This window comes from Phymastichus coffea, unplaced genomic scaffold, assembly GCF_024137745.1.
Source record: "Phymastichus coffea isolate CEN01 unplaced genomic scaffold, Cenicafe_Pcof_1.1 PCOF00006, whole genome shotgun sequence".
NCBI lineage: Eukaryota > Metazoa > Arthropoda > Insecta > Hymenoptera > Eulophidae > Phymastichus > Phymastichus coffea.
In genome coordinates this window covers 10,373,519-10,445,607 of record NW_026706817.1, presented here as the reverse complement: position 1 = coordinate 10,445,607, position 72,089 = coordinate 10,373,519, and positions in this window count along the sequence as shown.

Here is a 72,089-nt window from a genome sequence, read left to right as displayed (position 1 = left end):
TCACCGGCAGCCAGCCAGGGTGACCTCGGTTTCTGGATATTGCTGGCTGTATTGTTTTTCCGGGGTCGGTCAGTGGTCGGGCATTGATGGTGGTTGTAGTGGTTAGAGCGGTGGTGGTCAGTGTGGTCGGTGAGGTGGTGGTCGGAATTGGTCTGGTGGTCAGAGTGGTCGGTGAGGTGGTGGTCGTGGTCAGTGTGGTGGTCATCCAGGCGGTGGCTGAGGTGGTGGTGTTCCGGGCGCTGGTGGTCATGGTCAGGGTGGTCGGTGTCCAGGCGGCGGCTGAGGTGGTGGTGTTCCGGGCGGAGGTTGAGGTGATGGTGGTTCCGGCGGTGGCTGAGGTGGTGGTGTTCTCAGCGATGGTGGTCCAGGCGGTGGCGGTGGAGAGTGGTGATGGTACCACTCTTGGGCGACGGAGTGTTGGGGGCGGAGTCGATGGTCCAGTAGGTTGGGGGTTGGTGACTTCCCCCTTCCCATCTGGTACCGACTCCGCGTCGCCGCCCAGGTAGTCCGCCAGTTCTTTTTCCGCCTGTCCATCCAATGACAGCCGGGAACCCTTAGAGGTATCTGAGCAATGGGACTTGGAGGTCCCATGCTCAGATAGGGTCTCGACTGCTCCGCCGTCCTCCTCCTCAACCGCCGCACCGGCCTCTTCGCGGATGGCCCGAACAACCTCCATCCGCTGACGCTCCTCCCGTCGCCAGTCCGCTTCAGGAACGCGGGTCTGGAACGTGAGGGCCCAGCGGAGGAGGCGCTCCCGCTCTTGTCCCACCGGGAGGGGGCGCGGCGGTCGCTGGTCCTCCGCCTCCGTGACCTCCAGGCGAGCCTTCTCCCGCTCTATCTCGTCCACCATGTCCTGGATGTACCAGGACGACGGGTCTTCTGTCGAGTGGGTTGTGGTGGGCTCGATGGCCTGAGCCCCCACTCCCTCCTGGTACCCCGGCATGGTGGAGAGTGCCTGCAGGCGAAGGCTCTCCTCTTCGCCGTCCGTCTCCCGGGTCTGAGCTGGCTTGATCTGCCGCGCCCTGGTCCCCATGATGGTCCTGGGGATTGCGGTCAGCGGGATCTTCACCACCATGCTCAGACCCTTCTTCTTGGCGATTAGAATGCTCGGTGCCATTTTCTGAAAGAAAATAAATTTAGTACCAGGTCATAGGTCATGGGTCGGGACAGCACAGTGCATGCAGTCACTGGAATCTTTCCTGGGGGTCATAGCCACCGGCTTTACCTCCCCCTTATGCCTGGAGAGGCTTGCCTGTCCAGACTTGTCAGACAACACAACCATCACCTTGGAGATACACATGCGGTCTAATAACGGTTTTAGTGGGTATTGTGGTCGTTAATTGTTGCTAGGTTATTAGGATAAAAGTTATCCTGTCAAGGTTAGGGTTGGTTTCTTTTAGTCTCTATGGTCAGTTTCAATCTTCTTATTCAATATCTTATTGTCTGTTTTGTATTTTTCTGTTTGCTTGTTTTCTTGGCAGGGTTTAATGTCGTAGTTGTTGTTGTCAGCGCTTTTAAACGGTTTTAGCTGTTCCACGTGTACCTTGCCAACTTTCCGCTTTGTCATCGTTTCGATAGTAAATACTGTGTCTGAGAGCTTTTGTTGTAACTTAAACGGTCCTTCATATTTTTCGCTTAATTTGGGCGAAAACTTATTCGCTGCATTCGATAGGTGATGTGTTTTGATTAATACTAGGTCTCCGGTTTTATATTCGGTCAACTTTCTTCCAGTATTGAATCGGTCAGCCATTTTATCGTGTGAATTTTCAATAATCTTCTCAACAAACTCATGTAGGTCTCTTAGTCTCTTCAACCTTTCCGTCCATTCATTTGGTGTCAGTGTCGGTTCTATTTCATTTGATTCTATCTTCCTTCGTAAGCTTTTTATCAATCTTGGTTGTCTACCATAATTTAGAAATGCTGGGGATGCTTTCGTGGTAGATTGTATTGCTGTATTTATGGCGTGTCTGAGTTCGTTGATATGTTTATCCCAATTTCGGTGGTCATTTTCTACGTACGTCGCTATCATTGTTTTTATTGTCCTATTACTTCTCTCGACTGGATTGGCCTGTGGATGGTACGGGACTGTCGTGTTGTGTTTAATCCCATATTCATTTAACATGCTGTCTAAGTGCTTATTAACATATTCTTTCCCGTTGTCGGTCAATAAGTAATCAGGTGTTTCCCATCTGAATATTATCAACTCTTCCAGTGCTTTTGCAACGGTTTTTCCATCTGCGGAACGTACCGGTTTCATTTCTATCCAACGTGTGAAGAGATGTTGGAAAACTAATAGGTATTTATTCTGTGTTTTGCTCCGTGGGAATTCCATGGTGTCGGCTGCTACTATGACCCATGGTCGGTTTACATTACGTCGTCCCATGAGACCTTGTGGACCTTGTTGATTGGTTTTAAATTTCTGACATAATGGGCACTTTGTGACAAAGTTATAGGTGTCAGTATACATTCCTCGCCAGTAATATTCCGTAGCGATCCTCATATATGTTTTCTCTATTCCTAGGTGTCCCGCTACTGGTAGGCAGTGTGCATTCCTCAATATTTCCATCTTATATTCGTCAGGTACCACTAGTTTCCATTCTGTTTCTCCATTAGTTACCGGGTCCATAATTGGGTCTGATCTACTGTAATATATCATGTTATCTTCAATTTTCCAGTCAGGATATTTTTCCGGCTTATCTTTTATCTCTTTACGTCTTTTTAAATACCAATTATCTTGCACTGTTGTAAAGGCTGAGATTTTATTAGCTTCTTCATTAATTCGTGATAGGGCGTCTGGTACTTTGTGCATTGTGCCTTTACGATGTTTGAAGGTCACTCGTTCTTGCATAAGGTCACATATCCATCTTCCTAGTCTACCTTTCGGTTCTTTTATATTAAACAGATATACTAGGGCTGAATGGTCGGTAATAACTGTATAATCATACCCCTCAAGGTAAGGTCTCAATTTCTTGATGGCATACATAATTGACAGCAGTTCCTTTTCAGTCACAGAGTAATTTCGTTCTGGTCCAGTCAGCGTTCGGCTAATATATGCTATTGGGTGTTCGCCGTCATCAAAGTTTTGAGTCAACACAGCTCCAATCGCAAAATCACTTGCATCTGTTTGAACCGTAAATGGTCGTGCAAAGTCTGGTCTTGCTAATACTGGGGCTTCCGTTAATGCTCTTTTTAGCTTGTCAAACGCTTCTTGTTGGTCAGTTTCCCAATTAAATACTTGATGTTTCTTTAGTAACTTTTGTAGCGGTATTTTTATTTCTGAGCAATTTTTTATAAATCTAGAGTACCATTCGACCATCCCTAGAAAGCTACGTAATTGCTTTACTGTTTTGGGTCTTGGAAACTCAAGTACTGTCTTGGTTCGGTCTGTATCAGGTCGTAATCCTTCTTGGTCTAATAAAAAGCCTAAGTAATTGAGACGAGTGCAGCCGAATTCACATTTCTTCTCGTTTATCTGCAGTCCAGCTTCATTAATTCGGCGTAGTACTAATTCTAAATATTTGGTATGTTCGTCGAAGGTCTTGGTTGCTATAATAATGTCATCAAGGTATGGAAATACTTGAGGTTCCCAGTCAGGTCCAAATAATGCGTCAGCTAATCGTTGAAAGGTCGCTGGGGCATTGACGAGTCCGAATGGCATAACTATGAACTCCCATAATCCTTCACCTGGGCTTGCAAAAGCTGTATATTCGCAGCTGTTTTCATCTAGGGCTACTTGGAAGTAGGCCTGTTTAAGGTCAATTTTGCTAATATATTTGGCGTGTCGTAATTTGTCTAATATTGAATCCATGTTAGGCAGTGGATATGCGTCTTTCCTTGTAACCTTATTCAAGTCGCGAAAGTCAATGCAGAATCTCCAGGAACCGTCAGGTTTCCTTATCATTACTGGGGCACTACGCCATGCACTTTTGGACGGTCGGATAATGCCCATTTCGTACATTTTCCTTATTTCCGTTCGTACTATTTTTTGTATTGCTGGTGACATTCGTCGTAGACCTTGTCTTATTGGTTGGCTATCACCTACATCTATTATGTGCTTTACTATCGGTGTTCTTCCTAGTTTGTCAGTCATAGGTGGTATTAAACGGTCCGTTATTTCTTTGATTCGTTTAGTTTGGTCAGGTGTAATTTCTGTTAGGCCAGCGCATTCTGCGTAGAAAGCTTCTCGTTGTGTCGGTTGTCTAGGTTGTAGATGATGCCATTTGCCATTATGTACTCTCCATTTTCTTTCTCGGAAGAGTATAAGCATGTTCCACTGTGTCAGGAAATCTAGACCTAAGATAATTGGCGGTCCAGGTAGGTTTTTCATTGCCTTAAATCTAAATTTCTGTGTATGTCCATCGAAATCAATCTGTAGGGGAAGTTCGCCTATGGTTTTCTCGGTTTTTCCCGTGATTCCTTGGATTGTAGTGCAACTAGGCGTTAATCTTTCTTTGAATCTGTCTGTTATTTCCGGTCCTACTAGTGAGAGTTCTGCTCCTGAGTCAACTAGTGCGTCATATGCTATATTACCAATATTAATTGGTATGAAACACCTGCTGTCTGAGCTTAACCCTCCTATCGACTGTGGAGGTGCGGTCAATGTCGCTGTCTTGCTTTTGTCTTTAGTCTCATCTAAAGCTTTCTGTTGTCTTTTATCAGGTTCCTTAGCTGTTGGTAGGTCTGATTGTGAGGGTATTGTAGGTTCTTCGTCTATTGTTTGTATTATCTCTTCCTTGTCTAGGAATTTCACGGTTTTTATTATTCTTTTAGGCGTTCCTTCAGGTTTTTCTTCAGGTATAACAGTATCTATTTTGTCTGGGAGTTCTATTATTTGGTCTGTTATTGTTGGAATCTGATGGTCGATGTCGTTCATTACTATTACTTTTTCGGCTGGTGGAAATGTTAGGTTTTCCACTGACTGTTCACTGTTTTGTATTTCCCCATCCATGTCAAATAGTAACGTCTCTTGATCCTTGAGGCGTTTCAGTAACTTATTGAGTGGTTCCTCATCAATCCAGGATAATTCTTGCCCATTTATTGGAGTGGTATGTCTGTCAGTGCAGTTTTCATCTTCCTCTGATGTCTGGTTGTTTATCCCTCTATCGTCATCTGATGATCTTTCCCATATTGGGCGAGTATTTTCTTCTGAGTCCGTATCAATTTCTATATGGGAGGCCATTTTCATGGTTATTTCCTCTATATGGTCATGTTGGCCCATTATTGGGAATCGGGGGGAGGCAGTGGGCTCGTCTGCTCCCCACCTAGCGCGTTTCCCAACAACTCAGAACGAATATGTTGGCAAAATTTGCAAAAGTCAAAAGGCGAGCCTATGTTTTTACAAACTTGGCAATGTGTCTGTCTTATTCTTGGTCCTGTTTTTGGGAATAAAGATTCTCTTTTTGGGCAGGATGCTGCATAATGACCTGGTTGGTAACAGAAGAAACAAGGGTTCTTTGGGCATTGTCGGTAGTTATGATCACCTTGGCAGCATTTGCATGGTTCTCTGTTTTGTCTGTCGGTCTGATTATCATTATTCACTGTATTATCATTGTCTGTTTGATTGTTTTGGAATGGTATCAGTGAGGGCAGATTCCATCTTGTTTCCACTCCATTTGATGTCGGTGTTTGTTGACCTTGGTTGTAACTTTGTCTCTGTTGGTTCCGATAATTTATTCTGTCATTTATCTGATTGTTGTTTGCTGTCTGTGATCTTTCTTGGCTTGTCCATGGTCGTTCTTGTTTGATTGGTGGGAAGCCCAAGTATTGGTGTGGTCCTTGGTATGCTGCAATTTGTGCCATCATGGGTGTAGCATATATTTTTTCTTGCTTGGTCTGTTGTTGTGTATTATTTTGTTTTGTTTTATTTGTCTTGTCTTTTCTGTTATTATTTTGAGGATTTTCACGTGTATTGTCAGGTTTTGTTTCATTTTTCTGTACCGTTGAGGTTTTTGCTATCCTCTTATTGGTTTTTGGTGCTGCTGCTGGGAAATGTGTTTTTGTTGAAGGCGGATGGTATTGTTCATCCATTTCCTCCAAATCTTCCCATTTTCGGCCGTAATATGTCAGATCCCTGAATTTTTCTATCCGTTTATCAGACATGTATTTTCGGTATGTCGGAAGGAGTCCTCGTCTAGCGATTTTAATTTGTTGTCTCAAGGAAATAGGACGCTTCAAATGGCTGGCTATGTATCGGAAGGCGTTCAGGTAATCTGTTATCGATTCACCTTCATTTTGTGTCCGTCGTCTAAGTTCTTCTTCAATATCATCATCGGTCATACGTCTGCCATAGTGGTCTCGCAGGGCTCTTTTCAGGTCTCGCCATGAGTAAATTTCCTTGGATATCCCTCGGTACCATGAATTAACTTCTTTGGAAAATACGGCCGTTATTGCTTGCAGCAGGTCCTCACTTGTCATTCTAACACGTCTTTTCTGGTCTTCGATTTGGCTAATAAATTCTTCTGGGCCGTCTGTGCCATTAAATCTTATTTTACGGCTCTCTAATAATTTAATATTACGAAGATCTCGTCGGGCCGTGTCGTAGTCTCGCTCTCTTAGCCTGCGCGAACTATGCCTCGACTCATATTCTGATTCGGATGATGAATCCGAGCTCTCCGTGTCAGAATAATGTCTGGGTGGTTCTCGCCATTGTTCACGAGAGTAACGATGACCTAATTGTATGTTCCTGTATCCAGATCGTGACCGTGATCGTGATCGTGATCGGGAGTGATAGTTTATTTGGTGATGTGAACGTCTATGCCGTTGTTCAAGGTCAGATTCACTTCCTGATGAGTACCTTCTATTTTTTCTATGCCGGTGGACAGTTCGTGATCGTCTACGGTCTGAATGATGAAATTGTTGTTTTTTAGAGTAACAACTGTTATCAGACGTATCATTTTCACTATACGAGTCTGAATGTCTATTTACATATTTCCTTCTTCCGGATTGTTCAGTTCGTCTGTGGTTATTCTTATCCCTATAAGTCTCCATTGATGAGTCGAGGGGACTAATTGGTCGGTGTGAATAATTTCTGAGGGAATCTCTTACTTTTATTTTCTTCTTAACGTCGTCAGAAAATTCTTTTTCGTCTGCATACTTTTTGTTATGACGAATTGACTGATCTTTATATATCTCTGCTGTGTTCTGTATGGACTTTATCGTAGGAGTATAATTTTTGTCTGGACCTGTTTTATTCCTCTTTACAGGCTCATCTATTGTTGCAAGCTTGGCCCTGGTCGGCTTGGCTGTGGCTAACTGTGGTCTGTAATCGGTCTTGTTAATACTCGAGGGACCGTGAGCTTCCCTGGAAACAGCCCAGGTTACTCGTTCTTTGAGTAGTGGTTTCGGTCTCCTGCGTCTTTTCCGTTCTATTTCTGATGGTGATTCAGAGTTGCTGTCAGACCAATTTGATTGTCTGGTACGCATTTTACGAGGTCTGTTGTATGACGGCGAATGCAATGTCTGTGTTCGGGAATAATCTTCCTCTGAGGTGATCTGAGCTATTTCCGTTTCTCTATTCCTCGTTGTTCGTCTATTGGTATTAGTTAATACCGCCTCATTAGTCTGATTCCAAGTTAATGTCGGCGAAGTTGCGTGGAGTTGTTTCGGTGGTGTTGCTTGTCGACGAATAACATCCATTTCGAGTGGTAAATCAATTAATTGATTTGTATCTACCACCCGACGTTCGTCAGTTTCTAGTTCTTCACCTGCTGTTGAGGTTGCCTCTGTTGTATTTGTTTTCGGAGGCTGGTTGGTCGTTTTATTAGAGTCAGTTTCTTGGTCTTCGTTCCAAAGCATTCTTGCAAATGGCGGAAAAGTATCAATTCTTTGGCTGCGAGTCATGGACGGGTTAGCTGAGAGTCTTTGTTCTCGGATTACCCATCTCAGTAGCTCTAGTCGGTCTATATTGTCATCGTTCGATATTCGCCATCCTCCTTGGCGTAATTCATTACGAATTTCTTCCTCTGTGTTGTCAGCTATCCTGTTTGCCACATCTCGGGCTATTTTATTCTTCTTTAATATGTGTAGTAGGTCAGCATTTGATAATGGCAGTTTAATTGGTGTATTAGTTGGAATGTCATCATGTACTACCACCATTTTGATTAATGTCTATTTCAATATCAAAGTGCTTTGTAAATCTATATTTTATCAGTCCGCTCCTACCAGATCCGAGTTTTCCAAATTCTTAATACTAAATTCAAACTGTTGAATTAATCTATCTGAATTTGGAAGTAGTCAATCCGAACTTCTCCAAAATCTGAACTGTCAGAATCTGGTTTTGAAATGCAAGCTACGCAATATTCACAAACTTGAATGGTCAGGCTCTAAACTGTTAGAGTTTACTGACGCGTATTCATACTGTACAGTCTGGATTGTCAGCACTTGACAGTTGAATTTTCAGTTTGCTGTGAATCTGCAATATAGCTCTGTTTTCGAAGTTTCGAACTTGAATTTCACTTAATTTTGTAGGATCGGTCAGATTTTATCTCATCTTGATTTTATTATGATACTGTATCAGTTAATTTACATAATACTATTAAATTGGAATATAGTTGTTCGTATTCTGTACTTAATTTACTGAGGGTCAGAAAATTACCTGTTATCAGTTAATACTGATTGTCAGAAAATACTGGTTATCAGTTAATACTGATGGTCAGAAAATTTGCTTATCAGTATTGTATACTGATGGTCAGAAAATTTAATTATCAGTATTGTATACTGATGGTCAGAAAATTTGCTTATCAGTATTGTATACTGATGGTCAGAAAATTTAATTATCAGTATTGTATACTGATGGTCAGAAAATTTGCTGAAAATAATTGATTAAATATATGATTGTTCTGAATTATCAGAACTTTAAATAACATAAACATGCATTAATATATAATTTCCACATAAAATACAAATAATATCAATAAAATGGTCAGAATAAATATTTTTTTAAATTTAAATTTTAATATAAACGGTCAGATTTAAATTTCAATATAAACGGTCAGCTACACTAGCTAAACGAAACGGATTCGACGAATTTCGAAACTAAGTTGGGCGCCATTTGTGAAAGGGGATTTCGGGGGGCGTAGGCCTCACCAGCTAAAATCGCTAACACCAATTTTCGTTGGACGTGATTTTCCTAACTTTGGTAGCAGGGTGTCAGATCACCGCCCTTACCTACAGTGATCGTTGGAAAATCGAGTCAACGGCGAATTCGTCGGTAGAATTGCCCGCCGTGCGACTGCGCAGAGCGGGCGATGAAATTTCAAAATTTCAAAACTGTTCGAAACTTAAAAAAAAATCACTTAAAGCTCCGACGATGTTTGTCCTGACATTCTCGTTCAAATCAATCCTTTATCCAATATCCTGCTTCCAGCAGAACCACAGAGGATATCCGGCCGCTTAGTTCTCACTCCTTTGTTTCAGGTCGTGTTTCGTCGAATCGTACGTTTCGTTACCGTAAATAGAAAATTAATTCAAATTTTACTTATAAGATTCCGTCCGCGGCTGAATATAATTTGCAGAGGAAAATTGGAACTTAGGTGAAATTATCGGGACGCAATATCAAGTTAACTTTATTTATTCGTAAAGCCATACACCGCGCACTGAAATGGCGGAAGGTCAACGCGCTTCGGTCAGAACTCGCAATCACGACCGCAACGGATCCACGCGCCTCGGCGAATTACGGCCTACCCGTATCCTAGTGCCCTAACTATTCGCGAAGGTCAGTCACACTTCAACTACTTACTTGGGAATAATGCGGCGATAAATCCTTCACAAAGAAATATGCTCGATTTGCTATCTACGCTCGGAACTGTCCTTGGCGAGATCCAGTGGCAAAATGGAAGAGAAACGGTTCTCCGCGGTCAAAGATCTCTCATTCTCTCCTCTTTCCGAGAAGAAACACTATTATTGGCCGATATGTAAATTCGGATATCGGTAGCGCCCTCCGAGTGTGTCGTTATTGGTCAATATATAAATTAAGAAGGTAACAGCGCCCCTCGTCTTATCTATTACGCATCAATTTTTACCCTCTCTCACCCCCCACTAGGTCGGTCAGCATTTAATCTAAGAGAGAGATTCATCCCTACTCTTGTCGGAATTTTGATGAGGACGGAAATCAAATATCCTAACGATTTGCCTATTGGTCGTGACGTCATCAACAAATTTCGTCAGAGTTTCAAATTTCATCGGCTAGCTATTAATTTCAATAAATGCGCGGCTTATCGCTTTCAAGTATATATAAGAGCGTGCGAAATTACATACATTATTTAATCCGTACGATACGGTTCAATTATAATTAATACATTTAATTTAAGTCAGTTCTAAATTTAAAACAAGTTTTAAATCGCTTTACATTTATTTACAATTAATTCGCATACGCGTACAAATAAATATCGTAATTTTGAGTCAACTATAGGCGCGCCTTTAGTAATCTATCTATCTCGCTCTCTCTTCCCCTTAATTAGTCTATCTCGCTCGCACTCCCGCTTAGTCTACCGCGCTGCCGTTCTACCTAGCTTAGCGCTCCAAAATGGCCGCCTACTCTTTAACGCGTGCACCTCGTGTCTCGGTGCCGGTAATCGTAGCGCCTCCTGGAGCGCTCCGTTTTTCGGTCGTGTGCGGTTTCGGAGTGTTGTGTGTGAGTGTCGGCAGTAGTTCATATCAAGTGTGTGTGTGGCGTTCAGGGTGTCGTCGATGGTGCGCAGCAGCCTGACTCAGCTGATTGCCGGCTGCCGCTTCATCGGCGATTTTCTGTTCGCCCCATGAATGTCAGCGTGCTCCGGGTGTCAGTGTCAGTGTCTGGGAGTGTAACGGGTCGGTACGTGTCGTTACGTGCATCTCCGCTGCACTTTTCTGTCAAGTTTTCTTGTTTTTCTTGCCCGCCGGCAACACGTGGTCAGGAGTGTGTGCATGTGTTCTCTCTCTCGTGCGCTCTCTTTTTTTTTTCATCCGTCGGATCGCGACAGCTCGCCTGTTTTCATTGTTTACTTAGTCGTGGTTGGCATGTAAGGGAAAATATGATTTTCGCATTAGGCGCGTTTTAATTACGTATTTTCAGCTGGCTACGGGGCGGCAAGGGACAGGAATGGCCTTTTCTGAGGTGTTGCAAATAGCGCAACGCTCTCTGAAAAGGCCTTGTAATGCACCGCATTACAAAACTTTGAAATTTCTCATTTTTCATATTTTCAGATTCAATTGAACGATAAGGAAAAGGGGACGTTTGATTTACGAAGAGGAAGAAAGTGTCCAGATTTTGGCGATACCCACAAAAAAGTCGTCTATGAAGAACATAAGCGTCTGAAAGTCTAATGTCTGAATAATATTGAGGCAAGGATGTTACTGAAGATAGCTATGTATGTCATTACATAAAAATAATTAATATGTTATTATTACATAATTAATATGGTTGCTATGAAAAACTCAAGATCGTATCTGAAAAAAATTTTCAAGAAGTGCAAGATTTAACACCAACAGAAGCTTCCACCTAAACGCTAGGGTTAAAGTTCACTGCCGGCAGATTCGCAAGCATCAGTTGTCAGTATCCAGTTGTATGAAGAAGTGGATGTGATATTCTTGTTACGAACAAATTTGCTCTATCGCTATTCAAACGTTCTTCGAGCGTCGAGCCGTCAGCATTGCCGAACTACGTCAATCGTAAACGTAAGCAACTTTTCAACACCTTTTATGACGAAGTCGATTGTAAAATTATGAAACTACGTGATGTTACAAGAGATAAAGTAACGTTTAACGTTTGTAAAGTACGTGATGAATGGAATGAGAATTTCAGTTTCGCTTTAAAAAACGAGGATCTAACTTACGTACGTTTGTTAACTTTAGTACCGTGTAGTCTTTCAAAAAGGTATATTATATCGAACATAAATAGAACTACTGATCATATGATTAAAGCTTCGCGACAGCTTGTAGAAAGTTAAGGTATATACGGTAAACCAGATCCGTATTCTGGAAATCTTTTAGACGCTGAAACTTTCAAGCTAGTAGAAAAATATTATCTAGACGACGATTTTGATTGTTCACGACAAAGCTCTAACAAAAACGATGTAGTAAATGTCAAGATCAACGGAGTTGTCGAAAAGAAAGTTAAACGTTTTCTTACTCGCAGTATCAAAGAAATTTACGATCTATTCAAAAAACAGCGTCTGGAAATGTCCATTTCAAGATTTAAGTTTTATGATTTACGACCGAAATGGGTTATGCCTCAACCTTTAAATAATAATGCATGTTTATGCGTTTATTATGCAAATTTTGACCTTATGTCAACTGCATTAAAAAAATGCTTTAAAAAAAAAGCTCTGAATTTTCGATTCTTAAACAAGAGCTCTTATCAATGATTGTTTGCTCTGAAATGAATGATACCTGCGTTTCTCACGAATATCAAGATTGTAATAATAAAATTATAACAGAGGCAAATTTTCAATTAGAAGACGATGTAATTTATGATGAAATTACTTTTGCAGTATGGGCAAAAAATGATCTTGTGAAAAAAAATGTGTACTTTAAACGTATTTTTTAAAGAACTAAACAGTTGCGCTAATCTCATTAGCAATCACAGATGGATAAAGCAACTCCAGCAAAATGAAATCAAATTAGAAAACCAAGATGGTCTTGCAAATATCAATCGTTTAATTTTACATAGGGATTTCGCAGAGAATTGGGCTGTAATTCAGAAAGATGCAACCCAGAGGTATCTCTGGACTAATACACAAATTTCTATTTTCAAATCTGTTTGTTACATTGGAAAAAATACTGTAAGCTTCGGCATTATCAGTAATGATAGGAAACATGATACGGCTTTTGCGATAGCAGCGATGGAAATGGTAAAGCGTGAATGTATTGACTTAATTAAGGGCGACGAAAAAGACATTACAATAATTTCAGACGGCGCAGCTGCGCATTTTAAAAATTGGTTTCAGTTTCGCGAATTAGGAAGCAATGTCGATACAGGCAAGTGGATTTTTTCTGCGACGGGGTATGGAAAGGGAGCATATGACGGCATAGGAGGTTTATTAAAACATTACGCTACAACGCATAACTTGTCATCATCGCCGACTGAATGTATAAAAAATGCTAATGATTTTGTAACATATGTAAATAAATATACAAGTAAAATAAGAAGAATGCTTTTGAAAACTGAAAAACTTCAGAAATTCCGAGCTGATAAGGTTGTGGAGTGGAAAGAAGATCAATCAATTTATGGCATTCGCGATAAATATTTGGCGAGTAATCCGCAAGTCAGATAATGAAGGCAATACCAATGTTGAACGAACTATGAGAAAAACGAACAAGCATGAGTGGCTTAAAGTTATATGCTGAACAATAATGAGCGTGTCTGGCGGTCTGTTATTGTTATAATATTATTTACATTTCCATTATTACTCGTCATTTAAGTAAAAATTCTCAAATGATTGTAAAATATCAGTTTTAAATAAAATAATGTATTTTATGTAACTATTACTTGCCAATTTTATTTCTAAACACATTTCTTATTGACTTACCTTCGACCATTAATTTATATGCGCTGAAATTTTAATATACAACAATACAATATGCTTTTACATAGCGCATAAAACACTGAATGATATAAAAATCAGCAGACAGTTTCTCACGAACGGGGCAAAATGGCATTGTGCCGTTCAGTGGACATATAGCTCATAAGGCCCTGAACAATATATCCGAAATTCAAGGAAATTAATCATGATGTATTTAAGGAATTCAATTTTCAAAATAGAGCCATGTTCACCGATTTATCCCCGTATTTCAAAATGATATAACGCAACTCTTCGTGAAAATAAAGTAGTCAAGCTGATTAAATTCCAATTAATGTTGACAACACTTTCAAGTATACGTATTAAACATTTATTTAGCAAACTCTAAGATGATTGCATCTGTTTGAAAGAATAATATAGATTTTGCACATGGCCCACAATAGGGCTGAAACACGTGAAAGTAGTCATTTTTTTTGCAAGGCTCTCGGGGACGCGGAAAAATGTCATATTGCCATTTGCCAGAAAGATAGCTTATGACGTCCTGAAAAATATATCCAAAATTCAAAAAAACCGAAGATTCGTTTTTTGAGAAATTTGATTTTTAAAAAAAAGTAGTTTTTTTTGGTTTTTTCAATTAAAAAAAAAAGTTTTCAAAATAATCAAAATCTGAATGCAGAAAATAAAAGCTGTTCAAATTCCTCACATTTTATTTATTCTATTCTTGATCTATAAATATGAATACTTATTTTATACAAGATGAAAAAATTTATAATTTGTTTTTATAAATCTGTGCATAGATATTTATTTCTCATAAAACTATATTGCAAAGCGATTTCGGCTAAATGAGTAAATCGAAACGGAGGTAATGCAATGTAATGAAAAATTTTAAGTGCCAGTAGAATATGATGTGCCGCTTCTGGACCTCTACATCTGTCATATACAGTAATACCACGAGCATAGTGGATTATACATTGTTTTAAAATATTCTGATGTTTTTTGGTAAAAGTAGAGTAATTATTACATTTGGAGCATCTATAAGCATTCATATTTTTATCTAAGTACACATTTATAGCATTAGTGCACCACACAGTTTGGCATCTGAAACAATAATTTTTTCATTAAATTACATAGTGATTTTTGGAAAAAATATATATTAAACAAATTAAGAGAATATTAAAAATAATTGCTATATTTTTTACTACTATTCTATATTATTTACATCAAATTATATATTATGTTACTAACAAGGAAACTCCCCCCGGACCGTACCGATTTCAATAATGTTTCGATATGTTGTAGTTCTCGACAAAACAAGAGACTCGTATTTTTCATTTTTTGTGCCGACATCCACTTTTAAGGGTAGAAAACCACTCCTAAATCCCTAAATCTTATCCTTAAAATCGTTTTCTTATTATAATTCAGTATCTAATGAATATTTTTTCCTAAAACAAAGTAGAGAATATTTGTTCTAAGAAGTCTAAAATATTAGGCGTATTAATGACCCAGAGGGTTACAACCTTTATTTTATATTTTATTAAAACTAGAATTGTATTCACTTTTTTTGCGAGAACCAAAGGCCGAACTCAACAATATTAAGAAAAGCATTTCTATTTGCTCTATTGTTAACGCGTTTTATGGTTTTTGAAGTAGATCCCTGCAAGCATTATTAACCCCTGAAAGTGGTGACCATATTTGGTAATTAAATGTTAATTTTTTTCTTAAGATTTATTAAGAACAGAATATAACAGAATAAATCAAAATTAAACATACTATATATTTTTTGCAATAGTAGTATTAATAGGTCACTTCGGATCACAATCAGATATTTAATGAATATTTTTAAATAAAATAAATCAACAATTATATCTTATATTATCATTTTTTATATTATTATTATTTTTTTATATTATATTATTCTTTTATATTATTATTTTTTTATATTATTTTTTTTCATAATTGAGTCATAGTATCTTATTCCACAAAGCATTGACAACAATGATAAAATCTTTAAAAAATTGCTTAAAACATGATAAGTTTTCACACTGTAACGGGGAACAGTCCCGTTGATATAAAAATTAAGATATGAGGATTTGCGGATAACGCAGGCAAAGAATCCGGGCTCGGTTAAGCAGGAACAGCTCGGCACGTCAGGTGTTGTCGGGGCGTTGTGGCTCCAATGCCAGGTTGCGGCGTAAGACTCACACGCCTAAACGTGAGAGTAAATGGTCGAGAAGATAGAAGGAAGGACGGAATAAAACGGATGTGCGTTAAGAAATAGGCGTGTTATTTATTAGAATAACGAATAAACGTTAACAAAAATAATATAAGAGAGGCGAAGCAAAAAGGAGAGAGAGAAAGCAAGAAGCTGAATTGGGAGAGGGAGTGAGGTACGCAGCAGTACTTACAAGTTGCTGCCCCTTGAAGATCGGTTCGCAATAGGCGCTCGAATTACAAACTGTAATTAAATAATATGCCTGAATAGGCGCTCGAATTACAAACTGTAATTAAATAATAGGCCCGAATAGGCTGGCGCCGGTGGCGGTAGGCCGTCACTCACACGCTCCACACTCGCACGATTAATCAGCTCAAAAACTCTCACACTGCACACTCTAGATCACGCTATCCAGGATTTACGGACTCGACTATTAAATCGACAGCCAAAGCGTGCGCTCGCGGTGAAGAACGATAGCCGAATCTGTCGCGCCAAGAGAATCTAGCGCCCTCCTCGCGGTCCGCGCGTTCGATAGTCGAACCGTCTCTCTCTCTCGCCATCCTACTCTCCCTCTGTTACCTACCAGTCTACTGAAATTAAAATGACATATAATATACATATGACTTATATTAATGAATTAGAATATGGGAAAGAGTGACATAACGAGTATCATTCACACTCGTTATAATACCAACTTCATCATATAATAGCAATATTGTTACATCCTTCTATTTAGTACTTTATATTGCAAGAATCTTTAAAACTGAACCTAACAGGATTTTCAAATTTATCCGGGTTTTCATTAATGTAATCGCTTTTCTACCAGGAATATTCAAACATATTTTTATGTCTTGGTGAAGAAAGCTGATTATAAACTATAGATTGCATTTTTATAATTCTTAAATATAATGTACATCATAACCCATTAGTCATCTGATCTGGAAAATAAATGTATTTGAAAGAAGAATACAAATTTATCTACATTCTTCGGTGCGCCGCACGATCGTTAGCCGCGTCCATATAGGACAGCGCGGCAGAGTGACAATTAAGACAGCAGTAAAAATGGAACTAGTCCCGCAGTTATTAATATTTCATGTTCTTTGAATGATTATAAACCACATCACGTTTGGATGAAGCTGTAACTGATTTAGGTCGAAAAATAAAAATTCAAAACCAAAATGTTTTTTAAAAAAAACGAAGAAAAATATCTTTCGATTCTTTTGGACTCCACCATTGACTTTCTCGTGAAATTTTACTTATAAAACCATATCAATCATTCCCGCATCGATAAATTATCACCAGGCTAGTATTTCAATTGGGTCTCCTTATAACAATTTTTATTTTTTTGGCATAATTTCTTCTACAACTTTTTCTCAGTATCCAATTCAGTATCGGATCGAGTAATAACAAGTAATAACAAGTAATAACTGCTAATGTACTTTCAGCATGCATTTTTAATTGGAACCCACTTTTATCTGAATTATACCAATTTCCAATTCCAATTGATAGTATACAAGATTTTACATCAGCTACAAACGTCGTTCGAAGCTCTAAACCACTATTTAATATTTTACTAATAATAAACTTATTTATTTTTATACTCATATATGCCTTTTTAAACTTTAATAAGAAAAAAAGAGAAGAATTTTTCTAACAAGGGAACATTCTCAATCGTCCGCCTTCAAATTCATTGCAATATTATACTTTATAAAAAAATAAGAGATACTTATATTTTTATCGGCGGAAAAAGCTATCTAGGAGGTGAAAACCACCCTCAAATGTCACCCCTAAAAACAGTTAAACAGCAGTAACTTCCGTTGTAATGAATCTTTTTTGATGAAACAAAATGGAAAAAATTTCTTACTTAAAAAACAACGAAACCGCATAGTTTGGAACACGAGGGTTGCAACCCTTACGATGTACAGGAGAAAAACTACATATTTGCGTAAATTTTTCGTACATGGAATCACATAATTATCATAAAAAAATTGAAAAATAAATTTTTATCTAGGAAATGATAAAACAAAATTTACGTGTTTCGGCATTTTTTCATTTTTATGTATTTTGACGGTGATCTGTTCCTAAACCCTATTAATACTGTATGAATAGTTGCCGATCACCAATTTTGCTGATTTTCCAAATGCTATGACGATTAAAAGTGGGCTAGACTATGACACTGTTAGTCTATAGGAAAAAAAATGTAAGGGCTGAAGACCAGCCTCAAAAACTACCCCTAAAGCACTGTTACAGCAATATTTTAGTTAGTCTGTTAGCAATATTAATATTTTTCGTCAACAAATATTTGAAAAATTCGTTATAAAAAAGTGAATTTAACTATATAGGTTTTGTTGCTAAGGTTTGCAACCCCTGCGATGTAAAGGGAAAGAACAATCCCTTTCGATTGGATTTTTCGTGTAAAAAATCACGAAATTACCATAAAAATTAAAAAATAAATTTTCATCTAGAAAATGATAAAATAATATTGACCAGCTTCGGAGTTTTTTCGTTATTGAATAGTTCGAGGGTGGACCACCCCTAAACCCTAGTATTGCTATATTAATAGTTGTCAATCATCAATATCGCTGATTTTTCATTTGTTATGACGCTTAAAAATTGATGAAAGAATTATACTGTTGTTGTGATAGAAAAGGAATTTGGAATCTGGAAACCACCCTCAAAAGCCACCCTAAATTATTGTTACAGTAATATCTTTGGAATTTATGACCGTTTTTCGACAAACAAATTAGTGAAAAAATCTATATAAAAGAGAAACGTAACCATACAGGTTTTGTCACTAAGGTTTGCCAGCCCTACGTTTTACAGGGGTAAAACTGTCTTTACAGCATATATTTTTACCGTCGAATTCAAAGACGAATCATAAAAAAATTATAAAACGATCTATCTTGTGAAAAATAATACGAATAAACTTAAAGCGTTCCGGTATACAAGGTGTGTTCAAAAAGTAACGAGAATTTTTAAATTTCGCGGGTTTGGAGAGTCCGCTTGTATAAAATTTTTTTTTATTATGTTGGTACACATGCCCCTGAAGTACGATAAAATTTTCAGCAATATTCATTGCTTACTTTTTAAGTGGCAGCCGCTAACGTTAGACGTGTTTTTCGAGCTCGGCGATTTTCGTTTGTGAAAAAAAATGGATCAAAGAATTTGTATTAAATTTTGCGTAAAAAATGAAATAAAGTGTAGTAAAGTTTGTCAAATGTTAACAAAGGCATATAGTGAGTCTGCTATGAGTAAAGCAAGGATTTATGAGTGGTATAAGCGTTTCCAAGATGGCCACGGAAACGTTGAAGATGACGAACGACCCGGACGCCCAAGCACATCAACAACCGATGAAAACGTGAAAAAAGTGAAAGAAATGGTTATGAACGATCGCCGAATCACAATCAGAGAAGTCGCTGATGATGTTGGCATATCAGTTGGCTCATACCATCAAATTTTTTCGAATGTTTTGGGTATGAAACGTGTGGCAGCAAAATTCGTTCCAAAATTGTTGAATTTCGAACAAAAACAGCGGCGAATGGAAGTTGCTCAGGAGTCGCTAAATGAAGTCAATAACGATGCAGAACTACTAAAACGTGTTATAACAGGTGACGAAACATGGGTCTATGGATATGATGTCGAAACTAAGGCTCAATCGTCCCAGTGGAGGCATTCTGGATCGCCAAGACCGAAAAAGGCTCGACAAGTGCGGTCGAATGTGAAGGTTATGCTCACTGTGTTCTTCGATTTTAATGGCATAGTGCATTATGAATTCTTGCCACAAGGTCAAACAATCAATAAGCAGTACTACCTACAAGTTCAACGTCGTTTGCGTGAAGCAATCCGAAAAAAACGCCCGGATTTGTGGCAAAACAAGTCATGGCTTTTGCATCACGATAATGCGCCTGCTCACACTTCATTGCTTGTTCGTGAATTTTTGGCCAAAAACGAAACTGTAACGATGCCTCAGCCTCCATATTCGCCAGATATGGCTCCATGTGACTTTTTTCTATTTCCAAAAATAAAGAGAACATTAAAAGGCCGTCGTTTTACAAGCATAGATGACATTAAAAGCGAATCGCTGAAAGAGCTAAAAGCTGTTACAAAGATCGAGTTTCAAAAGTATTTCGAGGATTGGAAAAAGCGTTGGCATAAGTTTATTGTATCCGAAGGGGACTACTTTGAAAGCGACAACATTAATGTAGATGAATAAATAAATATTTTTTTCATAAAACGAAAATTCTCGTTATTTTTTGAACACACCTCGTATCTCTTAAATACCCAGTGATTAACTCCATATGCATACCTCCTAATCGACTTCCTGATTAATCCCCTGATTAGCCCCACTCGCATACCACCTGATTAACCTGGTACATATACCCCCTGATCAACCCCACCCCCTGATTGACCCCACTCGCGTACCATGTGATCAACCCCATCCTCTGATTCATTCTACTCGCATACCCACCGATTAACCAACTCACCTCTCAACACTCCCTCATTAACTTCACTCACTTACCCCCTGAATACCCCTGATTAACCCGACAGAGAATCTGCGATCGTTTCGATGAAGAAAAATGTATTTCTAATCTGTAAAATGGATTTTGAAGGGTAGGAAAACAACTTTATGTTGTACGGTCCGTATGTAGAAATAAAATTCATTCACGATGTCACATAACTTTGAATATAGGTAAAAATCTATCACGTTTATGTTACGATACCTCGAAAGCGTGACGTAATGGCCCAATTTTGAGAATGGATTCATATTTTACCCATAAAATTGTTTCAGAAATTACTTCCAGTCTTACTAGAATATCCACAATCCTGTTTTTTACTGTTTATGTAGTTCTAACTACAAAACTTCTTTTGTTCACTCAAGTTACGTATGTTATGGTATTTTGTCGACCTACTTTACTGAATAGGACGAAACTGCTACGATAGAATTTCAATCTTGGTTTTCCTCGTTAACCACAATCAAATTGAATTGTAATCTTGGATTTTGGCATTAACCGTATCAAGCCAAATTTTGATGTTTGTTCATCACGTTAACCGCAATCATATATATATATATATATATATATACGGCAACTCAAGATTAATCAATTGCTTTTTATGTATTCCACATTTCAAATCATGTTTTGTTAACTTAAAACGTGTGTATATATATATATAAATATATATCGTATTATGTCAACATATTTCAATCGGATACTAATACAATTTTGTTAACATCGTATAATTTTTTTGAATATCAATATTGTGTGAGAATGGCAATCGAAATTCACAATGTCATGCAAAGTTTATGAAAAACAATCCATGTAACTGAAATAGTGGAATATAAACAAAATATTGAATGCAGAGAAATAGCTACACAATTATATCTAATATGTATTGAAGAAAACTATTGAAGATAATTAGTAGTATAGTAATGTATGTTACAGCACACTTTCGGGGGGTCTCCGGTGAGCTGAAACATACGTATGTTTTAGCACACTTGCGGGGAGTCCGTAACCCTTTGGTCCCCCCTGGCTTAACCCTTTCATGTTAATAATAATTGTTATTGTTAAGAATTATTATCAACAATATTCGTGTGGAGGAGGGGGCTCCGTAACCCTTTGGTTCCCCGGCCTAATCCTTCTATATTAATTATCACAAGCCGACAAGGAAAAAAACCCAGAAACGAGACAGTATGTTCCCAAAGGTTTTTGGTGCGCTGAAACCGAATCTGACCTCAGAATTGCTCCATCACCCTAGGTTTTCGAGAAATCCTAACCTAAAAGTTCAAAAAACACGATTTTTCACTATATTTCTCGTAGTATTACGTCGTAAGCCAATTTTATTTTAAAAAACGAGTAATGCTATCTGAAAGTACTACTCTTACCCTTCAAAATCCTTTTTCTCAGATTTAAAAAATCTTTTTTTTCCATCGAGATATCGTAGATTGAATTTGAGTGATTTAGCGATTTCGTTACAGCACGAAATAGTGGCGAATTTCCGAATAAGGAGTTATAGTGTAATTGTATGTTTTTTGGGTCACTGAATCCAAATTTAACGTCAGAATGACTCTATAATTTCAATTCCCTTAACCTACGACGCTGTAACCCCTGACAGACATACTCCAAAGTCCTTAACTCTCGAGCCCTTTAACCTGCTGCGGTATAACCCCCGACCCTCTCACCCCAATTTCCTTAACCTTCGAGCCTTTAACCTGCAAAGCTATAACCCCCGGCCCTATTGAGGGTTAAAGAAATTCGGGTTTGGTGGACGGAGAATACCGCTGTCAATGGAACAACGATAGACGTCATTTCTGCGGTAAAAGAAGATAGAAGTATTTGTGTCTGTGATAGGAAAATTCATATCCAACTTACGTATACAAGTACAATTTACGTTTACATATAAGTGTCTATAACTTGTGAAATCGATCAGCTAGAATTTTTCATCTTATATTTTTCTGGTCTACTAATGATGACGAAAGTATCTACGTTAGCAGATATCGGATTCACTTAGAGCCTACATTTCCTTACTTGAGGATAACCGTGTATGACATTGCTCAAAAACTACAAATTTTTGTGCTTCGTTCTTCATCCGTGTTAGGGATCGTGTTTGTGCGGCAGGCTAACGGATAAGTCACTGGAATTGAATTTTTGGTATTATTTCTCGTACAACACTGCGTGCAGTACTTTCATTGATTTTTATTATAACTTCATTTTTCAGAAATGTTATCATGACCCCATTCCGGTATTAGAATAAGTTTATAATATTATTCGTGTTTTAACACTGCTCGAAAACTCCAAGTTTTTGTGTTCTACTCTTCATCCGTGTTAGAGATCGTGTTTGTGCGGCAGGCTAACGGATAAGTCACTGGAATTGAATTTTTGGTATTATTTCTCGTACAACACTGCGTGCAGTACTTTCATTGATTTTTATTATAACTTCATTTTTCAGAAATCTTATCATTAACCCATTCCGGTATTAGAATAAGTTTATAATATTATTCGTGTTTTAACACTGCTCGAAAACTCCAAGTTTTTGTGTTCTATTCTTCATCCGTGTTAGAGATCGTGTTTGAGCGGCAGGCTAATGGAGAAGTCGCTGGAATTAAATACATTCTATTATTTCTCATATAACACTGCATCCAGTACTTTTACTGATCTTTATTATTACTTTATCTTCTAGAAATTTAATTATATTTACCCATTTCGTTATTAGAATAAGTTTATAATATTACTCGTGATTTCCAATTAACTTATAAGTTATAGAAGATGTCGGCATGTAGAATTCCATGCAAAGGAAAAATCGATTCCTTTTGTAATATCTGCGGTAAATTTGAGGTAGCTCGACTTCGTCGATCAATCACTGATATCATTAAAGATCAGTTTGAAGAATGTTACGAGACACCTATGAAGAATTTAGACAAACCATGGGTTCCTAAATATATTTGTTTAGACTGTCGCCGATGTTTGAAAAACTGGAATAAAACTAAAACCGAAGTTGTTCTCCAACCAACAATATGGCGTGAACCTAAAAATCACCATGATGACTGTTACTTTTGTAAATGTGATACTTTAGGTTTTAATCATAATAACAAAGCTTCTCTCCTTTATCCGAACGTTTCTAGTGTAACAGCAGCTCAGTATGGAAAAATAGAAAGAAAAAAAAATTCTGATTCTGAGCCAAAAAAATTTCAACCAATAGAAGTTCCGGTAACAGACAAAAGCAGCAGTAGTGATGAAGAAGATTTTTCTGACTCAGAAAAGCCCAAACTTTTCGACCAAAATTCTTTGGATGATCTGATCCGTGATTTGAATCTTCCTAAAGATTCTTCAGAACTCTTAGCTTCAAGACAAAAAGAAAGAAAACTTTTATTACCTGAGACAAAAGTTTCTATTTACAGGAAGAGAGATATTAAATTTCGGCCATATTTTACTTGCGTGGATAACCTTGTTTACTGCAACGATATAAAGCATCTCATTAGTTTATATGGAGTGCAAGGAGGTTATAATCCAGAGAACTGGCGACTCTTCATGGATGCATCTGTACAAAGTCTCAAGGCAGTACTTCTACACAATGGGAATGAGTATGCAGCTATTCCCATTGCTCATTCCACTGTGATGAAAGAGTCTCACGATAACTTTCGATTCCTTCTTGAGAAAATCAATTACAATGAACACAAATGGCTCGTTTGTGGCGATTTCAAGATGATCAATATATTAGTTTGCTTGCAATCTGGAAATACAAAGCACCCTTGTTTTTTGTGTCTCTGGGACAGTCGTGCACGAGAAGAACATTGGGTTCGGAAAGAATGGACGAAAAGAATCGGAATGGTTGTTGGATCACACAATGTCGTCCATTGTTACGTCCCGAGCTTAGAGATAATGATTAAATAAGTAAAGGGACTTAGCTGTAGGTTTTCGATGCAGGCAACGTGACCCGTAGTTCGGCGAAATTCGCAGAAAGGGCAGTGGTGGAGCTCGGTGACTCCAATTGTATCCGCCGTTGCTCATGCTTGGCAGGAAAACTCTGGTCGAAGAGTGGAGTACGACTGACTGCCTCGAAGCGACGCTGCTATGAGCTGGAGATGTGGGCGGCCCCTCTTCCAGAATAACTTCGGAGTGGCCCGATGCGTGGGGTGACCTCTGTCTATCCGCTGATTGGTTGTAAGCGTCGTATGACATTGGTAGGGCGTTGTCTGGCTGTGGTAGGGGCTCGTGACGTAGCGCTGATGTGTTTGCCCATGACGTGTTGTTTGTGACGCATGGTTCAGGAACAGACTTGCGCTCTGCCTACAGTGATGTGGCAAACAAGGTGATTCACCATACAGTTACCGGAGTGGATGTTATTACAGTGAACAAAAGGTGTGATCTAAACGTATAGAGAATGAGCATTATGCTCGGTATACTTATATAGAAGGAGTAAATATGAAATCTTATACGTAGAAATATAGAAAATAGTCGCAATGCTAATAGGAGAACATAGGTGGTAAAGATCATAGCCGCTTGCTATGGTACAGATTCTATATGTTATCGGCGCATAATTAGAGTATTAGAGTTACCAGGCAAACATAAGGTAGGTGGAGCACAACCACTGTCGTGTTACACCTCCTTCATGATTCTGTATCGTGGATACTGTAGGTTAAGGGAAAATGTGGAACAGGAGAACATGAGGTTTAAGGAGCCTGCGACTGGTATTACTAGCTATATAATAGTATGTGTATTATTATAATATAATATAATAGTGAATGTTAAACATAGAAAAATATAATATGGAATAGGAGAACATGATATAAGAAGAGCATGTCTATTTGTCGCAACGCATGATACATATATATATATATATACATATAGGATTGCGCAGCGATCGTGATACTAAGTACTAGGAGAACATAATATAGGAAGAGCATGGCCGCGTGCCATGGTACATATCGCACAGGTATAACTAGTCGCAATTACAATGCTTAGTATTGGGGGCAGAGTAAGCGGTCATTCAACGGTTTACTATGGCCAAATAATATTAAGTAAGTTACTTTAATAAATACTCTTTAGGTTGCTTTTGATTGCTGGTGGATGACTCGTAGTGCAGTGCCACTCGCGGTTCAAAGGTACGAGAAAAGGTGGCCATCGTAACACCATGAGAACCTTGTTGATACTAAACATATCTTGTTACCTCCACTCCATATAAAACTAGGCTTGATGAAGCAATTCGTCAAGGCACTAGATAAGGAAGGGGAATGTTACAAGTATCTTCAGGGCAAATTTCCTAAATTGTCTGAAGCGAAAATTAAGGAAGACATATTTGTAGGGCCAGACATTCGAGCACTTATGAAAGATGATGAATTCCTCTTGACAATGACGACTAATGAGAGAAATGCTTGGATAAGTTTCAAAAGTGTCACCGAGAATTTTCTCGGAAACCACCGGGACCCTAAATACAAAACTATTGTGTCGACAATGCTACAGAATTTTCAAAAATTAGGGTGTTTGATGAGCCTGAAAATACACTTTTTGTTTTCACATTTGGAATACTTTCCGGACAATGTTGGGGCATTCAGTGATGAAATGGGTGAAAGATTTCATCAAGATTTCAGAAACAAAGAGGAACATTATTAAGGTAGATGGAATGAGAGCATGATGGCTGGGCTCTACACCGACACGATACATTGACAGATAACCATAGACGCAAATCTCTTAAACGTTTATTTCAAGATAAAGGACAGCGTTTTCATAAAAAAAAGAAATGAAAAACTGTATGGTTCCAGATATTCAGATGCAACACTCACAAACTGAATAAATGAGATTTAAAACGCGTAATTGAAAGCTGCGTAGAATACAAGGCTTGGATATTGAAGGGATTGAAATTTAGAGACATACGGTTATACGGTAGCAGCTTGAAGTGCTGATTGAGGAAATTCTGGCAAAGGAGTCTGAGGTTGCAGACTTGCAGGGCTCGGGGGTTGAATATAATTTGGAGGCTTGAGGTATTCTGCGTAGCGAATTTTGGTATGAGGGTTGGGGGTTATAGCGTAGCGGTAATAGGGCTCGAGGGTTGAGGAAATTGGGGTGTGAGGGTCGGGGGTTATACCGCAGCAGGGTAAAGGGCTCGAGAGTTAAGGACTTTGGAGTATGTCTGTCAGGGGTTACAGCGTCGCAGGTTATGGGGCTCTAGGATTAAGGGAATTGAGATTATAGAGTCATTCTGACGTTAAATTTGGATTCAGTGACCCAAAAAACATATAATTACACTATAACTCCTTATTCGGAAATTCGCCACTATTTCGTGCTGTAACGAAATCACTATCACTCAAATTCAATCTACGATATCTCGATGGAAAAAAAAGATTTTTTAAATCTGAGAAAAGGGTTTTGAAGGGTAAGAGTAGTACTTTGAGATAGCATTACTCGTTTTTTAAAATAAAATTGGCTTACGACGTAATACTACGAGAAATATAGTGAAAAATCGTGTTTTTTGAACTTTTAGGTTAGAATTTCTTGAAAACCTAGGGTGATGGAGCAATTCTGAGGTCAGATTCGGTTTCAGCGCACCAAAAACGTTTGGGAACGTACTGTCTGGTTTCTGGGTTTTTCCATTTTTTAAATTTTGTCGGCCTGTATTATTATTAATGTTAATAATTGTTTATAATTTTTTGAGGAAGGTTTCTATGGCTCCTAGTCTCTAGGGACCTTATACCTAGTGCTTTCTGTCTAATTTAATTTAAATGTATTTTTAAAAAAGTTATAAATATATTATTGATAATTTACTTGCTACATTGAAAATGAATGAAGTGAAATGAAACGAATAGAAAATAGCGACGATGTGCAGCTATGTTTACTACCTACCCTCTTCCAGGTATCTTAAGTTGACTATGTCTATCAGAAATGTAGATCACAGATGATTTGAGGGTGATCAAGCTTTTCCACTACTTTCTGGAATAGAGAAAGAGAGAGCAGCTATGTTTTGTTACCAACCCTCTTTATAATATAGGAACGTATACAGCTTATTTTATACTCATATTGTAGAAAAATATTACCTGTTAATATGACAAGCGTTCTGTAGGATTTTCGACGGTCAGTCTCAAGAGAAACTTCGAATTGGTCATAGTACCATTGTGAAATTAGTTTTTCTGTTTATTTGTGTAAAAAAATTATTGTTAGTGAAAATGGAAAATATAGTTAATGTCTGTCAGCTTCTAGAAAGCGTAAGTAATCATTTTAAAAATTAAAAATAATTATATATATATATATATATATATATATATATATATATATATATAATTTTAAGAATTTTTATTTATTATTTATAGAATACTAATGCTATCCCGCGTGAGCTTCTGTATCAGCTGCTCATTTTCCTTTTAAACGCAGTAAGTTCTTTTTTTATATTACGTATTTAATATTTAATATTTAAATATTTATTTATTTATTTTCACTTGCTCAGGTGTGCAGGCAACACACAGCACGTTTTCCAACTACCTTAGATAATTGCGGTTGTTCGTGAAGTAAGTTTATTATTATTATTATTTAATTCTATACATTTACTTATACAGATTTTTTATTTTTCAGTGGATCAAAGAATCATTGACCGAAAGGCTGGTCGCGCAACACTTAGCCTATCAAATTGAAAAGACTATAGAAGATCGAGTGAGGGCGCAGCTATGTTGCCAGAAGCGCGCGGAAATAATGAGGAAAAACAAGAATTCTTACGATTAGATCGCAAGAGAAAAGCTGAGCTGGCCAAGTCGGTGCAGGATGAATTAGCGGACAAAATAAAAAAAAGAATAGTTCCAGTAAAATTATCCTCATCAGCGTCACCCTCATGAACAACATCATCTTCAGGATCGGAGACATTGTCATGGTCGTCTACGTCTGCGTCTACCACATCTGCGTTTGCGACATCATCGATGCCTTCGATACATGATGAGGCAGTTGATTTGTCTACTAAGGTAAGAAAACACTTATATTTATTATAAAATTTATATATTTTATGCGTTTATTTTAATAAAAGTTAAATAATATTTTGTGACGGTAAACGTCGAATTAGCGCTAGTAATGTAACCTGATTGCTGCTCGCGGGGGCAGCACCTACTGGGGAGATTAGGAACATAACGAAAGAATTCGGCACGCGAGCAGACGGAACGTGCGCGCTTGAAATTGAACCAGTGAAGCGTTGTCCATCAAGGAGTTCGCCCGCGTAGAAAAGATCGTCCATTGCTACCCGAGTGACCGGAGCCGAATTTGATTCGCAAAGCAGCCAGACGAGAGAGCCAGAGATTGTCGCAGCCGAGGAGCCGTGCAACTCACGAAAGCGAAGGCCTGGGCTAGCAGGCAAAATCACCGAGTGCAGCGATAACACTTGTGTGTGCGTGAACTCGCGATCCACGGCATTGACAAAAAATAAGTTCTCTCGCAGTGTGACTCTCTATCGTCTCCTTCGTACGCCTGCGATATTAAGGTAAGCTAGCCAGCTTAATTTCGCGGTCGCGATACAATTGCATTGACGATTAATTTCTCGTATTCGAAGCGTGCATGCAACAGCTCTGTTAACAAAGAGCGTCCCGACACTGTGTGTCCTCGATGAGCGAGCGCCGATGTCAACATAAACACGCGGGCCGATTCAGTGTAATTTTTGAGGGGCAATAAAAGATTCTGTTCGTGTTGTTAACAAGTGCTTTCAACTCGCTTATTCCATATTGCTTCCACTCACATTCTCGTAGATAAGTAGATCTATTGGTTGACTGACACCCGTTTCCCCATGCTCTTCGGATTATGTATTGAGCATAGATGATTACATTCGCCCTCCAATTAATTCGCGCCAATAAAAGTAATTAAACGGTATCCACCCCGTTACATGGCGCCCAACGTTAAAGAACCTACGGTGTTTTTGATTTTTCAAAACACCGGTTCTCAATAGTGACCTTGCGCTCAGTCAACCAGCGACTTAGGTGGCAATCAAGTGTTGTTGTGCACACTTGATATCGAAGGCTACAATAGTAATCATAGCCTGTTAGTTAGCTTGCGAAGGCCCGCCGCGGTGTAAAAGTGTAAATAATAACTGTAAAGGCGTGCGAGTGCGACCGAAAGGCTCTTAGAAGCGTAAACACCAATAAATTTTGGAAGTTGCCGCAAATCAATAATATTGTACCCGTTGGCCCGGGGAAAACTAACACCGGCAACTTTCAAACGAAATTAATCCAATTTGATAATTTTATTTGATATCGGTTGCCTTAAAGTAAACGTTTTTTTTAATATTATTAGCTGCGGTTGTTGATGTCTACGCTAAGCGCTCGTTAAAATATTTTAGATACTAACCAAAACAGCCGCGCTAACAAACAGTTAGTGCGTCTGATAGGCAGGATCATTATATTGCGTATTAACGAGCGAAGAGTCTTTCGGCAGATACATTATTAAACGCCCTTGATCGAGCCTAGTGTCGGCTAATAAAATTTTTCTATTTTTATTTGAACACGGATTTTAATACAGCACTCGCACTTATATAACAAGCCTGTAAATTTTGCGTAAAAATTAGCCGCAAGTCATAATATTTTAGATACTAACCAACACAGCCGCGCCAACAAACAGTTAGTGCGCCTGATAGGCAGGATCATTATATTGCGCAATAACGAGCGAAGAATCTTTCGGCAGATACATTATTAAACGCCCTTGATCGAGCCTAGTGTCGGCTAATAAAATCTAAATTTTTTTCACTTGCGTACGGATTTTTAGTTCAGCACTCGCACTCGCACTCGTATAACAAACGTGTAAATTTTGCGAAAAACTAGCCGCAAGACAACTAACAGAGAAAAATGGACCGCACTCAAACAGAAATAGAAAACTGGGTGTTGACGCTCCAGGAGAAGGAAATCAACGAATACCTCGAACAACTAGAGCTCAAAACAAACGGGAACAAGCTCTCGAGAGCTGCACGACTGCATACCTGGTTACTCGGCAACTACTCCGCAGCAGATTTCGCGGAAGTCGACAACCAGCACAGCAGTCCAGCCAAAAAAGCTGCCCTACGCTCGGAACTAATTGTATCCCTATGCGAGGAACACACAGCATCCGAGCAAGATGGGGAACACCCGCTAGCCCAGTTAATGCAGAGTGCGGAGGTAATATTGCGAGTGCAGAAAACCGCGATAAACATCGCGAATGTTCTGGTCAGCGGAGAGAACACGAACAGTAATATGAGTATTACGATAACAGCTGATGATGGCAGCCAGTTCCAACTCCCGCCGGCTTTCGCGGTGATGATCCAAGACCTCATTTTCCGGTCCAGAGAAAATGAGAAGAAACTGGAGCTGCTAGATTCACTGAGTTTGAATATGTCCAATTTAACAAAAATATTAGACCAGATACTCAGCAACAGCACCAATGTGAAGGACCAACTGGACAATCAATCCGCCAGGATCAGCGCATTAGAAAACGCCGAAAACAGAAATATACGGCAAGACGATGCGAATAGTTCCAACGAAGCGCGGCGACAGGAGAACACGCGTAGGAGCGTAGCATTCCAAGACACCTTCACATGCCATTACGACACCAGGCTACCCCAGAGCACTCCAGCTGGATCCAGACAGAGGCCCACGGGGGCCACCGGCAGGACCCCCCACCGGACGCCCCCTTTCGGAGAGGGTGGACAGCATCAACTTGGTGGAGTTAACGCTGAAGTGGACAACCACCCGCCGAGCATGTGGTCATCCCAACAGACGTCAAACCCGTGGTCGACAACGAGAGACGTCGGCTGCATTGTCCGAGGATGGAAACTCAGGTTCTCCGGAGAGGGCAATGCGAGCATTGACACCTTCTTATCAAGGCTGGACAACTCGAGGAGCAGCGCCGGACTCACAGAAGACGAGATGCTCCTGGCTGTATCCGAACTACTCGTCGGTCCTGCCCTCGTCTGGTACGAGACAATGAGAAATGAATGGTTCTTCTACGCGGACTTCGAGGTAGACGCGAGAGCATGGTTTGGGACCAGCAGGCAACAACAGCAGCGTTTAACGAAAGAGGTTTAAAGCCGATATCAGGGCCCGGACGAGCCCGCGAACGTCTACATCGCTAATATGATGGGCCTAATGAATCTGCTGAACCCCAAAATGACGCACGAGAACCAATTGGATCTGCTGCATGCCAACCTCCTCCCGGACATCCAGAGCCAAATATGAAGATCGGAAGTAGACTCCATACGGACCCTGAACGACCTGGCCACGGCAGCCCAGAATAGCTTGCATCAGCGAAAGATGGAGCGGATGGTACTAGACCCTCAGTCGACTCTATACCCTCAGTTAGTGTACCACCCCCGCACCGATGCGAGCAAGGGTCGTAAGGGCAAGGTAGCAGCCATATCCGGCGACAAACCGGAGGTTAATGACAGGTTCGACCGCATGGAAAAGATACTCGAGAAGGTGACGCACCAGGTCGTCTACACGCCGACGCCCTCGAGGGCGACACCTAATCCGAGCCTGGAATCGGTCAATGGCGAAAAGAAAGTCCTATCCCCCGAAGTAGTGAACCAAATGCTGTTGTCTCTCAGGGAGATATCGGAGGGGATAAAGGATATTCGCGCCGGCAAAAACCCGACCTCCAAGGACCGAGCCAAGAAACCGGAGACCCCTCGCAGACGAGAAAGGGATTTCTCCGGGCCGATCAAATGCGCCGAGTGCGGCCTATTAGGGTACAGCAAGAGGTATTGTCCCCAATGCAATAAGGGAAACGGGCAAAGGAGTGGATAGGTGGGGTTGACACCGCTCCTTCGCCCCCCAATCCAAACCCCTTTGAAGAGATCTCGCGGCCTTCGTCAACGCGAACCGCGCTATTGGTGGCGAGCGTGTTGAGCGATGAGAGCGAGGTCTCCCCTGGCGACGCCAATGATGAACGTGGCGGTAGAGTGCATGCGGAGAAGAAAGGTAATGACGTTAGTAAAGCCCGAGACCCTGGACCAGCCGAGGTGGTGGCGTATAGACCGCACACGCCCTCGGTGGCACGGGCAAAGGCAGATAAACCGTCAAAGGGTATCGACGTTAGTAAAGCCCAAGACCCTGGACCGGCCGAGGTGGTGGCGAATGGATCGAACACGCCTTCGGGGGCACGGGTAGCGGCAGATAAACCGTCGAAACGTAATCCCATGGAGACTCCGATCGTCCGAACCACCTTGGTTCGGACGACAAGTGACGTCACTCTACCACGCGAGAGCACAGTGGCTAGCGCTATGGTCTACAAGGACCAAGGCTGTGGAGCCGTCGAAACTGTTTCACGATATTCCCCGGAACAGGAGACGCGTTGGCGGCTGCCGGTGAAAATAGGAGACTTCCAGATACGGGCCCTCTATGATCCGGGAGCTTCCACCACAGCCATGGGTAGTAATGCTCTGCAGATAGCGTCTGTGCTAGGCGTCAGATTGGATACCACCCACGCGGGTACGGCAGAACTACCAGACGGTCGTAAGTTAACGATCGTTGGTCACGCCCTGTTGCCGTTCACCGTGGGGGAAATGACGACGCCGACGAGAGTAGCTATCCTCCCTACCCTCGTCGAGGAATGTATTTTAGGAGTGAACTTCATCAGATTATTCAGAGCGGTACTTGACCCCGACGATAATACATTACTGTTCAAGGGATCACAAGCCAAAATGGAGCTAGAAGTAGCTAGCTTGGAGGCTGGTCCGAGATTAGCTACAATCGGACTAGCCGAGGTAACGGCAACCCAACAGGCGATATTGCAGAGGACCATTGACGAGGCCTTATCGCAAGCCCCTGTGGGCTTGGGATGTGCGGCAGGCATTGAGCACGAGATTCGGGTCGGTGATACGATGCCAATCAAACAGCGTTATTACCCGGTATCGCACAAGGTCGAGCAGGAGATGCATAGACTGGTAAGGGAAATGTTAACCCAAGGAGTAATCGAACCAGCGGACAGTGGCTGGTCGAGCCCAGTGGTTATGATACGCAAGAAGGACGGCTCGTACAGATTTTGTATTGCCTTCAGAAAGGTCAACAAGGTCACCGAACCGAATGCGTATCCCCTACCGTTTATGCAAGATATACTGAGACGTTTGCGAAACGCACGCTATATCTCAATGCTCGACCTCAGCAGCGCGTATCACCAGATTCCACTCAAGACCGAATCTCGGCCAGTTACGGCCTTTACCGTACCCGGACTGGGACATTACCAGTTTGTACGAATGCCGTTCGGCCTCTCGTAAGCCGCACAGTGTACTATTTTGATAAAATGAGGGACAAAATCAATTATCTTACGATTGATATTAAATTTGAATTAAAAAAAAAAGGAAATGAAAGATTGAGTAATTTCAAATCAGGGAAAAATAGTCCGGGAGCGAAAAAATGCAAATTTGACCTTTAAATTCAAGGTCAAACTTACGATTTTTCTGAAAAAAATTTTTTTATCTTACCAACTATGCTATTTTGTAGATTTTACAACAAGCAATCCGAATCGTAGGTGCTAAACTGACAAAAAAAATTTTAAACCTCCCAAATTTGAACCTAAAAGTACCTTTCTAATTTTTGTAAATTTATTAAATGATAACGTACTTTTTCAATGTTCATCGTTCATGACATTAATCATTCAATATTTCTTGACATGAATCTTAAAATATCAGTATATAAGTAATTCATTCCATAAAAAACTAATTTGAAGGCAATCTCGTAGATAACTAAATTTATTTACATGAGTGTTTTGATAAATAAAACGAATCAATCGTAATTATATTTCTTCTAATTGATTTTTAAATGTAAAAAATATTCTCGTGTTAAATATATAAACATGCATCAACCAATGAATCAGACGAGCTTTCGTTTTGTTTTTTACCGTATTCATGTGAAACTTTTATATTCGAAATATTTTCCATCGCTGTCCCGCTGTTTTGAAGGAAATAGAACGAATGTTTACGTAAAGTGTATTGAAGGTGAACTATTTTCAGTATAAGTATGTCTTACTTGTTAACTCATGCAGAAGAACATATCATATTTGAATAATACTAGTGTAGTTTTTGTGTTACTCTTACTTTGATTGAACTTTGCATAATTTACATTTATCGCTCATCAGCTTCAGGAAGTAAGTATTCGTTTATATTGTTTGATCTATTTTATTATTTTTATAATTTAACTGTTCATATTCATTGTAATTACAGAATTCTTTTGTGATTTATTATTCAATAATTTATTGATTAATGTGATCTATTTATTACACATTCTGTGTAAATATTTGTCTTCTTTTATAGATGATTCGTGTTATAATGTGTGACGGGCGAATCGATCGTTGGATTCGATCGCCCTGTTCGCCTCTCTCTCTCTTCCGCGTGCCTTCCCCTGAGCCGCTGCCACATCGGTCTTGGTTGAGTAAAACCGAGTATCGACGCACGATGTGGCTTTGTTGCAGGTCTGATTCCTGATCGGCGGAGATGCCTGGCGTTAGAGGGATAGGCGTGAGCGGGGAGCAGAGGAGGAGAGAGAGAAATAGTGTCGCCGGCATGAGCCGCACATGTGTGAGTAGCCGGCGGCGCTCGGCCGTTTTGAGTACCTGTAGGGAGGGGCGCGTAAGAAAGCGTGGAAGGCGCGAGATCGCGGGCAGTAGAGTTTTGACCGGCAATTAATTGCCAGCTAGTCAAGCTTCGCGACCAAAACCAGTGCTTGTGCGGTTAATTGACATATAGCGACCATCAGCAAGAGGGAAGACCGGCTGCATTCAATCCCGCCTTTCGAAGACAACATCGTTGCTCAAAGGACGCAGACTTCCGCAGCAGCGCTCCCTCTCAAGGTCAGGTACCCTTTTTAGTTTATCGGTGCGCGCCTCGATTTCTCTCTCTCCGAGCATCATATAGGCCGGACGCGGACGAGTGGTTAGATGCGTGAATTCGCATCGCCGTCGCGGAATTCGCAGGACAAATTGTAAGGTGACGTTCTGTTTCCTGTGCGTTAATTCGCACGGAACGAACTTAGCCCGGACTCGGCCGACGCACACGTCAAAAGCCGAATGTATAGTATTGTTGCAATAAAGAGTAAAATATTCGAATTGATGAGTTTATTCTGTTCGAACCTGTCTCTCTTGTAATCGATTAAATTGCGATTATCTATATTACCGGACGACATAGCCCTCGTTAAATTTTCGCGACGAAGCGAATGCGCCTTCCGAGCCTTTCCCCTTAAATAATTTGTGACACAACGTTGTTCGGGCTTAAATTATTAACGTACGTGTTACAAATGCATAGACTTAATGTGATTAATTTCATTATATTTTATCTTCTTAGCGTAATATTGCATGGTTTAAGGACGTTCTCTCGCTGCAGTGGTGCTCAACTTGCACAATATTATTAAAAATATAATTAAGAGTGTTCAATTGTCATCAAAAGCCTGATTTAGTCGGTATACATGACAATGTACATGTACATGACAAAATAATGAAAAAATGTTAACATAAAAAAGAAAGTATAAATACGATATTTGAAATTCGTAACCTTTTACGATACCACTATATAGATATACAAATAACACGTCAGTTTTTCTTTTAACAGCTGTATCTTGGAATTTAATGCCGCTTGCCCTATTTAGTAAAAAATCGTCGTAATCAGTGTTTTGTCAATTATAACATACTAATTTATTTTAAAAAAATCAAGAAAACTCGTGTCTTAAACGACAAAAACGCTTTAAAAATGCTACTGGGAACCACTGCTTCCATAAGATCCTGTGTTAAATAAAAGCAACTTTATATTACAATAACTCATAAGTTAGGTCCGGTATAGATAAAATACTTAATTAAGAACATATATTTCAAATTTCACGAAAAAAACAAGAAAAGTGAAAATTAAGAGAACGTCCTTAAAGCCATAAATATACTTTAGTTATTTATTATCACTGTTATAAAACTCTTCATTCTACTAATCTATGTGTATGTGATATACTAGTATGAAACGGAAGGTGCGATCCAAGAGTAAAAATAAGGGTAAAAAACGAGGCAGGCCGAGTAAAAAAGGTGGGAAGAGGTTGAATGCGGGCAGAAAACGCATGTCAATAGAAAATGCTTCGAAAAAAACAATTCGTAGGCGAGCTCAAGAGTTGCTACAATCTGAAGAGTATAATTTGGACGTAATCAACGTAGCTGTAGCTGCAAGAATCGGTGAATCCAAGTTTACTAATGTTAGTGATAGTGATGACAGCCTTATTAATAATCATAAGGAGAAGGAAATTCGTAGACACTCTAAAGAGTCAGCTTTAGCATTTTTCTTGGAGTACGATTTTTTGTTAAGAGTTATAAGGCTTTAGTTAGTGATGCTTTTGAAAAAAAGTGCCCCATGTATCCTGCTTATGAATTTGTCCATAATGCAATGGTCGAATGTAGACCACAAAATTATAGTGTGGAGACTGAGGTAGAAGTTATGGTATCCCTTCATAACATGTTAGATAAATCTGCCGAACAGTTGTGTGAAAGTGTGGCTTCGGACTGGAGTGAGCAAGATCTACGTAAATTAGAATTAATCGTGACTTTAGGCTTCGACAGCTCATCGGGACATGTTAATCCTCAACAACAATGCAAAAACTCTGAAAATGAAAGCTCTAACGCTCTTCAGTCGCTTTTCGTGAGCAGTTTCATCATAATTAATTTAAGAAGTATGAATTCAGATGAACCCTTTTGGCTGAATCCCACACCACAGAGTATTCGATTTTGTCGACCTCTACGAATAGCCCTAGAAAAAGAGGACAAAGATGCAACACTACATGAACATGTTCGCTTAAATGAAGAAATAAAAAATCTTATTCCATACCGTTTCAAAATGTGCAATGGCAAATCAGTCAGGATTCAGTATAATGTTTATCAAACATTATTTGACGGAAAATGCTTAAATACTATTGTACAGAATGATTGTTCGAGTCGATGCCCTATATGTTTGCGTACGTCACATAAATTTTCTAATTTAAAAGACGACTTCACTCCAACAGCAGCATCTCTTAAATATGGATTGGGACTGTTGCATTGCGAGATAAAATCGTTTGAACATATGTTGCACATTTTTTATCGAATCAGAATAAAATCATGGGATGTACGGAAACCAAATAAAGGTAAGTTTGACCTATTTTTGCGTTTTTACAAAAAAATTTTGCTAAGGGAGATATCTGGAACGTTAAGAATTAAATTGTAACAAACAACGAATACTAATTAAAATAGTCCTATAAGAGTTTCTTAGGGGTATATTAAACCTGTTAAAAAAAATATTATTGCAAAGTATAGCTTATGCTTCTTCACTCTCGAAGTTACCATATATTTTTTAAATTGAAGTTCTTTTTTATTTGTAGCATTGGGTGTAATTTCAAGCCAATGAAAGTAATAAAATCAAATGATAATGCTGTCAAGCATTTAACTAATTGCTTGCTTATAATATACAATATTTTACTATTATAATATATCAAATTTAAAAACAAAACAAACGAATTTTAACGTACGTATAAAGAACACGGGTAGCTCCTGCAAGTAGGTTGTTATACTTGCAGGGGCCTCGACTGTGGCCCTTGATAACATAATATAATTGCATATAAAACTACATTTATTAAATTCTAGTGATTGCACTTGTCTCAAGCTTAGAATATTAAATTTAATTTTAAAAAATGCTCAAACTATTGAATATAAAAACGTCTATTACCCTCTTAGGATTTTTTTAGAGGAATTTGAGGAACGAAAGAAAAATGTACAAAAGCAAATTTATGATAAAATAGGTGTGCGAGTAGATCAAATTTTACAGGATCATGGCACCACAAATACTGGCAACCTTGCAAGGCGATGTTTTGCTCGTCCCAAGGATTTTGCAGAATCATTGGGAATTGATTTACAATTATAACTGATATTGCTAAAATAATATCGGCTTTTAAGTGTAAGAAAGAGCTGAAACTAGATGAACTGGAAAAATTTTGCTGGAAAACTTATCAGTCATACTATAAACTCTACCCCTGGGCACGTATGAGTCCCACCTTACATAAGCTTCTGAAGCATGGCTGTGATATTTGTCGACAACTACCTCTGCCAGTAGCATTCTATGCAGAAGATGCCAATGAATCCTGGCATAAGTATTATACACAAAACATGATTCGTCATGCTCGACAGGATAGTAGAGCAAATCGGATAAAGGATACATTCAATTGAGCTCTGTATGCTTCGGATCCTAAGATATCGCTGATTCTTATAGATCGTCGATTGAAAACTACATTCACAAATGATTCCTCCGATGTGACAGAATTTCTTGCAAATCCGTAAGTAAAGTAAAGAATTGCTTATTAATCATACTTCAACTAGAATAAAATATGCAAATGAAAATAATTTACAGATCCACTGCAGAAAACGAATACGAATCCGACAGTCATGATTCCTTGATATTCATGACATATCAAATGAATATCAAATACTTAATGAAAATAAATGTTATTATTAAAAAAACTCATAAAAATTAGGCAGAAACTTTTAAGTTCAAATTTGGAAAGTTTAAAATTGTTTTTTCACTTTAGTACCTGCGATTCGAATTCCTTGTTGTAAAATCTACAAAATAGGATAGTTTGTATGATAAAAAAATTTTTTTCAGAAAAATGCGAGATGAAAATATACATTTTTTTCAAAAAATCGTAAGTTTGACCTTGAATTTGAAGGTCAAATTTGCATTTTTTCGCTCCCGGACTATTTTTCCCTGATTTGAAATTACTCAATCTTTCATTTCCTTTTTTTTTTAATTCAAATTTAATATCAATCGTAAGATGCTATTTGGACGATATCATAGTAGTATCGTCCAAATTCGAGGATTACCTACGACACTTAAAAACCGTATTGGATAGGTTGTGCAGAGCTGGCCTCTCGATCAATCGAGAGAAGAGTATCTTCTGCAAGCCTGAAGCCAAGTATCTGGACTTCTTGATCAACCGCGAGGGTATCAGGCCAGACCCTGAAAAGGTGCGCTATATTGTGGAGTACCCTCGACCAGGAAACGTGCGACAGCTGCGCACCTTCCTGAGGGTCGCTTCATGGTACCGCCGATTCTTGAGTGACTTCGCCACGCACGCTCAACCGTTAACGAAGCTGACGGGGAAAAAGAGCGAATATGTGTGGGGAGAGAACCAAGAACAAGCCTATTTTCTTATATCATGATCTCTCAGTGCTCGATTAGGTAAACTTACTTCGAGCTTTTTTTCTTTAAACCTTTTCCACTTGAATATTGTTTCAGATGAAGACCATAACATTTACGATATGGTTTCAAATAAAGTTCTTTACCAATAGCAATAGCTTCCATAGTTTTATTGTGTCTATGAGCATCTTTTAATTGATTTTAAGCGGCCTTAGCACTGTTAACGGATTTTGCTATTAAAGCAGTTTCTCCAGCTAGAGCTCCAGTGTCGCTTAAAGCAGCAAATAATGGAATTAAAAAAGGAAACACTCCACCAACTTTACTGGGAATAGGTAAAATACATGGTAAATTTATTTTACTTCTACCGCCAGCCATTTTCACAGTTTCTTTGGGTCCTTTTATAGCCGAATGAATAACTACAAGAGCTCGATTATTAGGCACACTACTTTTCGAAACCGTCTTAATAATTTTATACAATGTAACTGACGGCTTTTTGATTTTTCTACATTTTTTTCGTGCTTGGCGTTTTTTGAATCCTCTACCTCGTTTCTTACTACCTTTCTTCATATCAACACCCATACCAAGCTTACTTTTAACTTTCATAATGTTGGCTTCAGTGAAGGCTATCTTTAGCTAGCACTCTTTCCCAAGCTTTTTTAGCTAGAATTTCGTCAGCTTTATTTCTTGTCGCAATAACCTCCAGATTTTGCGCATAAGCAACATCGTGTTCTTTACAAACAACGTCTAGTGGATTTTTACCAGTGGGTCTCCACGTGCAAATCGTTTGTTCAATTTTGTACCAGGACCACAATACTGATATCCAGGTAAGTGAGTTTCAATAGGCACGTTATTTATAATCTTGTTCACTAGATCACCACCAGTCTTTCCTTTTTAGTACGTGATCATACTTCTTCGAAACACAGCATGTTAATGAAATGAAAGATATATAAGCAGTCTTTTTATACCTAAAAAACTCATTCATTGAGGTGTCGATGACAAGTAAACAGCATGCAATTTCAAAGAACAGCCTCTTAAACTTCAAGTCATTAATTTCAATAGAGTGGTAAAGACGAAAAAACAAGAAAAAGGACATGGTGAACTATTGCCTAATAGTATCCGTACCGTTTTTTGTGGACCTAGTAATTGTGGAAAAACTAATTGTTTATTAACATTAATCACTCATCCTAATGGTCTTAGATTTGAAAACGTATATGTCTCCTCAAAATTCCTTAATCAGCCTAAATATAAATTTTTGAAAGATTTATTAGAGCCTATTAATGATATAGAGTATAATGCTTTCAGTAGGCATGAGACAGTTGTTTCACAAGATAAAACACGACCAAATTCTATCATGATTTTATGGCGGGGAATTTCAGGTAGTCTCAGCTGCGCACTCGAAGTACTTCCGCCACAGCCTGCTTGGCTCTCTTTACCCGAATAATTATAAGGGCGCCAGACCGCCGTATCTAAATTAGGGAGATCGTCGGGGGTAGGGCCGTATCGCGGTGTATCTCTGTTCGCTCACGGTGCGACTGCGTAGAGTGGGCAAGTAGATATTGACAGCGCGATTTCCTTGGTATCAGGCCGTTGATGTCGAACAATTCTTTTCATCTTCTCATGTCCTCGATGTGCCGGCAGTTCAAGTTATGACTCCGCGTCTCAGGTTGGAGATTCGTTCTACTGATTAAAAATACTGTTTACCGTGAGTTTCTTTTATTTAATCGTATTCCGCCGCCTTATTCAAACGCTCCCCCCCTTCCACGCCTACACCCGCTTTCGAATCTTCGACTTTTGCGTTCTTCGGCCAACACAACGAATCTGCGCGGATCCGGCTGTCCTGTCACCGGCGTGACGAACACCGGACCTGAGAAGACGGACAGTCCAGGAGGCTCCAGACTTCACTCGGACATTCCTCATTTAACATTTGTTATCTCTTTTATTATATTTACGGGGCTAATCGGGCTAAATCCCCGTTATAATGTATAAATCGTATCGCGATATTATTTGTAATAATAATATAATTGTAAATCGGTCTTATTTTTGTAGCGCCCTCATCATCGTATTTACATTTGAATCTGTATTATAGGATTACTTATTTTAGTTCGTTCACTTCATGTGGCCTGTCTCGCTGCTCTCGCTTAGTCTGTCTCACTCGCTGTTGTTGAGTCTGTCTCGCTCGCTCATGTTTAGTTTGTCTCGCTCGCTCATGTTTAATCTGTCTCGCTCGCTCTCATGCAGTCTGTCTCGCTCACTCTCGTTTAGACTGTACGGCTCTTCAAGATGGTCGCCTTCGCTCCCGCGTGTCAATCTCGTGCTCTGTTGCCGGTCTCCGAAGCGCCTCCTGGAGCACTCCCCTTTGGTCGTGTGATACAAGTGTGTGCTCGAGTGTTGTGTGTGAGTCTCCGGGTGTTGTCATTGATCGGCAGCAGTGTCTGTGTAAGTGGCGCTCAGGATGTCGCTGATAGTGCGCAGTAACCTGATAGAGATGATTGCAGGCTGCCGCTTCATCGACGATTTTCTGGTCGCCCCAGGTGTGCCAGCATCTCTAGAGTGTTGGTGTCAGTGTCTGGTAGTGTAACGGATCTGTACATACCGCTATCATGCATTTCCGCTGCACTTCCCAGTCAAGTGTTGGTTTTTTTATTTCCAGCCGGCAACACGTGGTCGGGAGTGTATGTGTGTGTGCGATCTCTTTTTCCTCGTCGTGAGCTCCGTTTTTCAATCATTCATCGGATCGCGTTCTTCAACTTATTACGCCGTTTTCTCAAGTTTGGGTGGACGGATATGAAAAATAATTAGTGTTCAAATTAGGGCGCGCGTAGGTTATAATTATACGGCTGGTTAAGGGCGGCGAGGGACGGGGATGGCTTTCCTGAGATGTTGCAAATAATGCAACACTCTCAGGCAAAGCCTTTTAATGTACCGCATTACAGTATACTTTAACATTACGTCCTATATTAATTCGGGGCTGTTAATGGGATGTAATAATGGGCAGGATCAAGCTCATACACTCTTAAATGTTGATCGATAATTTTCAAAAATAACCGCTTGTAGAAGTACATCAGTCTTCAGATAGAGATCAAAATACATTCCTAAATCTATTTTGTTTCAAATGCTGCCGAAAATATTCCATACGTTTTAACCATGCTCATATATTCTAGCAGGAATATCATTATCGGTCTATTATAATATATTATAATATATTATATTATTATTATTAATTATATTATTAACTGACTATGAAATTTTTCAATGGAAGGTAACTCTGTCTTAGTTAGACTATATAAATTTTAAATATATTCATATAGAAAAACAACTTTTTTTTTACATACGTATCCCCCGCAGAGTGGCCTGGAACATACATGTTATATTAATATGTTACTATAAATTTGAATGTGGTTTTTGTTATTCAAATATAAATAAATAAAAATAACATTTGATAATTGGCAACTCTTCATGATAAATTTAAAAAAAATTAATGTTAATAGTGAGCGAGTAATCACCAAATAAAACAACACATTAATCTTGATAAAACAACAACTTTTCGGCAGTATGGTATCTGACCTCTTCAGATTTTTATTAAAATAAATTAGAAAAATCAATTATTATAAATTATAAATATCATAATACGGTTGTGTCTTACAAATATATAACATTCTATATTTACCTATTATTAAATTTACAATATAATAACTAAAACTTACAAACTGTAACGGGGTGAATTAAATGATACAATGGGTTTGTCTAAAAACAATCTCCCACGATGCAGAGCTGACCGCCGCTCCGTTAAATCATGTATCAGTTTACGTGTATTCGCCTTTACGATTGATACTTTCGCTCCAATGTCTCCTTTTTAATAGAGCTAAACTCCTCTTAAGTCATCTGATTGGTGACACTTGCTTTATCTTAAGTGTGCGTAGACTAATGTTTATTTCCACTATTCCCTAGACAAAATCGGTTTAAAAAGATTTCAGGAAACGGATCCGTTAAATTAAGGGAAACGAAAGAACGTAATGCGGCGAATAAAAATTAAGCCTTTTATAAGAATAAAAGTTACAGTCTTTTGTGGGCTGAAAGACTTGCGCACGCGTATAAGATTTTCATTTATCCGGGGAGAGAGAGAGAGAGAGAGAGAGATAGAGAGAGAGAGATAGAGAATACGAAATTCTACCGCGAACTACAGCGGTCGGCGCGAATGCGATAACGGTCGCTTATAAGTCTATGCAAGGAATTATACCATCACGCATAAAAAAAACTAAAATCAATTTATTTGGAAACGATCGGAGAAAATACTAGATAGGAAGATACGAAGGTACTCGTATGTTCAACGACCTAAAGGTACCAGAAATGATCCACGATATCAAACACCAACTACGAAACAGGGTAGCGGAAACATCATGCTATGGGAAACTTTCTCTTAGAAAGGCGTTGGTCCAATTTTCAAAATTGACGGCATTATAGACTTTACCGAGTATAGGGACATTACATGAGATGTAATGCTACCTTATGCACGTAAAAATATGCCAAGAGCATGGATCTTTCAGCTGAATAATGATCCAAAACGTCAATCATAGCTCCTTCAACAAGTTTTTACTCAGAAAAAAGTCCTAGTTTTAGAGTGGCCAAGTCTATCTCCGGATTTAAATCCTATAGAATACTTATGACAATAATTGAAATTAAATCAAATTAGAATTAAAGAATAGGGACTGAAACTTGTGCAAATAAAGCTGATTTGTGGGAAAAAGTTTAAGAAGAGTGGCAAAATATCTCTCAAGAACAAATTATAAAATTGATTGAATCGATGCCTCACCGATGTGCTGCCGTGATAGAGATGCAAAGAGTATGGCTACTAAATATTGATGAATAACTTGTGTAATGCGGTTCATTAAAAGGCCTGAACCATTATTAGCAACACCTCAGGAAAGCCACCTCCGTCTCTTGCCGCCCTGTAGCCAGCCGTATAAAATTAACCTACGCGCCCCCTACATCGAACACTAATTATTTTCCATATCCGTCCACCTAAATCGGAGAAAATGATGTAACAGGTTGGCGAATGCGATACGACGGATGCTTGAAAAACGGAGCGCACGATAAGAAGAAAGAGAGCATGCACACACACTCATGACCACGTGATTGCGAAAAATAGATAAGAGTAGGGATAGATCTTTCTTATCAGTCAATGCTAGCAGACTTAGTGGGAGGGGGGGGGGTAGGAAAGGGTAAATAGCGACGAAAGTAGGAGATAAAACGAGGGCGTTGTACATTTCTAATTTATATATTGACCAATGATGAAATATTCGGAGGGCGTTACCGATATCCGAATTAGCATATCGGCCAATAATAGGATTTCTTCTCGGATAGAGGAGAGTGATTAAGCTATATTAAATATCTCACAAGTTAAATGTTTATGTATGTCAAAGGATAAGGGTTTGGTGAAAATGTCAGCTAATTGTTGTTTAGAAGACACCCACAACAATGACCCTTTTCCGCTTCGCGCACTCTTTAACGAAGTGATAACGTATCTCGGTTAAATGTCTCAACCCTACTGCTCCTTCGATCTGTGTACACTTTATCGCCGGTAAATTGTAGCACTTCAAGGTCATTGGGTAGAGGTTTTTACTCGCAAGTCGCTCCAGTGAAAGACCCAGCGCTATCATTTCATTACATGCTTTGCTCATAGCTATATATTCAGCTTGACATGTAGACAGAGATACATAATGTTGTTTCTGTGTCTTCCAAGTAATGATGTCTCCAAACAGTCTGACTAGATACCCGCAAGTAGTTATAGACCCTTTGCAATCAGCTAAACTCGCTTCAGAGTATGCGTCTATTCCCTCGCTCTTTCCTCTATAAGTCAAGGACAGAATTCTTGTATGCACCAAATACCTAAATACGCGTTCCATCATTTTCCACTCTAATTCTGTGGGATTCAACTGATGTCGGCTAAGTACATTTACAGCGTACGATATGTCAGGTCTCGTAACGTTCGCTAGATAATTTAACGAACCTACCGCTTCTCTAAACAGCGTAGGTGATTTGACCTTTTTGTTTCTAAGTTCGCCTTCCCTAGTTCGTCTTTCTCGATTCAGTACCTGATTGGTCATCATTGGTGATCATTATGGGTGTGCGTTTTCATACCCAAATCTTTTAAGTATATTATCGATGAATTTCTTTTGATTAAGCTTGATAATTCCCGCCTTTCTATCCCTAATGATAGTTATGCCAAGGTATTCCTTGGGCTCGCCTAAGTCTTTCATTCTGAATCTCTTCAGCAATTCTCCTTTATATTTATCAACCGTCGCCTTGTCATTTCCTGTTATTATGATATCGTCTACGTACAGGAGCGCCAGAATTATTATATTTCCAATGTAAAGAACAAATAAACATGGATCGTTTTCATTCGTGGTAAAGCCAAGTTCTTTCATGAACTCAAAGAATGTATTATACCATCTTTTTGGGCTAGTTTTTAATCTGTATATCGATTTTTTAATTTTTTAACATACTAATTTTTTAACATACTAATAATTTTCTTTCCGCGTCAGTGTAAGGCATACCTTCTGGGATTTCAATGTAAATCTCGTCATGTACTTTGCTGTTTAAGAAGGCATTTTTAACATCAAGTTGGCAGAGTTCTAGGTCATATTTATTGGCAAAAACTAAAACTGCCCGTACTAAAGAGAGTCTTGTGACGGGCGCATATATTTCATGTACATCGTAAGAGTTCTTGTCTTGAAATCCGGGAGTTACAAGCCGAGCCTTTTTGGTTTTTAATCCAATGGAATCTACTTTTTCCTTAAAAACCCATCTAGTGGTTAGTATGTTAGATTTACGGCCGCAGGAGTCTACCTTTGGTCGATTTACGACGCGAAAGACTTCGTTCAAAAACATTGCGTCAAGTTCGGAGTTAACCGCTTCGCTCCATTCTATCCCATCGGGTTTACTCATTGCCTCCCTGTAATTTTTCGAATCTCCAATAATATCAGCCAAGAGTACATAATACTGATATTTCGACTCGTCTTCGACCTCGCCTGTGGGTGACACGAACAATATTGTAGGTCCATATTTTACGCCTTTGTATAACGCAGTCGGTCCGATCGCGACTTTTCTCGGTCTACCACGTTTACGTTTGACCGGTGGAATTGTAGCCTCTCCCTCAGATTCTGAGCTTGCAGCTCGTTGAATTGAGTTTGTCACCGGTAGAGTTCGTGTTTGTGCTTTCACTTGATTGAATTGTGGGGTCGATTCTATTAAAGATTAGTTTCTCTACACTTTCTTTTTGTATATCACCATATACGAGTCTTTCTACAAACCGTACGTGCTTTGTTTCTATAAGCTTTTTCGTTTCCGGGTGATACACCACGTATCCGGTTGGCAAGTAACCCACCAAGAATGATTTAATCGATACTGCCTTAAATTTCGTCTCCTTTTGAATTGTCGCGTAAGATAAGCATCCGAATCTTTTTAATTGATTTATATCGAATCTGAAGTTTGGAGCTATTAATTTTATCGGAGCTTGCTTGCCTAATGTTTTATGTGGGCTGATGTTGTAAATATAAGTGGCTACTCCTAGTGCAATGTCCTAAATATTAGGGGGTAATCCTGAATCAAGCATTAGAGCTCTGACCTTTCTTTGTATTATTTGATTAAAACACTCTACTACGCCATTGTGTTGGGGCGTGCCTTGGGCAAACTGTCAGTAGCTACGCGCCGAACTCCCTCAGAATCTTTACAGTATCTTTACTTGTGAACTCAGTTCCTTGATCGCATTCCATAAAAGATACTTTAACATCCTCACCGATTAGATTTCTAACTGATACAATAAATTCTCTCAAGCAATTGGGCACGTCGCTTTTATATTTAAGCGGGTACCCCCCAGCGTATCTTGAATAGCTATCATTAAAACAAACTATGAAACGATACTGAGCGGGATAAGTCACTGGAGTTATGTATCCCATAACATCCGCGTGAATTTTTCGCAGCAGGGCGCCTTCTCGATGTCTGACTTTGGTGAAGGGTAGTTTATTCATTTTTGCACGAAAGCATACGTCGCATTCTCTGATGCCTTCATCAAAGTCAGAACTCGTGAATCCTTTAAGTCTAGATATATAACGTTAAATTTTTGCATATACTGAGGAGACATGTGTCCAAGTCTAGCATGCCACAATAAGACAGTATTTAATTTTTCTCGCCTTTCAGTTTGTAGTCTAATTGCGCCTTGGACGTTTTTAACAGTCAGTTCATCAGCGTTTGCAATTTTCCGGTTGTTAATGGTGCAAATTAACTTGATTTGTGGCGTCGTTTTATCGTTTGAATTCTGACTAGTTTCCGGTTTATTTACGGTATTTCCAATTAATCTTCCACTTCTAGTCTCTAAATTAACTAAAATCTTTTTATGACCTTGATTCGATTTATTGAGATAATTTTTATTTAAGTTTAGTTCAATCTTCCAAAATGGTTTATTGTATTTTCCGGATATAATTATTTTCCTAGTGTTTGGATCGTATATTTTTACGTACTTATTATCCAGAAATATTTTCAATCCTTGATCCGCAAATTTACGCAATGATAATAATTTTTTAGCCAAATCCTTACAGTAAAATAATAATAATTACATTATCCAGTTTTAATTCCTTTGCCATCGTTTCACTCTAGGTCTATATCCCCTCTACCTTGTATCTCTAAATTAGCTTTCGAGTTTTTGTTCGCGCAATTTATTATCCCGCTTTTCGAGGAATCTAAGTTTTTGAATAGTAGTCACGCATTCAAGAGATGTTCCGTAGCTCCCGAATCAACAATAAAATTTTCTATTTCAGTCCTCTCTTCATGTCCCTCCAAATCAGAATTTGATTCATCAGTTCCAGCTCCACCTACTAAGTGAGCTTTCGCCCTTAGACTTAGTGTTAGTATTTTTAACGCCTATAAACTTCGGTTTACCTTGATACTTCAGGCCAGGACGCTTGCCTTTGTTTGGGGCTCCAAAGCCTGACCTGGGATGGCCGCCTTGCGTGTCCATACGCTGACGTTTGTTTTCGAGTTCTATGGACTCGTTATGTGTCCTTTTGGATGGTGCCTTTGAAGCCCTGGGGCTTTTGCATGTAAAACAAACGTTGGTGTCGAACTTGCATTGCCTGGAGTTGTGAGTTTTCTCGCCACACCTATAACATTCCTTAATCTCGCCATCTTGATGAACTTGAGAGCTTGCAAAGCTCTTGTGGTCATGGTTGAACCTTTTTAGGGTCCATCTGTAAAACAAGTTTTCTTAATTTTTGATAATCACATTCGACACCTTTCGCTTTTCACTGACGCAGTCAGCGATCGTAACGCCAGGTACGGCGTCTTTAACTGAGTTAAAGAAAAGCTTTCGCTTATCGTCGTCTGGATATTTGCCTGATTTGCAATGGCTTTCGTATAGCCTAACCGATTTCCCAAATCTATCGCAATACTGCCGTGCAGTTTCCTTTTTTGGATCAACTCTGATCGTAATAAGTTTTCTAAAAACCGTGTGTTTATCCAAATCGATCTACCAAGCTTAGTATCTTTAATAAAAGCTAAAATCTCCTTAGGATTTTGATTATTCAAGTGAATAAAGTCGTTTTCATAATCGTTTATACTAATGTGATTAAACATGATGTCTTTTACAGTGTTTTCATCATGCTCAAGGACATCTCTACTGACTATTGTCCTTTCCTCTTCATCAAAGACATAAAATAATTTTCTTGATTTTAATTCTGAAAACAAATACGCCTCATATGTGTCGTAATTCATCTTTTTGGTTAACAAGAATTTTCTAAATATATTCGCGTTGGAATTCGGTTGCGTGTTAGTAAATTCAATATTTATTTTACTATTTGAGTTACCTACACTTTCGTTCATTAAAATAACATTTTCTGAGACGTCTAGTGTTAATTGTTTCCTGACTTCACTAATAATGAGTTATATCTTTAATATTTTTAATGTTACTCACTTGATCCTTGCATGAGTTTTTCGCTATAGGACTTAAAGGTTTTACCTGATGAGGGGTTGAAGCGGCCGAGGGACCGAAGCCGCGCTTCAGAAGTAGACTTGGGGCACCAGTTTTGTCATCCCCGCCACCGCTTGCCTCTGCTTCTCCATCAGCCAGAGTTTCCTCAGTCTGCTTCTTCCTGAAGCCTGAAGCTGAGTCCTCCTCCAAGTCCGAGGTGTTATCGAGATCCAATGTGTCTGTGCGAGAGATTTGCAGGGCTGGAAACTTTTCTGCGAACTTCACTCTTTTGTCGCCAGACAATTTAACCTCCTCTATCACTTTTGGTTTGGGTTTTCCCGAGAATTTTTCAGTATGTACTGTACTCGGGTTCGCCCCTTCCACGTCATCAATGTGTTGCGAAGGCTCGTTCGCCAGTTCGTTTTCGCCAGATGTGCTTGATTTCTCGCCTAATTTAGCCAACAACTCTTTTCGAGTATGGAGTTTGTTATGTCTTGCACCTTCCTTAAGTTACTCATATCCGCCTTCAATTCTTTGACACTCTTCTGGTAAGTTTCCGAAGTCGCCAGCGCCGTGAGTGCAGTTGATCTGGGAGAGAACGGGGCTATCGGAGGGGTAGGCATCAGCTGTTTCTTCCGTATCATGATACCGTTGTTTTCAACTTGGGCGAACAGCCAACCTTGTAGAACAGGATCAAGAACGCCTGGATCTGAAAGGAGATGGCAACTCATACAATATTTATTTATTATCCGCGCCTAGAGTTAGAGGTTTTGCTGCTACTAAACGGATTACCGACACAAGTATTCCGTTTGTAACGAGCAATGTTTTCAGCAAGCCTGGACACAAGTCAAGCATCCAACATTGCCCCTAGTCTATTATCGTATCAGCACAAGGACACCATGTGACTGATAACGATAAAGACCCTCATAACTGTGCTCTTTGTGCTAGATCGAGGAGTAAGCACCAACCCGCCAAGAACGTCAAGCCCTCAAGCTGATGCCAGTGCACTGTCGCCAAAAATGTCGTAATATAAGACATTACCAAGTGACACTCACCAATCAAAATGATGTGTCTGCCAGAAAACGCCAGATAGAGTTCTGTCTCGCCATTGCCACGCATGATGTACACTCCTTCCGTGGGATTGATTTCATCAATTTTGTAGTGGTTGATTAACCGCTCCTTTGCCACTCTTATTTTGTTCTCTGTTGAAAGTCAAGGTTTAATTAGTTGTTTATTCAAATAATGTTTACGCGCACGCGCATAATCCTACACGCCTACATATACATATATGTTTCAGCGCCATTTTCCAAAAGAAAAAGGTTCAAAGTTCTTACGAACGCCTTTGTACGCTTCGCCAGCGGTGTGCGCCGATCATTTTTAGAACGCTTTTTTTCATTGTGTGCGCGCGCGACTCATCAAGTACGCGTACAATTTGTCACGTGCGCGCGCAGTGCTTCCCGACTCAGCTGGCTTGGCCATATTTGTTTCTACGCGTGGGCACAAGCGCGCGCCTTCCGCCATTTAAAAATATTCACAAAGCAACAGGTCGAGACCTGTTGCATGACGTCACTCGCCCGGCCTTTCAGGAAATTCACTTTTAGGCGCGCGGGTTCTGTCGACACTCCCGAATAAAATTCAACACGATTTTCGCGATCATTAGAAAAACCGCTCACCTGATGTTATGCTCGTTTTGTCTTTGGAAAGGCCTGTACCACGGCTGCCGTTTTGACCCTCCATCTTCAGCTTGGCACGCGGTACACGTGCAGTTGCAATAATAATTTCGCGCAGCGGAAGCGTGCTGAGCCCATAACCTGACGGAATAATGGGTTAGGCAGAACAAATAAAGAAGACAAAGGATTCGCCAAAAACTGAATTTTATAGAGGGAGCGCCTAAGAACACGTGTGAACGCTTACTACTAACTAAAGCTTAGAAGCAGCGTGAAGACCCAGAGTAAGCCCGCTCGTGAGAGCGATGCGCAAGCGCAGATGCGACCGAAGTCGAGACGCTCACATACTTTGATATTTCCAACAATTAATTATACCAAAAGTTATTAACAATTAAAGAAAAAAGATAAAAAATTTTCAAACGGCTGTATTTTAAAAACTAATAAAGATATCGAAGTCGGATTGTTTTGAAAATACTTATAATACCTTAAAATTTCGAAATAATTACAACAATAAACAGTAAAAAATTTTTTTCGAAAGTTATTAACTTTTTGTTTAAACAATTGCTAATATCTCAAAAAGTATTTTTTTTTTTTGAAAAATACTTGCTCTTGCGTGTTTCTGAGGATTTTTGCTATCGAAATTAATCATAAAATACAAGGGCCCGACATATCGGAAAGCGTAGCCTTAATCAAAAGAAGATGCCTCGGCGTACGTCGCAACGGCAGCGGGACGTCTTCGTGGTCTTATATCGGGCCCTTGAATTTTATGATTGATTTCGATAGCAAAAATCCTCAAGAACACGCAGGAGCAAGAATTTTTCATAAAAAAAATATACTTTTTGAGATATTAGCAATTGTTTAAACAAAAAGTTAATAACTTTCGAAAAAAACTTTTTAATCTTTATTGTTGTAATTATTTCGAAATTTTAAGGCATTATAAGTATTTTCAAAAAAATCCGATTTCGATATATTTATTAGTCTTTAAAATACAGCCGTTTGAAAATTTTTTATCTTTTTTCTTTAATTGTTAATAACTTTTGATATAATTAAGGTATCGTCTTCAAAATTTGGGAAAAATTTTACTTTTATGTGTACAACAATTATGCCAAATTAAAAAAAAAATCCGTAACCTAAGGGTTACAAGGCAATCGAAATAGCCAAGAATTACACAACTATGTAATAATATACGAGGGAGGGTCAATAAGTCTTTACAACATTCAAGAGATCGCGCTCGTCACGCTTAAATTATGATGATTTTGGCAAGCAACACTACTAACTGGATATCGTACAAAGTTTCAGCTCGATTCATTAAGTCGTTTTTTTAAGAGCGTTGGTTGAACAAAAAGTTATTGGTTTATTTGAAAAATGGAAAAAACAGAGTTTCGAGCTGAGATAAAACATTTCATTTGAAAGGTGTTACACCAAAAGAAATCACAGTTGAGTTGAACGCCGTTCATGGCAAGTCTGCTCCTGTGTTTAAGACTGTTTATAACTGGGTAAATGAATTTAAAGGCGGCGGTACAACAACAAAAGATGAACCTTGTTCAGGATGCCTCATAGAAGTGAGTACGCCCGAAATGGTCAAAAAAATCCACGATACAGTGTTGAATTGATAGAAGATTAAAATTGCGAGAATCAGATAAGGTCACAGGGATATCGAAGGGTACAATCATTTCAATTTTGCATGAAAAATTGGAGATGAAAAAAATATCAACAAGATGGGTGTCGCGTTTGCTCACTGTTGAAAACAAACGAACCCGCGTGCTCACCTCTGAGGCTCGTTTGACAGGCATACGTCGTAATCCGGAAGACTTTTGGCGTCGACTCGTAACTGTAGACAAAACATGGATACACCACTACACTCCTGAAACAAAAAAACAGTCCAAACAATGGATTACCGCAGGAGAACCAGCCCCAAAGAAGGCAAAGACAGTAAAGTTAGTTGGCAAGATTATGGCCACGGTTTTCTGGGATGCGCATGGAATCATCTACGTCGGCTACTTGAAAAAGAGCCAGACCATCACTGGACAATATTACGCGTTATTATTAGGTTAGCTGAAAGAAAAATCAGAGAAAAACGTCCTAACTTGAACAAAAAAAATGCCTCTTTCTTTAAGACCATGAGTTCACACGTGTGCAATTTCGATGGCAAAAATTAACGATTTAAAGTTCGATTTAATTGAGCATCCACCATATTTGCCTGATATGGCTCCAGTGACTTTTTCTTAATTCCTAACCTCACAAAATGGCTTGCCGGACAACGATTCACGTCGAATGAAGAAGTCATCGCCGAAACAAATGCCTATTTTGAGGGTTTTCAGAAATCATATTTTTCAGATGGCTTAAAAAACTGGAAGACCGTTTAATAAAATATATCGACCTTCGAGAAGATTATGTTGAAAAATAAAAAAAAATTACATACGCAAAACTTATTTTCCTTCTTTTTGTAAAAACCCCTATATACTCGTATATTAACCCCCCCTCGTAGCACAATAAATGTACTTTACATATAATGGTATATGAAAGTTATTATTTTATACCTTTTCAAACACAGTTAATTATAAAATTATTATTAACCGGATAATTTTGCATGTAACTGTAGATTCAAACCATTTAACTGAGTCCAAGAATAATAAAATTAAAACTATTTTTTTTTAAATTAAAAAATTTTTAAATATTGTTAGTTCAGCAACTGAGAGTCCTCATGCTTGTTAATCGTATTATCACTAGTAGCAATGAAAATACTCTCTGAAATCAGTCCTTTAAATCTGTTGTTTTCTCTATATCTAATATGTTTAGATATGTTGACGATAATATTTTGCGTATCAAGTACATATTGTTTTAGATGTTTTTAAAGGTTAAAATAATAATTTACAATTTACTCATGAATTGTCCACCAACAATCATATTGCCTTTCTTGATATATCGCTTTCAATTACTAATAATGAAATCATTACTAACTGGTATCAAAAACCTACGAATTTGGACAGAGTTTTAACAATATTTCAGACTATACCTTACAACTTAAATATAATATTATTTACAACTTAGTTAATAGAGCCATTTTGCTCTCTGGGAGTTTCTTACATTCTGGCAATATATTTTTAGTAAGAAGTATTTTGATTGATAATAGTTATTCTCTACACTTTATAGATTCTTCTATACCGGGTGTTCCAGACCATCCGTACAGCCATTTTTAAATCGAAAATTCGTGTTTTTGTGAAAAATGTTTCAGATGAAACTTGTTTACGACAAAGGGGACCATCTATCTGTATAATTAGTTTTGACCTTGAACATCGCTTTCAAGGTGAAGGTCGAATTGTTTTTTTTAAATGGGAACCCCTATTTTTGACATCGGATTCGAAAAGAGCGGGAAATTTTACGTCCACAAAGATATTTTTAAATTTTTTTTCATGGCCTGAGAAGGTCGATTTAAGGCCAAATGCTTGAGAAACTGCCTAAAAGCGTTTTTTTAATTTTTAAGATACCGAAAAATGACTTCTACAAAATTTGTTCAGAACAGAGTGGGCCATCCAATGCACCAAAAACCTTTGACCTTTAACCTCATTTTGAAGGTCATTTCAAGGTCGAAGTGTTTTTTGTAATGGAAACCCCTCTTTTTGACTCCGGATTCGCACATAGCGCGAAATCCGACGTTTGGATAAGGTATTATGTTCAGTTTTGATTGATCCACGACGTTCATCGCTAAGGTCATGTGAAATTTAGATCCAATATTATTCGCGAAACATTTACAAAATGTTTCGAGCTAAATTTATTAAATTCTACTGGAAGTACGTCGTGGATCAATCGAAACGTAATACCTTATCCAAACGTCGGATTTCGCGCTATGTGCGAATCCGGGGTCAAAAAGAGGGGTTTTCATTACATAAAACACTTCGACCTTGACATGACCTTCGAAATGAGGTTAAAGGTCAAAGGTTTTTGGTGCATTGGGTGGCCCACTCTGTTCTGAACAAATTTTGTAGAGGTCATTTTTCGATATCTTAAAAATTAAAAAAACGCTTTTAGGCAGTTTTACAAGCATTTGACCTTAAATCGACCTTCTCAAGGCCATGAAAAAAAATTTAAAAATATCTTTGTGGACGTAAAATTTCCCGCTCTTTTCGAATCCGATGTCAGAAATAGGGGTTCCCGTTTAAAAAAAGTGATTCGACCTTCAAATGACCTTCAAAATGATGTTCAAGGTCAAAACTAATTATACAGATAGATGGCCCCCTTTGTCGTAAACAACTTTCATCTGAAACATTTTTCACGAAAACACGAATTTTCGATTTTAAAATGGCTGTACGGATTGTCTGGAACACTCGGTATATGATTATTATGTAAAATATCATTATGGAATTATGGAATTTTACATAATAATCATTTAAAGCCAAAAGTTATTATCTCTTTGCCCTTTCATGGTAATTTGTTTTATACATAAAAATCTATTTTTAATAAGTATACATACAAGTTGTTCCTTTTTTGTCACATAAACTTAGTAGATTTATAAAATTAGGTATAGACCCTGTTAAAACGTTGTATATGACGAATGTTGTTTATAAATTTAATTGTAACGATTGTACGGGCTTTTACGTTCGAGTAACAAAGAGGAATTTAAGAAAAAGAATTGTAGAACATAAAAAAAACACCAAATGATAAATTATTAGTTGTTCCTATATATATTAAGAATAATCCCTCTCATTCGTTTAACTTTGATGGTGTAATCATATTGGATATAGAGAAAGCAACAGATATAGAAGACTGATTTCAGAGAATATTTTCATTGCTACTAGTGATAATACGATTGACAAACATGAGGAACCTGTCAGCTCACTGTGCTCCGAGGCCGGGTACAAGGACATCGCTCACCTTGTCGGAAGCGGCAGGTATACCATGTTCTGAGCCGCGCTGGAAGAGTGAAGATGGACACAATAGTTCAGGGATACCTGAATCGACGTAGGGCCGTAGATATGTTCCTAGCCCAGATAGCCGATCAATATGATGTGGACATCCCGATCCTGTGTGAATCATACAGGAAAAGGACGACCTAGATAGACATCACGAACGAGACAGAGACCATTGCTATCTGGGTAAGGAGGGAGGACACCTAATCTAGAATCTCCAACCGCGGTGTCGGAGACGACTACGTCTGGGCATAGTCGGCGCTGTCACTTATCTCAACGACTACCTGATACCCAACTGCACCGCGGTGGAGTTCGAAAGAAAGGCAGCACTCCTAGAAGGTGGGATCTGGAACCCGGGGAAGTCATCGTTTCGGGGGATTTCTACGCAAGGGTGACCGAGTGGGGAATGAACGAAACGAGTCGACGCGGACGACTACTGCTTGAAATGGCCGCAAGGCTTAACCAAGCAGTAGTAAATATGGGACATACGCCAACATACAGACGAGCAGGTGTCGGAAACTCCATCTCTGACGTCACGATTACGTTGGACAGAATCCTGACACGGCTAAGGGGGTGGCGGGTGATCGAAGACTATATAGCCAGCGATCACCAGTATATCACCTTTGAAGTGGTGGGACGGACGGAAACGAGAACCCACTAACCTCCGCGGTGACACCTATACAAACTCGATGGACGAAAATTTTCGGAGGAGTTGATGGCAGCATCAGTTCTAGGAGTGAAAATTCCCTCGATCTAACGGATCGGCGAAAAGCGGTAAGACTGACAGACGAGGCAGCTAAACTAATAAACAGCTTTTGCAGAAGCACAATGCCGAAACGTCAAGAGATACGAAAAAGAGAACTACAATACTCGTGGACGAACGAGATAGCCGACTTCAGTAGACCTGTCAAATCGGTGACGAGTGACAAAGGCTGGGGGCGATCTCGAAAGGAAAAACCTCCAGGCCATAGACAAAATAGTACAGAAGACGCTGACGAAAGCAATACGGGACAGCAAGACGTGATGCTGGAAGAAGCTCTGCGAGAAGATGAACGAGTATCCCTGGGAAACCGGGTACAAGATCGTGATCGGCAAATTAGGGGTCCAAGTCCCACTGGAACTTAAAGATGCCGAAACAGCATGACAGATTGTTGACGGATTGTTTCCGACACATCCGATTAGGATGAACGTGACGGGCAACGTGGATGCAGTGGTGCCCTCGCCTTTGCCGTTGAAGAGCTCACCAGAGCAACGAATGCGATGAAGACGGATAAGGCACCGGGACCAGACGGAATACTGGCCGAGATCCTCCGGCTCGTGGCTCGTCTACGGCCGGAGATACTTCTTGACCTATACAACACGTGCTTAACGACAGGAACGTTCAGCGACCGGTGAATAGAGGCAAGGCTCGTCCTTATCTGTCAGTCTTACCGCTTAGAAGCGATCCTGGCACGCCTTCGGCCCCCCCCCCCGACCGTTGAGTTTACTTGATACGATTGGTAAACTCTTTGACCAACTACAGAGACCGAGACTGATGGATGCGATACAGACCGGAAGGTGTTTCTCAGACTTGCAGATCAGTTTCAAGAGGGGTCGATCAACGATTGGAGCGATCCAGAAGGTGGTCTACTCTTTCCTGGAACTAGACAGTCATTGCCACGAGGCGCGACCTATAGTATTGCTCGCGACACTCGCTTACGAACGCTTTTAACTCGGCAAGGTGAGGGGATATCTTGGAGGCGTTGAAAAGCAATTTTGGGATCGCACCATACCTGTTTCGGCTGGAATATTACCTGAAAAACAGACTGATAATGTACGAGACGATCGAAGGACAAGTAACAAGACAGGTCAACGCTGGGGTGGCATAGGGGTCGATACTCGTAGCTGACTTCTGGAATGGTTTATACGATAACTTGCTTCGGCTTAGGATGCCGCTCGGAGTGACGCTTATCACCTACGCTGATGACATGGCGGCGGTGAATATGGAGAGGTCCCCCGTGCAGATGGAGCTGACGTTGAATAAGATCATGGGACAAGTTGGACCATGAATGACAGACCACAGACTGTCGCAACAGAAAAGACAAAACTCACGAGAAGACGCATACAGACGATACTATACATGAGGGTGGGGACATACGAGATGGAGATCAAGAGGGAAGTCAAGTACCTTGGGGTAACCCTCGATACGAAGATGAGCTTCTGGTCTTATATATAGTAGACTCCCCGGAAAGTGGCAGAGAGGATAGGATCCTTGAGTCGCCTGATGGCAAATACGATGGGAAAGAAATCGGAGAAACGGCGACAGCTCACTCATATGTATACGGTGCGGAAATATGGGCAGACTCCCTGAAGACAAAGAAATACTGTAAGACGATGATGATGGTACAGAGACAGAGCGCATTGCGAATCGCTTGCTCCTACCGAACAATTTCTGCGCAGGCTGTTTTGGTGGTAGCTGGCGTAATACCCGTGGATCTCCCGGCCTTTAAAAGCAAAAGGATCTACCGGAAGAGCTCGAACATAGGACGAAAGAACGCGGTAATCACCGAGCGTGAGAGGACAATTGACATGTGACAATGCCGACGGATAGAAGAATGAGGTGGTAACTCTACAAGATGACTGATACGGGACTTGAGGCTGTGGCTCGGAAGGAAATATAGCGAGGTAAACTTTTACGTCATCCAGCTCTTGACGGGTCACGCATACTTCCAACGGTACCTACATAATATCAACAGCGTACGAACACCCGACTGTAAGTACTGTGGACACGAACGAGATGACGCGGAACACGCGTTTTTCACGTGTGACCGGTGGACAAGACTCAGACGAGAACTAGAAACAACGGTCGGCAGCATCACCCTCGATAACATTGTGGAGGTGATGCTGCATGAACCCGAATGGTGGCGCTTAGACGCTACCTATACGGAAACTATGCTGAGACGTAAGAACGCGGACAACTGCCTACCAGATGATTGAGCAGACGGAGTGACGCGATGTAACGAGATACAGAGGAACGACACGAACGGACGAACACAGACAGAATCTCCAGTCAGAAGTAATATGAACATAGTCCCTTGCTGGGAGAAGAACATTAAGGAGGCAGCGGTTTAGTGGGTAGGCCTGTTTTTTTGAGAGTTCTATATAACCCCTTAGTTTTGCCGACTAAGCGGAATCCGCAAAAAAGATTCAGCAACTCCTTGTCAAAAAAAAAACATGAGGACTCTCAGATGATGAATGAACAATATTTCAAAATTTTTTAATTTAAAAACTAAAAGTTTTAATTTTATTATTCTTGGTATTATTCAAATGATTTCAATCTTAAACATCTTTATAATTTTATTTTCTTGACTTATTTTAAAATAATTTTAATTATATAAATATAATTTAATTTGTACCACTATTGTAATGAAGTAAATAATTTTGATTTACTGCCACTGTATAGTTTTGCTTGTGTCAGTGATTGCCACTTTCCTTTCTCACATTTGTTCTCTGTAGACATATTTTATATCATATACTATATGCTATACTACGTATATCAGTACATACATAAAACTGAAGATGTGATGTACGTTTGTTTTGACTCGAAGATTTTATCTTCTTCGTATATAAGTTTTAGTTATTAAATTGTGAATTTAATAATAGGTCAATGAAGATTGTTATATATTCTTAAGACACGACCATATTTGATATTTATAATTTATAATTATTGATTTTCCTAATTTGTTGTAATAAAGATTTAAAGAGGCCAATTACCACATAGGCGAAACGTCATCGTCTTATTTAGATTAATGTGTTAAAGCGATGTTCGCTCATAAAAAGGACAGGATAATAGGAGCGGAAGGGTTATACATTTCATATGCACGCGTCGAAGTTACACGCACCTCGGCCCCCATTCAATCCTTACATGCATACAACACGAGAATAATCAAAACAATAAAATAAATTAAAGTCTAGCAAACAACACTACTCACAAACGTCAAACTACACCTGTTTCCGGGAGGGCTCTGCTTCCAGGTCATTAGCACTCGGGGCCAACTCCTGCGATTCCAACACGGGAGGAGTACGGCGGCGAGCCACTTCCTCATCCCTGCAGTTTGAGCTAGAGGCTCGATGCTCTTCTCTAGCATCGTTCCTCATCCGCTCCACAAGAGGGTTGCCTTCATACCGAGCGGCTAACGCTCGAGCAGCTTCTATCCACGCCCGCTTCTTTTTACCTCCCCGATGTACTTTCTTTTGCCTTTCGGGCGCCGCGTCAGTTCTGGCCGCCTCTTGAGTCAAGGTCGCCGATTCCGTGTTTGCCAGGGATTCCAGAATTGCTCGAGGTTGGGTATACCAGGCTTATGTACTGGCGGAATGCTGAAACTACGGGCCGCCTGCACTCGAGTCATAATGTGCGCTCGGAATGCAATTGCACAGCGTTTGCAATTATTCACGGACACATCATACGGACATACACAATTGCGGCAGAATATCCGCCGGTTGGCCACTTCTGGACACCGCGACAACGGATGGGGACCGGCTCTGTAATTAAAACAGAGATACGGTACCACGTCCCTCTCCGCGTTAACCGGTACCGGAGCCAAACGACGCTGAAAGGTGCTGACAGCCTGTTACCCTTCGCGTCCATCCACGGCTGCGGCCCCTGCGGTGTTACGGTACGAGCTCCGGATTGGGCATGGAAGCCCGCGAAATTCCGCTCGCCCGGCACGCACAGGTGCACATGGCCTGCCCCCGATATCTCGCCGGGGTTTCCTCCGTATTCCTTTTAATCTCCGAGGTTTTCGCCGGGGCGGATTTCGAAGCCAGTTCTCTTGAACGTCGGACGGGCTCCTGGAGCATACTAATCGGGCGTGGCTGAGTCCATTTAAGCTGGGTGTGAAATGGAAAGATTCCCAGTGTTGGCATCGCTCCATCAGCGGGACGCACCCAGCGTCCTCTACGCAGCGTAAGCTCAAGTCCGGCGTTGCGCACGGCAGTCCGCTCCTCTTCCGTCCTCCGCTCAGCTACTCCCTTGCTTCGGCCAGAGCTCTCCTCCACGATTACCTGCGCAGGCCTTCCTGGATGTCTCTCCTCAGCGATCTTCTGCTGATCTTCCGGCAACTAACGGGTACGGCCGATCGCTACTCGCCACCGTCGTCGGCTAGCCTTTGATGGGTGGTTCTTGCGCCTAGCTCTTGGACTAAGGGCCGAACCTGCATCCTCTTCCTCGTAGGCCGATGAGCTTGTCAGAGGGCTATCCGAATTACTTCGTTCGCACGCTGTGGAATCCGATCGACCGTCTGTCACCTCCGCTTTTCCGGCCGAGGTAGATTGCAATGGACCGCACTCCTGCTCCAAGTCGGGCGTTGATGAAGCGTCCGCCATCACGCTTTGCCTTGCCGCCTCTCTTCTTCCTCCGCTGTCTGTCCCTCATTCAGCGGAGAAAACAGATTTTCCAACGAAAAATCCGGAACTCGGTGGCCTCGTCTCTTTAGGCCTGTACCTCTCTGAGTTTCTGTCACTCATCGGCGTTCGTCTTCTAGGTACCCCGATAGTGGAATATTTGATACCGCAGGCGGCCGGCGGAAAGAGAATCTCGTGTCCAAAGCTTGGAGATGGAGGAGCTTCCACTCCAGCCGATCAGTCACATGCTCCGCAGGCTTTATGGGAGCCACAAACCTTCACTGCTACCGCAGGCCTCTGCGTATCTTCCTCTTCCTCTGCACTGACTTCAAGGAGGCCGTTAGTAAATCCTTGAAGCGGGATCTTCGCCGTTTTCCGGACAGTTTCCTCTTTCACAGGAACATCTCCTTTACCTTCGATCGGAGGGACTACCGGACTTCTCAAGAAAAATTCTTCCAGCTCTTCCCCTATTGCTACGCTGTCCGCTTCCATGGCTATCTCTTCTCCTACTTTTGGGACTTTACCGGGGGACAAGAGTTCCGGCTCAACGCGGGCAACGCAGAGCATAGTGAGCTCGTCCACCATGGCGGTTATTTCAGGCAAAATTGGGGTTTCAGGTCTTCATTTCGCCCCTACCGGGGCTCTCCTCGAGGAGCGCCTTCTGCGGCACTTCTCTCGCAGGATGCCCCGGGAGTTTCTCCTAGGGTCGGAGGGAGCGAATACGCGGGCTTAGCTCCGCTCACCTCGTCTTCGAGCTCGAGCGTGTCCACCTAAAGGCCCGAAGCCAAACCGATAGGACTCGCGTCCTCGGTCACGACCTCGGGCGTCGGGGACACCGACTCTCTCGCTTGCTGTTCCATCTGTAAAGGCAAAACCAACACCATTACTATAATTACACTACTTATACAATAGAGAAAAGAGAAGAAACCATTATGGCATACATCAATACATAACGCAACTCTACATCTCATTCTAGACGACACGATAATAACTGGATCCGGCCCACGACACGCGGCGAAACGTATCTTTTTAAATCTTTTACGTGTGCCATCGGGACCTGGCGCTTGTCCTTTACTTCCAATTCGTACACGACGTCCGAAATCTTTTTGACAATTTCATACCGACCTCCAAACTCAGGCTCCAGGCTGGCGTTTCGGCCCACCACTGCACTCAACAACGGATGAAGCTTGCGCCAAACCAGATCTCCCTCACTAAGCGCAGCATACCGGCGCTTCTTATCGTACGTACTCTTCTGTCGTTCTTGAGCGCTCTCGATATGCTTACTCACTAAATCGCGCAGCGCGTTTAACCGCTGCAAGCGATCTTGCCACATTTCGGGACTCACTCTGATTACGGGTAATTTTCTCTCTGCCTCACGCCGTAGGCTTTTCGCGGGTCGCGGATTACTTTCGAAATTTAGAAATGCCGGAGAAACCTTCGTCGAGGTCTGAGTCGCGGTATTTATCGCGTGCCTAAATTCATGAATGTATCTATCCCAATCGCTGTGATCGTTATCGACAAACATAGCGATCATAGTTTTCAGGAATTGATTTACTCGCTCTACCGGATCACTCTCCCGGTGATAGGGAGGACAGAACACGTGCTCCACACCATACTGGCTTAAGGTATCCTGAAAAACTTTACTCTGGTACGCTTTCGCGTTATCGCTAACGAGGTAATCCGGTGTTTCCCATCGCAGCAATATTAATTCCTGAAACGCGCGTGCAAGCGACTTTTCGTCCGCCGAACTCAATGGTTTAAGCTCTACCCACTTCGTGAACAAATGTCTCCTGCTGCTCTTCGCCCCACACCCACGGTTGAATCTTCTTAATCAATTGCGTGAGCGGGACTTTGGTATCGCTTTCGTTCTCGATGAATCGCGCATACCACCCGACCATACCTAAAAATCGACGCAATTGTTCTATGTTCCTTGGCGCCGGGTAATCCAGAATCAGCTGAATCCTTTCCGGGTCGGGGCGTAGGTTCTCGCTTTCTAATCGGTAGCCGAGATATGTGACTTCGGTGCAAAAGAAGTCCGACTTTTCCAAGTTTATCTCTAGGCCTACTTCCACTAACCTACGCAACCATCGACCTAACCAAGCCATGTGATCCTCGAAACTCGTACTCACTACTAGTATATCATCCATATACCAAATTACATTCGGCGAGTACTCTGGGCCAAACAGAGCGTCCATAACTCTTATAAACGTTGCGGAGGCATTCACTAGACCGAACGGCATTCTCTCGAATTCCCACAGTCCTGATCCCCGTACCGCGAATGCAGTATACTGCTTGCTTTCTCCTCTAACGGGATCTGCAAAATGCTGATCGCAAGTCGATTTTCGAGAGAAAAACCGCACCGCGCAGCCGGTCTAAAATCGAATCGAGATTAGGCATCGGATATGCATCGATTTTTGTTACTTTATTCACCGGATGAAAGTCCAGGCAAAATCGATACGTTCCGTCTGCCTTTTTGACGATCACCCACGCGCTGCTCCACTGACTATTCGTCGGTTTTATAATTCCTGCGCGCCACATCCGTATCGTTTCCTCTTGTGCGAAGCTCAAGATTGGAGGCGACATTTGCCTCATAGTCGTTTTTATCGGCCGCGCGTCACCGACGTCTATGATGTGCTTAATCAAGTTCGTTACGGACGGCGCGGCTCCGAGCTTCGGCACAATTCTGTGCACGAGTGCCAACACCTGCTCTCGCTGCGTTTCATGATATTTAGTCAATCCTGCGCATTCCACAAATATGTGCGCCGACCCTTACTCGTTACTTGCAAACGGGATCCACGTTCTTGAACCAAAAGGCCTCCATTCGCGTCTCTCAATACTAAACTCTTCTATCCACTCGTTCCAGAAGTTAACACCGAGTATCAGATCGTGCGTGCATCTCGCCAACACGCATGCAGTCAAAGCTCCGCAGTTTCCGCCGATCTCCAGATGCAGCTTCAGATCTCCGAGCGTACCTGGTTCTTTGCCTGAGACTCCCTTACTACTATAGTCGGAGTTTTCAGTCGCGACTTGAATCTATTCGCTAACCCCGGGCCTATGACGGTCACTTGCGCACCCGAATCAAGCAGAGCCGAGTAGTTCGTACCGTTGATATTAATCGTGGCGAAGAACCTGTTCTCGACTATCGCTATATGCGCTACGTCCTTAAGACTCGTTTTCCTTGTAGTAGAGCTTCTCGAGCTTGACTCGGCCTTCCCCTCCACTAAGACGAAAGGTGCTTCCGCCACCTTTTCCGATACTCTCACGTCTTCGGAAACGACCCTACTGTCTTTTAACGACCCATTCATCGCTAAATTGACCAGCATGGGCGGTCTCAAGGAGCATCGCAGCGGTTCCATCGCTGCTGGCTCGACTTGTTCATCGCCCCGCTTTCTGATCTCTGAACCCGCTGGAGGGTTCAAGGAGCGTAAGGACGGCGTTTCCGCGGTCAGCTCGACTTGGCCCCTGTTCAGTGCTTCGTTTGTCCTGCTCGAGTTTTCACCCTCAACGACGTTGCCTAACTTGCTGCGGCCGGAGCATCGCGATTCCTCTAGACCTACGCTCCTTTCCGCCGCTCGTTCAGGCTCTCCTGTTATCACGTTAGTCGATCTCATTAAGCCTAGCGGTTCCTCCTGTGCCACGTTCCCTGACTGGACGCGGGTCAAGGATACCTCACTCCGTTGATTGCCTCTGTGTGACCTTTGCCACGTGAACGCTGGCGTTAGCGCGGACAAACGGCTATCTCGGGACCTACCCGTCGTTCCTACCGATTCAAAGAATTCTTTGCTGACAAGGTCAGTTACTCTCAACCGTTCGTACCTACTCGACAGATTTTCCCAGAAGACCGCTCTTAACCCGGTCTGCTCACTACTCGCATCTCCGACTACGCATACACGATCCGATTCCAATTTCTATTCATTCGTTACACCGCTGCCAGTGTTCGAGGCGGGCGAGTCGCTGACGGATGTGAAAACCTTCCTCTCTCATCTATGCTCGTCAAGGCATGCGCTCGGCGTGTCATCCGTTCCCGGCGTACCTATAACGTCAGCCATGCTCGCTCGAGCTAATTTACGCAGGGGTCGATGAGCGAATCCCGGCCCCCGCTTGCGGGTTTCCCTGAGGCTTCACATTACCCGCACACGTAGGGCACTCCTTAAATACGAAACCCGGTGTATCACGAACCTGACACGACACCGAGACTCCCGGACATGCGTTACCATAATGCCCTAGCCGATGGCACCTGAAACATCGCGGCGCGTTCACGCCGCCTCCGCGATTCCCCCCATTACCCCGGCCCGGACACTACGCGTTTCTATGCCCACTCACTCGGCACGTGAAACAAATTCCGCTAAACGGGCGGGTATCTGCGAGCCCGCCACTATTCCGAGGTCGCTCCCCTCTTTGCTGCGGAATCAAACTCGGTGGCGTCACGCCCTGCTGTCGCGCCTGTCCCGAATCATTCGCCCTGGCAGCCGAGGGTTCGGCGTACACCGCACTTGGACCTTCGGTACTATCGCCCCGCCGTTCAACCGGGTTTCCCTGCCACGGCCGCGAGATGGTCACCGCAACTTCTCCTTTCGGGGAGGCACTCTTCCTTCGTTTCTTTCGCGCCCTTGACCTAGCATTCCCCGACCGCTGGACTGGGGCGATTTCGGCCTTTTCCTCCGCCTTCACCGCGGCTGCATTAGCAGATCTTTTCCCGGGTCTCGCGGCAACTTTATAAGCCGCATCAGCCAGCAACACATTTTTCGAGAACAATTTTTTCTCAATAACAAGGTTGATGAAAAGAAATGTAGAGATCTATGCGCGAATGGAGGCCTTTTGGTTCAAGAACGTGGATCCCGTTTGCAAGTAACGAGTAAGGGTCGGCGCACATATTTGTGGAATGCGCAGGATTGACTAAATATCATGAAACGCAGCGAGAGCAGGTGTTGGCACTCGTGCACAGAATTGTGCCGAAGCTCGGAGCCGCGCCGTCCGTAACGAACTTGATTAAGCACATCATAGACGTCGGTGACGCGCGGCCGATAAAAACGACTATGAGGCAAATGTCGCCTCCAATCTTGAGCTTCGCACAAGAGGAAACGATACGGATGTGGCGCGCAGGAATTATAAAACCGACGAATAGTCAGTGGAGCAGCGCGTGGGTGATCGTCAAAAAGGCAGACGGAACGTATCGATTTTGCCTGGACTTTCATCCGGTGAATAAAGTAACAAAAATCGATGCATATCCGATGCCTAATCTCGATTCGATTTTAGACCGGCTGCGCGGTGCGGTTTTTCTCTCGAAAATCGACTTGCGATCAGCATTTTGCAGATCCCGTTAGAGGAGAAAGCAAGCAGTATACTGCATTCGCGGTACGGGGATCAGGACTGTGGGAATTCGAGAGAATGCCGTTCGGTCTAGTGAATGCCTCCGCAACGTTTATAAGAGTTATGGACGCTCTGTTTGGCCCAGAGTACTCGCCGAATGTAATTTGGTATATGGATGATATACTAGTAGTGAGTACGAGTTTCGAGGATCACATGGCTTGGTTAGGTCGATGGTTGCGTAGGTTAGTGGAAGTAGGCCTAGAGATAAACTTGGAAAAGTCGGACTTCTTTTGCACCGAAGTCACATATCTCGGCTACCGATTAGAAAGCGAGAACCTACGCCCCGACCCGGAAAGGATTCAGCTGATTCTGGATTACCCGGCGCCAAGGAACATAGAACAATTGCGTCGATTTTTAGGTATGGTCGGGTGGTATGCGCGATTCATCGAGAACGAAAGCGATACCAAAGTCCCGCTCACGCAATTGATTAAGAAGATTCAACCGTGGGTGTGGGGCGAAGAGCAGCAGGAGACATTTGTTCACGAAGTGGGTAGAGCTTAAACCATTGAGTTCGGCGGACGAAAAGTCGCTTGCACGCGCGTTTCAGGAATTAATATTGCTGCGATGGGAAACACCGGATTACCTCGTTAGCGATAACGCGAAAGCGTACCAGAGTAAAGTTTTTCAGGATACCTTAAGCCAGTATGGTGTGGAGCACGTGTTCTGTCCTCCCTATCACCGGGAGAGTGATCCGGTAGAGCGAGTAAATCAATTCCTGAAAACTATGATCGCTATGTTTGTCGATAACGATCACAGCGATTGGGATAGATACATTCATGAATTTAGGCACGCGATAAATACCGCGACTCAGACCTCGACGAAGGTTTCTCCGGCATTTCTAAATTTCGAAAGTAATCCGCGACCCGCGAAAAGCCTACGGCGTGAGGCAGAGAGAAAATTACCCGTAATCAGAGTGAGTCCCGAAATGTGGCAAGATCGCTTGCAGCGGTTAAACGCGCTGCGCGATTTAGTGAGTAAGCATATCGAGAGCGCTCAAGAACGACAGAAGAGTACGTACGATAAGAAGCGCCGGTATGCTGCGCTTAGTGAGGGAGATCTGGTTTGGCGCAAGCTTCATCCGTTGTTGAGTGCAGTGGTGGGCCGAAACGCCAGCCTGGAGCCTGAGTTTGGAGGTCGGTATGAAATTGTCAAAAAGATTTCGGACGTCGTGTACGAATTGGAAGTAAAGGACAAGCGCCAGGTCCCGATGGCACACGTAAAAGATTTAAAAAGATACGTTTCGCCGCGTGTCGTGGGCCGGATCCAGTTATTATCGTGTCGTCTAGAATGAGATGTAGAGTTGCGTTATGTATTGATGTATGCCATAATGGTTTCTTCTCTTTTCTCTATTGTATAAGTAGTGTAATTATAGTAATGGTGTTGGTTTTGCCTTTACAGATGGAACAGCAAGCGAGAGAGTCGGTGTCCCCGACGCCCGAGGTCGTGACCGAGGACGCGAGTCCTATCGGTTTGGCTTCGGGCCTTTAGGTGGACACGCTCGAGCTCGAAGACGAGGTGAGCGGAGCTAAGCCCGCGTATTCGCTCCCTCCGACCCTAGGAGAAACTCCCGGGGCATCCTGCGAGAGAAGTGCCGCAGAAGGCGCTCCTCGAGGAGAGCCCCGGTAGGGGCGAAATGAAGACCTGAAACCCCAATTTTGCCTGAAATAACCGCCATGGTGGACGAGCTCACTATGCTCTGCGTTGCCCGCGTTGAGCCGGAACTCTTGTCCCCCGGTAAAGTCCCAAAAGTAGGAGAAGAGATAGCCATGGAAGCGGACAGCGTAGCAATAGGGGAAGAGCTGGAAGAATTTTTCTTGAGAAGTCCGGTAGTCCCTCCGATCGAAGGTAAAGGAGATGTTCCTGTGAAAGAGGAAACTGTCCGGAAAACGGCGAAGATCCCGCTTCAAGGATTTACTAACGGCCTCCTTGAAGTCAGTGCAGAGGAAGAGGAAGATACGCAGAGGCCTGCGGTAGCAGTGAAGGTTTGTGGCTCCCATAAAGCCTGCGGAGCATGTGACTGATCGGCTGGAGTGGAAGCTCCTCCATCTCCAAGCTTTGGACACGAGATTCTCTTTCCGCCGGCCGCCTGCGGTATCAAATATTCCACTATCGGGGTACCTAGAAGACGAACGCCGATGAGTGACAGAAACTCAGAGAGGTACAGGCCTAAAGAGACGAGGCCACCGAGTTCCGGATTTTTCGTTGGAAAATCTGTTTTCTCCGCTGAATGAGGGACAGACAGCGGAGGAAGAAGAGAGGCGGCAAGGCAAAGCGTGATGGCGGACGCTTCATCAACGCCCGACTTGGAGCAGGAGTGCGGTCCATTGCAATCTACCTCGGCCGGAAAAGCGGAGGTGACAGACGGTCGATCGGATTCCACAGCGTGCGAACGAAGTAATTCGGATAGCCCTCTGACAAGCTCATCGGCCTACGAGGAAGAGGATGCAGGTTCGGCCCTTAGTCCAAGAGCTAGGCGCAAGAACCACCCATCAAAGGCTAGCCGACGACGGTGGCGAGTAGCGATCGGCCGTACCCGTTAGTTGCCGGAAGATCAGCAGAAGATCGCTGAGGAGAGACATCCAGGAAGGCCTGCGCAGGTAATCGTGGAGGAGAGCTCTGGCCGAAGCAAGGGAGTAGCTGAGCGGAGGACGGAAGAGGAGCGGACTGCCGTGCGCAACGCCGGACTTGAGCTTACGCTGCGTAGAGGACGCTGGGTGCGTCCCGCTGATGGAGCGATGCCAACACTGGGAATCTTTCCATTTCACACCCAGCTTAAATGGACTCAGCCACGCCCGATTAGTATGCTCCAGGAGCCCGTCCGACGTTCAAGAGAACTGGCTTCGAAATCCGCCCCGGCGAAAACCTCGGAGATTAAAAGGAATACGGAGGAAACCCCGGCGAGATATCGGGGGCAGGCCATGTGCACCTGTGCGTGCCGGGCGAGCGGAATTTCGCGGGCTTCCATGCCCAATCCGCAGCTCGTACCGTAACACCGCAGGGGCCGCAGCCGTGGATGGACGCGAAGGGTAACAGGCTGTCAGCACCTTTCTGCGTCGTTTGGCTCCGGTACCGGTTAACGCGGAGAGGGACGTGGTACCGTATCTCTGTTTTAATTACAGAGCCGGTCCCCATCCGTTGTCGCGGTGTCCAGAAGTGGCCAACCGGCGGATATTCTGCCGCAATTGTGTATGTCCGTATGATGTGTCCGTGAACAATTGCAAACGATGTGCAATTGCATTCCGAGCGCACATTATGACTCGAGTGCAGGCGGCCCGTAGTTCCAGCATTCCGCTAGTACATAAGCCTGATATACCCAACCTCGAGCAATTCTGGAATCCCTGGCAAACACGGAATCGGCGACCTTGACTCAAGGGGCGGCCAGAACTGACGCGGCGCCCGAAAGGCAAAAGAAAGTACATCGGGGAGGTAAAAAGAAGCGGGCGTGGATAGAAGCTGCTCGAGCGTTAGCCGCTCGGTATGAAGGCAACCCTCTTGTGGAGCGGATGAGGAACGATGCTAGAGAAGAGCATCGAGCCTCTAGCTCAAACTGCAGGGATGAGGAGGTGGCTCGCCGCCGTACTCCTCCCGTGTTGGAATCGCAGGAGTTGGCCCCGAGTGCTAATGACCTGGAAGCAGAGCCCTCCCGGAAATAGGTGTAGTTTGACGTTTGTGAGTAGAGTGTTGTTTGCTAGACTTTAATTTATTTTATTGTTTTGATTATTCTCGTGTTGTATGCATGTAAGGGTTGAATGGGGGCCGAGGTGCGTGTAACTTCGACGCGTGGCATTGGCGTATAGCATTGGTAACACCGTAAAGATGTCTATCGATTTCGAATTCTGCAGCTGACCCAGCCTATTTTTCTATTTTTTAGTAGTTTGTTCGCGGTCACTATGGGGAGCATAATATTATATTAGCCATTTGCATACATAAATACTATCCCTTAATATTTATGGTATTCGGAGCAACAAAGTTAGGCCCTGTTACACTTATAATGTCCTCTGTTATTTTCTTCTTTGTGATTGCCTTGTCTATATCTCTGATGGAAAGTGCTTGTTTACAGGTACATATAGATCATAATTTATCTGTAGGTCCTCTGCTATCCCTTAAAGTGTAGATGAAACCGTCTTTCCTACGTTCTTGCTGGGTTTCTTGAACCTGCTCGGTCCTATTCCAGCAGCAGTTTTTCTGCTCTGATCCACCGAATTTTCGTAACTATTTTAAGGAAATAAATCCTTATATTTTGGGGCAGTCTTTATTTTACCAGTGATTAACCCTAATTTTGATAGCATCGAGTCGTGGTGGTCGGAGGGAGGCGGTCTCGTTAGCCTCTACCCCCGTCCACCGTCTTCCTTTATTGCTGCTGCTATTTTTTTGCTCTTTCTCAAACATCGTTACTCATTCGTCAAATTGTGATGGAGCTTCTCCTGTCCGAGCTTTACGATCGAACTCCTTCTACCCTACTTCTCTTCTTTATCTTATTGCCATCGAGTTTTACAGAAGAGGGATGTCTAGTATGCGCAACATACACCCCTTTCCAATCGTTCCCTGGGAGTCCTTACTTTCATTTATTAGCTAAGAGCCTTTAGAGGCCCTGGCCATCTCATTGATTTCTTAGTGAAAGTTTCGGTTTGCATTTTCTGATTTTCCTCTCATTTTTGGTTTTTTTTTGTGTGGCTGGCTTTTTTTTTACTCAGACTGATGAATCTCTGGTAAACCGTTATGACGTCATGGCTTTACAAACATTAAAAGTAAATGTTTGGCCTTGTCTCCTATCTTACCCATATACAACAACGACAGGTCGTGTCTTGCTTCTTGTTAACTCATAACACTATTGTTAATTATACTTGTTTTTTATTTATTTCGGATTACAAATAGTAACTGGAATCAAATCTTCTCTGACATCACAATTTCACCTAGAACTGATCTTATAACTCACCAGAGGGCGACTCCTTATGGACCATCTAGTTCTTTCTCCTAAAATGTGACATAATGAAAGAGAACGCTCTAAGCGCTCTGAGAAAGGATAGAAAGATCAGTGCACTGGCTTATTAAGAACATTAATTCGAGCAGCTCAACCAGCTTCAGAACTCTCTGAAGCCTTTCAGCCTTCAATCAGGGATAGAAGTTCACCTTCAACTATCAGTGCTTGCTGCCAAACTAAGAGAGTTTTTGGATGCGTTTCTTGAGGCTTCTCTAGTGGCCTATCTTCTATCAGAGATTGAAGTTCACCTTCAGCTACCAGTGCATGCTGCCAAACTAAGAGAGTTTTCAGAAACATTTCCAGTGGCCTTCTTAGAGTTATTCCCAGTCACCCTTGTTACTACCAGGACCTGCTATCAAGACGACATAGTTTTCAGTTGCCTTTCCTGAGGCTGTTTCTGTGAAATAACTGAGTGATCAGTGGCAGTATTCTCAATCTTGTCTTTAAATCAACGTCTTCTCAACTCAACTATGTTTAAGATCTGTTTTTTTGTTTCTTTTATTTTCAAC